This window comes from Triticum dicoccoides, chromosome 5A (genome assembly GCF_002162155.2).
Source record: "Triticum dicoccoides isolate Atlit2015 ecotype Zavitan chromosome 5A, WEW_v2.0, whole genome shotgun sequence".
Taxonomy (NCBI): Eukaryota; Viridiplantae; Streptophyta; class Magnoliopsida; order Poales; family Poaceae; genus Triticum; species Triticum dicoccoides.
This window is the reverse complement of record NC_041388.1, coordinates 423,014,634-423,075,581: the sequence shown is the minus strand read 5'-3', so window position 1 is coordinate 423,075,581 and position 60,948 is coordinate 423,014,634. Positions and strand designations below refer to the sequence as shown.

General features: G+C 43.4%; 1 long non-coding RNA gene across 2 annotated transcripts; it reads left to right on the top strand.

The window, feature by feature from the left end:
• Positions 1 to 21,387: 21,387 nt before the first annotated feature.
• Positions 21,388 to 21,872, top strand: LOC119297508. 2 transcript variants are annotated; one of them, XR_005145667.1, is made up of 3 exons: positions 21,388 to 21,444; positions 21,577 to 21,666; positions 21,806 to 21,872. It is a non-coding gene; the product is annotated as an uncharacterized LOC119297508 (long non-coding RNA). The 2 variants fall into 2 exon arrangements; XR_005145668.1 differs by having other exon boundaries at positions 21,812 to 21,865.
• Positions 21,873 to 60,948: the final 39,076 nt, after the last annotated feature.

Sequence of the window (60,948 nt, the reverse complement as noted above, 5' to 3'; positions counted from 1 at the left end):
TAGGTATCTGCGTGTATATATATATATATATATATATAAAATTTCGGTGGTAGGTATTAGATACCCATATTAGGAAACAAAAATACACGTATTAGACACCTGCAACAGTTCAAAACAAATCAACATTAATACAATTTATTATACGGCAAGTCTTGCATGTCTAATATTTAAAAAACAAAAATAAAATATAAGCATGGAAAGTCTTGCATGAAGAATAGTTAGGAAACAAATTAAATATACCACGATTTCCAAAACAATCAAGGTGCCTGGGCACCTATATATATATATATATAATATAAAATAAAGCAAGGTGCGTTTCGCCAACTTTTTTCATCCGTTCACCCATATTATTATTTATTTTTTGGAGATTTTTTATTATTCAAGGTGGTACTAATTTTTTGTTTATGATTTTCCACGCACAAGTGCTTCTATTGGGATAGGCCAAATTGTTCGGGCCCAGCAAGGCGGCCCAGTGAAAAAAAATTAGTGCCTGCTGTGCGCCTCGAACTCTCAACCTCATGTACAACAACAATTGTCAAGACCGACTCATATAGCTTAAGTTGTGCGATATTATACGTTGATAAGCCTATTAAATAGTCTCACATTGCTCGCTTAAATCCAATCTTTCTAATTTATATACGCCCTGGATTTTTCTAGCCATTAAGAAGGCGTCTCGGGAATTAATAAGGAAATAGATGTACCGTAATAAGGAAGGAAAGAGAAAGAATGAAGAAGTAATTAGGGATTTCAGGTGTGACAGGAAAATACAGAAGGAAATTGGAGGAAAGAATAAAGAAAAGAGCAAGAAAATAGAAGGAAAGAGAAAGAAAATAAAAAGGAGAAATAAATACGGAAAGGGGGATGCATGCGTAGGAAATTGATAGAAGGAAAGAATAAATGAGAGAGGAAGAAGAAAGAAGGAAATAATAAAGAGGAAAGAGGGAAAAAAATAGGAGGAGAGAGAAAGGAAGTAGAAGGAAACATAAAGAAGGAAAGTGGGATGCATGTGTTGGAGCACTTGCCAATTAAACAACGTCATACCAAGCGCTGGATCTCTCGAGCAGATGCAAAGCTGATTAGAAGATCAATAAGAAGCCCACACACGGTGTCACACAAGTAAAGTTTTTAAAGGAACAAATCTTGCAGTCGCCTTTGGCTTTATGCCAAATGGTAAAAAGATTGAAGTGTAGATTTCTTGAAAAAATTAATATTTTCCGTCCTTTCGTGTGCTCACAATTTCAACTATATCAAATGTTTACAAATGGTCATTTGTCCCCAATTGTTAAAAACTAAAGCATTTAATCTCTCGGACTAATTAATTAGAGTGTTTTTCATAAAAACTGAACTAATTTTGTATGACACTTAAGACAGTTGAAATTTTTGACCATTTGATTCCATCTTCTGCCGTGGGATCATCATCCCACCCACCTATAACATATGCACCTCATAGGTTAGTCATGATTACTAAAATATGAATGTTCATCTTTACTAAGCGTACAATTGTTTTCTTTGGTGGTTTAATTGAGGACCATTGGTAATTATGTCTAAAAAATATCATAGTTTTTCTACATGGTCCGAGGCTTATTCAATTACTGAACTGATGACTTTTTCTTTGTTTCTAAATTTGTTTAACCGCTTTTTTGTAGCTGAATTTCTAGGCGTTGTGTTGCGTGCACATGCCAGGCACGTGCGATATTGTGATACTAATATTCGACGTGTTGGAATTGTTTAACTCAAGAGCAAAATATTAACTGTAACACCCCAAAAAATATATGATTAAATCATAAAATAAAAGTCTTCATTTTTGGTCATGTGCTATGTTTTCCTAACAAACGAGCAAATATTTTCTCTTATTTTTTGCTCAACCCACTAGCGCCCGTCACCAAAGTACTAAGAGTCCGACTCAGAGCCCCGGCTGTATGTGACACAAACTCCACACTTTTCTTTATTATATTAGTCAGAGATGGAGGATCTTTATACAACGCTCCTAATATCATGGGACACGAACTGTGCTCCACTACCAAGTCCATCAACTTGGCCGACACTGGTTCATGGAAATTGGTGTCACCTCCATAGTAAAACAAGGACGTTGTACTAAAATGCACTTTACCATTTTTTGATATAATATGATATTTATTGGGCATCACTAAGCAATACCATCAAAGGCGTTCGGAGATACACATAACTAGGTAGATATTTCTGTGGTTCAAATTGCATGCACCTGTAGTACACTTATGAAATACTGACACGATTGTGTTTTTTGTGCAACACATCTTTACATGTTGTTTCTCTCATGGCAGCGTGGAGGATTTCAAGGAGTTTGTTGATGTCGTCATGTCTCGTGATGGGTCATTGGGTTAGTGATGTGGTGTTTTTTCTCTCACGTACGAGCGTAGTTTCCGGCCAATCTCATGTATATGGCCAGGATTTTTTTCTAGCGGTCCTGCCTCCTGTTTCCTTGTATAGTTAAGGCCATGGGCTACTCTTTGTACATATACACGTGCGTTATGCACCTGATCAACATCGTGTGTTGCATTGTCAAACTACATGGTATCAGATAGGTTTCGATCCTAGCTTTACCTTCCGCCCTGGCGCAGCCGCATCAGGTTCTTGCCGCCACCACGCCCTATTCTCCTTGCGTCGCCGCCGCGCCATCTCGCGTGCACCCGTTCCCGGTCTCCTCGGTCCTCCACCAGCGTCGCACCATACTTTACTTTGTCGGCCCGCAGCCGCAGGGTGCCTATTCATGCTGCCATCTCCCCGACGCAGCCAGCCGGTGCCTACTACACCACCAACATGGTGCCTTCGCTGCCTCCGGCGCCGTGGGAACGACCATCTTTGCGGCTTTTGCTTCGGTTCCATCATCGAGCAACTATACCGATGGCAGTGATTGGTATATGGTTACTGGTGCTACTGCTCACATGGCCCTCTCATCCCGATAACCTTCATACTTTCCACCTGATCAATATTTCCACTCGCATTAACGTCGGTGATGGCTCCTCTCTACCTATTACACATATAGTGTTGGGAATTGTTGCATGGAAAACAGAAAAAATTCTACGCACACACAATGATCTATCCATGGAAATGCATAGCAATGAGGACGAGAGTGTGTCTACGTACCCTCATAGACCGTAAGTGGAAGCGTTTCTCAACGCGGTTGATGTAGTCGAACTTCTTCGCGTTTCAACCGATCAAGTACCGAACGCACGACACCTTCGCATTCTGCACACGTTCAACTCGGTGACGTCCCTCGCCATCTTGATCCAGCAAGACGTCGAGGTAGTAGATGAGTTCCGTCAGCACGACGGCGTGGTGATGATGATGATGAAGTGATCCTCGCAGGACTTCGCCTAAGCACTACGAAAATATGACCGGGTATGTAAACGGTGGAGGGGGGCACCGCACACGACTAAACAATTGCCTGGTGTGTGCTAGGCGCCCCCTCCTCTCTCTCTCTCTCACACACACACACACACAAACTATTCTGATCACAACCTGAACTGCCTGAGTAACGCGTCCGAACTTCCCTTTGTACGAACCCGACCTTCGGGCTATCTTCGCAACCGTGATTTCCCCCGCGAATTATTCTGGTTAGTCGTGTTCTATATGATGTTAGTGTAATCTAGAAACGTCTTTTAGCAACTAAATACCCGTTTTAAATAGGAATCTCGCTCGTTGGCGGATTTTGCTCTCGGGTTGTGATTAAATTGTGTTTTTTGCATTTTACTGCCTGAGTTGTTTGACCTGAACTTTTCCTAGTGCTAGGTTGAACTTCTGCCAATATTGCCCAAATGGGGCTTGTGATATATCGTTGGAAAGCTATGGACACCAGTATCATGACCCAAGTTGAATTTTTGGCAAAATGTAAGCGGTTTAAGAGCAGTTTTGCAAACCGTTTTTTCATTACAAAAAAACATGAATCGTATTTTCGATCGCATTTCTAAACCGTTTATCGGAATGAGGCAAATAATATGGCGTTGGAAAGCTGCTGCAAATCTGCTCTTTCCACATGATGAAAGTTTTCTCAAATTCCTTATGGTTAAAGAGTAATTTGGAAAATCGTAAAATTTTGCAAACCGAACAACCGAGTTCGTATTTTCGATGACATTTCTAAACGGCAAATCCAATTGAGGCAAATAATATGGCGTTGGAAAGCTTATTAAAATGTGCTACTTTTTCATGTTGAAAGTTTTTTCTAATTTTGAACGGTTTAAAATTAATTTAGAAAATGGTCCAAGTTGCACCGAGTTTGTATTTTTGAGCTAATTTTTGAACCGTACGTCCGAATGCAGCAAATGATATGGCGTTGGAAAGCTTGAGGAAATGCGAAACTTTTTGGTATATATTATTTCTCCCAATTCCTTACTGTTTTATGTCAATTTTGAAAATGGTTAAAAACTTATTTGCGCCGTAATTTTTACAAACTTTATCAGAATGGGGCAAATAATATACCGTTGAAAAGCTACGGAAAATGCGAAACTTTTTCATGTTGATGGTATTCTCTGATTCCTAGCCGTTTTCAAGTAATTTCGAAAATGGCAAAATCATTCGTTCTGCCTTTATCGCGAAACAGATTCTTAAAAAATGCATCGTGTGAAGAACCTGAACTTCTCGACGTGTGTACCTGAACTTCACTCTATTTTTCACATAATTTTTTTGCCCATAGCTCTCCATTCACTCACCGAAACACTAACCGGAATTGAGCAACTGATATACCGGTGGAAAGCTATTGTAAATACGCAACTTTTGTTGGAAATATGCCCTAGAGGCAATAATAAATTGATTATTATTATATTTCCTTGTTCATGATAATCGTTTATTATCCATGCTATAATTGTATTGATAGGAAACTCAGATACATGTGTGGATACATGGACAACACCATGTCCCTAGTAAGCCTCTAGTTGACTAGCTCGTTGATCAATAGATGGTTACGGTTTCCTGACCATGGACATTAGATGTCGTTGATAACGGGATCACATCATTAGGAGAATGATGTGATGGACAAGACCCAATCCTAAGCCTAGCACAAAGATCGTGTAGTTCGTATGCTAAAGCTTTTCTAATGTCAAGTATCATTTCCTTAGACCATGAGATTCTGCAACTCCCTGATACCGTAGGAGTGCTTTGGGTGTACCAAACGTCACAACGTAACTAGGTGATTATAAAGGTGCACTACAGGTATCTCCGAAAGTGTCTGTTGGGTTGGCACGAATCGAGACTGGGATTTGTCACTCCGTGTAAGCGGAGAGGTATCTCTGGGCCCACTCGGTAGGACATCATCATATGCGCAATGTGACCAAGGAGTTGATCACGGGATGATGTGTTACAGAACGAGTAAAGAGACTTGCCGGTAACGAGATTGAACAAGGTATAGGGATACCGACGATCGAATCTCGGGCAAGTACAATACCGCTAGACAAAGGGAATTGTATACGGAATTGATTAAGTCCTTGACATCGTGGTTCATCCGATGAGATCATCGTGGAACATGTGGGAGCCAACATGGGTATCCAGATCCCGCTGTTGGTTATTGACCGGAGAACGTCTCGGTCATGTCTGCATGTCTCCCGAACCCGTAGGGTCTACACACTTAAGGTTCGATGACGCTAGGGTTATAAAGGAAGTTTATATGTGGTTACCGAATGTTGTTCGGAGTCCCGGATGAGATCCCAGACGTCACGAGGAGTTCCGGAATGGTCCGGAGGTAAAGATTTATATATGGGAAGTCCTGTTTTGGTCACCGGAAGAGTTTCGGGGTTTATCGGTAATGTACCGGGACCACCGGGAGGTTCCGGGGGTCCACCAAGTGGGGCCACCTGCCCCGGAGGCTAGCATGGGCCAAGAGTGATGAGGGACCAGCCCCTAAGTGGGCTGGTGCGCCTCCCACAAGGGCCCATGACGCCTAAGAGGTGGAAAGGGGGCAAACCCTAGGGGATATGGGCCTTAGGGCCCATATTGGCGCGCCTCCCTCTCCCCTCCCCTCTTGGCCGCCACCCTTGTTCCCCATCTAGGGCTGCCGCCCCCTAGGGGTGGGAACCCTAGAGGGGGCGCAGCCCCTCCCCTTCCCTATATATATTGAGGCATTGGGCTGCCCACAACACGCGATTCGATCTCTCGTTGGTGCAGCCCTGCGTCTCTTCTTCCTCCTCTTCTGTGGTGCTTGGCGAAGCCCTGCAGGATAGCCACGCTCCTCCATCACCACCACGCCGTTGTGCTGCTGCTGGATGGAGTCTTCCTCAACCTCTCCCTCTCTCCTTGCTGGATCAAGGCGTGGGAGACGTCACCGGGCTGTACGTGTGTTGAACGCGGAGGTGCCGTGCGTTCGGCACTTGGTCATCAGTGATTTGGATCACGACGAGTACGACTCCATCAACCCCGTTCACTTGAACGCTTCCGCTTAGCAATCTACAAGGGTATGTAGATGCACTCTCCTTCCCCTCGTTGCTAGTTTCTCCATAGATAGATCTTGGTGACACGTAGGAAAATTTTGAATTTCTGCTACGTTCCCCAACAGTGGCATCATGAGCTAGGTCTATGCGTAGTTTCTATGCACGAGTAGAACACAAAGTAGTTGTGGGCATTGATTTTGTTCAATATGCTTGCCGTTACTAGTCTTATCTTGATTCGACGGTATTGTGGGATGAAGCGGCCCGGACCAACCTTACACGTATGCTTACGTGAGACCGGTTCCACCGACAAACATGCACTAGTTGCATAAGGTGGCTGGCGGGTGTCTGTCTCTCCCACTTTAGTCGGATCGGATTCGATGAAAAGGGTCCTTATGAAGGGTAAATAGCAATTGGCATATCACGTTGTGGTTTTTGCGTAGGTAAGAAACGTTCTTGCTAGAAACCCATAGCAGCTACGTAAAACATGCAAACAACAATTAGAGGACGTCTAACTTGTTTTTGCAGGGTATGCTATGTGATGTGATATGGCCAAAAGGATGTGATGAATGATATATGTGATGTATGAGATTGATCATGTTCTTGTAATAGGAATCATGACTTGCATGTCGATGAGTATGACAACCGGCAGGAGCCATAGGAGTTGTCTTAATTTATTTATGACCTGCAAGTCAACATAAATGTCATGTAATTACTTTACTTTATTGCTAACCATTAGCTTTAGTAGTAGAAGTAATAGATGACGTGACAACTTCAAGAAGACATGATGATGGAGATCATGATGATGGAGATCATGGTGTCATGCCGGTGACGATGATGATCATGGAGCCCCGAAGATGGAGATCAAAAGGAGCAAAGTGATGATGGCCATATCATGTCACTATTTGATTGCATGTGATGTTTATCATGTTTATACATCTTATTTGCTTAGAACAACGGTAGTAAATAAGATGATCCCTCATTAAAATTTCAAGAATGTGTTCTCCCCTAACTGTGCACCGTTGCTACAGTTCATCGTTTCGAAGCACCACGTGATGATCGGGTGTGATAGATCCTTACGTTCACATACAACGGGTGTAAGACCGTTTTACACATGCAAAACACTTAGGGTTAACTTGACGAGCCTAACATGTACAGACATGGCCTCGGAACACAGAAGACCGAAAGGTCGAGCATGAGTCGTATAGAAGATACGATCAACATGAAGATGTTCATCGATGTTGACTAGTCCGTCTCACGTGATGATCGGACACGGCCTAGTTGACTCGGATCATGTAATCACTTAGATGACTAGAGGGATGTCTATCTAAGTGGGAGTTCATAAGATGAACTTAATTATCCTGAACATAGTCAAAAGGATTTTGCAAATTATGTCATAGCTCACGCTATAGTTCTACTGTTTAGATATGTTCCTAGAGAAAAATTAGTTGAAAGTTGATAGTTGCAATTATGTGGACTAGGTCCGTAAACTGAGGATTGTCCTCATTGCTTCTTAGAAGGCTTATGTCCTTAATGCATCGCTCAGTGTGCTGAACCTCGAACGTTGTCTGTGGATGTTGCGAACATCTGACATACACGTTTTGATAACTACGTGATAGTTCAGTTAAACGGTTTAGAGTTGAGGCACCAAAGACGTTTTGAAACGTCACGAGACATATGAGATGTTTCGAGGGCTGAAATTGGGATTTCAGGCTTGTGCCCACGTCAAGAGGTATGAGACCTCCGACGATTTTCTTAGCCTGCAAACTAAGGAGAGAAGATCAATTGTTGAGCTTGTGCTCAGATTGTCTGAGTACAACAATCATTTGAATCAAGTGGGAGTTGATCTTCCAGATGATATAGTGATGTTTCTCCGAAGTCATTGCCACCAAGCTGCTAGAGCTTCGTGATGAACTATAATGTATCAGGGACATATATGATGATCCTTGAGATATTCGCGATGTTTGACACCAAAGTAGAAATCAAGAAGGAGCATCAATTGTTGATGGTTGGTGAAACCACTAGTTTCAAGAAGGGCAAGGGCAAGAAGGGATACTTCATGAAATGGCAAATCAGCTGCTGCTCTAGTGAAGAAACCCAAGGTTGAACCCAAACCCGAGACTAAGTGCTTCTGTAATAAGGGGAACAGCCACTGGAGCAGAATTACCCTAGATACTTGGTAGATTAGAAGGCTGGCAAGGTCGATAGAAGTATATTGGATATACATTGTGTTGATGTGTACTTTACCAGTACTCCTAGTAGCACAAGGGTATTAGATACCGGTTCGGTTGCTAAGTGTTAGTAACCCGAAATAAAAGCTACGGAATAAACGGAGACTAGCTAAACGTGAGCTGACGATATGTGTTGGAAGTGTTTCCAATGTTGATATGATCAAATATCGTACGCTCCCCCTACCATCGAGATTGGTGTTTGCGTTGAGCATAGACATGATTGGATTATGTCTATCGCAATACGGTTATTCATTTAAGGAGAATAATGGTTACTCTGTTTATTTGAATAATACCTTCAATGGTCTTACGCCTAAAATGAATGGTTTATTGAATCTCGATCGTAGTGATACACATGTTCATGCCAAAAAGGATAGTAATGATAGTACCACCTACTTGTGGCACTGCCACGTAAGTCATATCGGTATAAAACGCATGAAGAAGCTCCATGTTGATGGATCTTTGGGCTCACTCGTTTTTGAAAAGTTTGAGACATGCGAACCATGTCTATTGGTGTATATGCATGAAGAAACTCCATGCAAATGGACCGTTTGAACTCACTTGATTTTGAATCACTTGAGACATGCAAATCATACCACATGGGCTAGATGACTGAAAGCCTCGGTTTCAGTAAAATGGAACCAGAAAGCAACTTGCTGGAAGTAATACATTTTGATGTGTGCAGTCCAATAAGTGCTGAGGCGTGTAGTGGATATCGTTATGTTCTTACTTCACAGATGATTTGAGTAGATGTTGAGTATATTTACTTGATGAATCACGAGTCTGAATTATTGAAAGGTTCAAGTAATTTCAGGGTGAAGTTGAAAGATCATCGTGACAAGAGGATAAAAGATCTATGATATGATCATAGAGATGAATATCTGAATTACGAGTTTGGCACAGAATTAAGACATTGTGGAAATTGTTTCACAACTGATACAGCCTGGAACACCATAGTGTGATGGTGTGTCCGAACATCATAACTGCACCCTATTGGATATGATGCATACCATGATGTCTCTTATCGAATTACCACGATAGTTTATGGGTTAGGCATTAGAGACAACCACATTCACTTTAAATAGGGCACCACGTAATTCCGATGAGATGACACCGTATGAACTATGGTTTAGAGAAACCTAAGCTGTCATTTCTTAAAAGTTTGGGGCTGTGACGCTTATGTGAAAAAGTTTCAGGCTGATAAGCTCGAACCCAAAGCGGATTAATGCATCTTCATAGGACACCCAAAACAGTTGGGTATACCTCCTGTCTCAGATCCGAAAGCAATAAGGATTGTTTCTAGAATCGGGTCCTTTCTCGAGGAAAAGTTTCTCTCGAGAGAATTGAGTGGGAGGATGGTGGAGACTTGATGAGGTTATTGAACCGTCTCTTCAACTAGTGTGTGACAGGGCACAGGAAGTTGTTCCTGTGGCACCTACACCAATTGAAGTGGAAGCTTATGATAGTGATCATGAAACTTCAGATCAAGTCACTACCAAACCTCGTAGGATGACAAGGATGCGTACTACTTGAGAGTGGTACGTAATCCTGTCTTGGAAGTCATGTTGCTGGACAACAATGAACCTACGAGCTATGGAGAAGCGATGGTGGGACCGGATTCCGATAAATGGCTCGAGGCCATAAAATCCGAGAGAGGATCCATGTATGAAAACAAAGTGTAGACTTTGGAAGAACTACTTGATGGTCGTAAGGCTGTTGAGTATAGATGGATTTGAAAAGGAAGACGGACAATGATGGTAAATGTCACCATTAAGAAAGCTCGACTTGTCGTTAAGAAGTTTCCCGACAAGTTCAAGGAGTTGACTACGATGAGACTTTCTCACTCGTAGCGATGCTAAGAGTCTGTTGGAATTATATTAGCAATTACTGCATCATTTATGAAATCTTGCAGATAGGATGTCAAAACATTGTTTCCTCGACGATTTTTGAGGAAAGGTTGTATGTGATACAACCGGAAGGTTTTGTCAATCCTGAAATATGCTAATAAGTATGCAAAGCTCCAACAATCCTTCTAAGGACTGGAGTAAGCATCTCGGAGTTGGAATGTATGCTTTGATGAGATGATCAAAGATTTTGGTTTATACAAAGTTTATGAGAAACTTGTATTTCCAAAGAAGTGAGTGGGAGCACTATAGAATTTCTGATGAGTATATGTTGTTGACATATTGTTGATCAGAAATGATGTAGAATTTCTAAGAAAGCATATAGGGTTATTTGAAAAGTGTTTTTCAATGGAAAGCCGGTATTAAGCTACTTGAACATTGAGCATCAAGATCTATAAGGATAGATCAAAAACGCTTAATGGTATTTTCAAATGAGCACATACCTTGACATGATCTTGAAGGTGTTCAAGATGGATCATTCAAAGAAGGAGTTCTTGCTTGAGTTTTAAGGTATGAAGTTAAGACTTAAAGCTCGACCACGGCAGAATAGAGAGAGAGGACGAAGGTCGTCCCCTATTCTTAAGACGTAGGCTCTTTAGTATGCTATGTTGTGTACCGCACCTGCAGTGTGCCTTACCATGAGTCAGTCAAGGGGTACAAGAGTGATCCAAGAATGGATCACAGGACAACGGTCAAAGTTATCCTTAGTAACTAGTGGACTAAGGGATTTTCTCGATTATGGAGGTGGTAAAAGAGTTCGTCGTAAAGCTTACGCTGATGCAAACTTTGCCACTAATCTAGATTATTCTGAGTAGTAATCTGGATTCGTATAGTAGAACAGTTATTTGGAATAGCTCCAAATAGAACGTGGTAGCTACATCTAGGAGATGACATAGAGATTTGTAAAGCACACACGGATCTGAAAGGTTCAGACCCGTTGACTAAAACCTCTCTCACAAGCAACATGATCAAACCCATAACTCATTGAGTGCTAATCACATAGTGATGTGAACTAGATTATTGACTCTAGTAAACTCTTTGGAAGTTGGTTACATGGCGATGTGACCTGTGAGTGTTAATCACATGGCGATGTGAACTAGATTATTGACTCTAGTGCAAGTGGGAGACTGTTGGAAATATGCCCTAGAGGCAATAATAAATTGATTATTATTATATTTCCTTGTTCATGATAATCGTTTATTATCCATGCTATAATTGTATTGATAGGAAACTCAGATACATGTGTGGATACATAGACAACACCATGTCCCTAGTAAGCCTCTAGTTGACTAGCTCGTTGATCAATAGATGGTTACGGTTTCCTGACCATGGACATTTGATGTCGTTGATAACGGGATCACATCATTAGGAGAATGATGTGATGGACAAGACCCAATCCTAAGCCTAGCACAAAGATCGTGTAGTTCGTATGCTAAAGCTTTTCTAATGTCAAGTATCATTTCCTTAGACCATGAGATTGTGCAACTCCCGGATATCGTAGGAGTGCTTTGGGTGTACCAAACGTCACAACGTAACTGGGTGCTTATAAAAGTGCACTACAGGTATCTCCGAAAGTGTCTGTTGGGTTGGCACGAATCGAGACTGGGATTTGTCACTCCGTGTAAGCGGAGAGGTATCTCTGGGCCCACTCGGTAGGACATCATCATATGCGCAATGTGACCAAGGAGTTGATCACGGGATGATGTGTTACGGAACGAGTAAAGAGACTTGCCGGTAACGAGATTGAACAAGGTATAGGGATACCGACGATCGAATCTCGGGCAAGTACAATACCGCTAGACAAAGGGAATTGTATACGGGATTGATTAAGTCCTTGACATCGTGGTTCATCCGATGAGATCATCGTGGAACATGTGGGAGCCAACATGGGTATCCAGATCCCACTGTTGGTTATTGACCGGAGAACGTCTCGGTCATGTCTGCAAGTCTCCCGAACCCGTAGGGTCTACACACTTAAGGTTCGATGACGCTAGGGTTATAAAGGAAGTTTGTATGTGGTTACCGAATGTTGTTCGGAGTCCCGTATGAGATCCCGGACGTTACGAGGAGTTCCAGAATGGTCCGGAGGTAAAGATTTATATATGGGAAGTCTTGTTTTGGTCACCGGAAGAGTTTCGGGGTTTATCGGTAATGTAACGGGACCACTGGGAGGGTCCCGGGGGTCCACCAAGTGGGGCCACCTGCCCCAGAGGCTAGCATGGGCCAAGAGTGATGAGGGACCAGCCCCTAAGTGGGCCGGTGTGCCTCCCACAAGGGCCCATGGCGCATAAGAGGTGGAAAGGGGGCAAACCCTAGGGGATATGGGCCTTAGGGCCCATATTGGTGCGCCTCCCTCTCCCCTCCCCTCTTGGCCGCCACCCTTGTTCCCCATCTAGGGCTGCCGCCCCCTAGGGGTGGGAACCCTAGAGGGGGCGCAGCCCCTCCCCTTCCCTATATATATTGAGGCATTGGGCTGCCCACAACACGCGATTCGATCTCTCGTTGGTGCAGCCCTGCGTCTCTTCTTCCTCCTCTTCTGTGGTGCTTGGCGAAGCCCTGCAGGATAGCCACGCTCCTCCATCACCACCCCGCCGTTGTGCTGCTGCTTGATGGAGTCTTCCTCAACCTCTCCCTCTCTCCTTGCTGGATCAAGGCGTGGGAGACATCACCGGGCTGTACGTGTGTTGAACGCGGAGGTGCCGTGCGTTCGGCACTTGGTCATCGGTGATTGGGATCACGACGAGTACGACTCCATCAACCCCGTTCACTTGAACGCTTCCGCTTAGCGATCTACAAGGGTATGTAGATGCACTCTCCTTCCCCTCGTTGCTAGTTTCTCCATAGATAGATCTTGGTGACACGTAGGAAAATTTTGAATTTCTGCTACGTTCCCCAACAACTTTTCCGTGTTGATCGGTTTTTCATACCCGCGACGATTTAAAAGTTTTTCAGCTGAAATTCATTCACTATAGTAGTCAAACTTCCTGCTGTTTTCATGTTGAACTTCTGTGATGTATTTTTGTTTATAATTTTCTCATCCATTACTCCGTGTTACACAAATGATATTCCTGTTGTACAAACATCTCTCACAATAATTTTTTTAACTTTCTCCGACGCAGGACTTGAACTTATAACAAGAAAACTTTTAGACTTTGTTTTTTATTCTCTTTAATACAAAATGCACACCAAGTTGAACTTCTTGTTATTTTATTTTTGAACTTCTTGTTTTCCATTCTTTAATAACGAGGGAAATCTGAGTTTTCTATAATCATCGAACTTCTCCATCTTTTTAATTTGGACTTCCTGGTTTTTTGTTTAATCTTTTTTACGAAATTTTGAAGCACTCTATTTTTAAAAGTTGAACTTCTTGTTATTTAATTTTTGAACTTCTTGTTTTATATTCTTTAATAACGAGGGAAATCTGAGTTTTCTATAATCATCAAACTTCTCCATCTTTTTAATTTTTACTTTGTTTTTTTCTTAATCTTATTTATGAAATTTTGAAGCGCTCTGTTTTTAAAAGTTGAACTTCTTATTATTTAATTTTTAAACTTCTTGTTTTCCATTTGTTACTAACAAGGGAAATCTGAGTTTTCTATAATCATCGAACTTCTCCATCTTTTTAATTTGGACTTCTGGTTTTATTTCTTTTAGTAACGGGAAAAAATCCTACTTTTTGATAGACATTGAGCCACTCCGTTTTCAAATATGAACTTATAGGTTTATTTTAATAGAAATTCTTCATTATTTCAAATAGAACTTATTGGTCTTATTCTTTAGTGACCGGAAAAATTGAGTTTTCAAATAAATATCAAATTGTTTTACTTTTAAAAATTGAACTTCTTGGTTTTATTATTTAGTAACAATAAGAAATTGAGTTTTTAATATGCATTGAACTACTTCATTTTTCAAAATTGGACTTCCTGGTTTTAATCTTTAGTATTAGGGAAAATCTGAGTTTTTTTTAATTTGAACTTCTTGGTTTTAATTTGAATTTTTGTTGGTTTTTCCTTTTTATTTAGGTTTGAAGTTCTTCATTTTATTCTTTAGTAAGGAGAAAACATCTAACTTTTTTTTAACCTTTGTACTTTTCTCTTTTTTACTTTGAACTTCTTAGAGATAAATATGTTTTTTTAAGAAACTTGATAGAACCAATTTTTGTTAAATGTTTGAACAGATCTCTGTAAAAAAAATTGAACTTCTTGTCTTTTACTCTTTAGGCATGGGATAAATATGTTTTTCCATAAAGTTCGAATTGCTCTCCTAATTTAATTTGAACATATTTGTTTTTGCTCCCCCGAGCACAAAATTGAGTTTTTTATAAACTTTGACCGTCACTATTATTTAATTTGAACCTCTTAGTTTTACTCTTAGGAAAATTTTGGTTCTTTTAATCCGTTTTAATATTTTTTTGGACTTCTTTGGTTTTTTAATTCGTGCTTCTTTGATTTTGTAATAAACATTGAACTTCTTGATTTTTTTAATATAAACCTCTAGATTTTGTAGACAACAAGAAAATACCATTTTTCGATAAATTTTGAACTACTCTTTTTTTTGGTTTGAACTCCTTAGTTAATTATTTAGTAACGAGGAAAATCCTAGTTTGTAATAAATACTAACCCGTTATATATATAAAATATGTACCGCTCTATTTATTTTATTTGACCTTCTTGTTTTTCTAATAAACAATGAACTTCTTGGTTATTTAAATTTGAACTTCTAAGTTTTCTTGTATCGATGAAAACCTATTTTTCTAATCCTTTTGGACTGCTGTGTTTTCTAGTTTGACCTTTTTGGTTTTGTAATAAACAGTGAATTTCTCTACTTTTAACTTTCAACCTCTGTTTTTTTTGAAATGGGGACAATCCTTTCTCATATATTTTTTTCAAACGAGGAAGGGAGTGCTAGTGAGGGATGGCGTCAATGGTCGGGGAGGGGGGTGAGGGGCTGCGTCGATGGTTGCGAAAGTAATCTTCTCTGTTTTTAAAATGGATAAGTCCTTTTTTGTACACATTGAAGTTTTTTATTATTTTTTATTTAATGTTATTCTATTTTTTATGAACATGAAAAACTAATCTTTTTAAAATAAACGTCAGACTGCTCTGTTTTTTTAATTTAGTCTTCTTGGTTTGTTTTTAAGAAATAGAGAATATCCAAAAATATGTATATGTACATCAAACTGCTCTATTTTAAGTTTGATCAACTGAATCTCTACTTCTAATGGAGCAGTTGGTGAATAGTCCGCGCGGTTTATTTTCGCTGGTTTATTTTCGTTATACTCCCACCTCTGTTTTATTTTCGTCATCCTCCCATCTCTGCTTACTCGGTACCCTCTAGCGAAATAAACCGGCGCCAAAAAAATTCTAGGATCGATCCCTCGTTCCCACAACAGATCGGTCTCCGCCGCCAACCAGACCTTCGCACGCCCGATCCAGCCCTACGCCCCCTCCGCGGCCGATCCATCCCTGTGCCGCGGCCGATCCATGCCCTATGCCGCCGCCGCCGATGCCTCCTCCGTCCGATGGGAGCCGCCGCCGCCGCGTCTCTCGATCCCATCGGCCCCGTCGGATCTCACTGCTGGAGAACGACTCGAGAAGACCCCGCCGGATCTCACCCTCGTCATTAGTTCTGGATCGCCGCCGCCGCCGATCCCCTCCGGAAAACAACGCCGATCCCCTGCTCGCCCACGCACGCTGCCGCAGATGGAGGCCGCCTGCTTGCGATCCCCAAACCCCAATCTCAGCCTTCCCCCTCTTGCGGCGATGGTCGTGTGATCTTTGCAGCGGCAGCGGAGACACACAGCTGGCGCCCCGCTCCGTAGGTCAGCTCCTCTCATCCCTCACCCTGGGATACCCTGATCTCTCTCTCTCTTTCTCTCTCTCTCTCTCTCTCGGTGTGTGTGTGTGTGTGTGCAAGGGATCTTAATTAATTGTTTGCTTGGAGTTTAGGATCCAAGTACGCCCCTCTCCGTGGTGTTCACTGATTGCTTGGAGCAACAACGTGCTGTTGGAGTTGCCGAAGCATTAGGTGATTCGATTGTGTGCGTTTGCTGGATTTGTTTGACGAAGGAAATATGACGATGAAGGACACACAGAGGAGTGTGAGCGGTGATGGTACCAAGGTTACCGGCAGGTATGCATGCAGGAACTGACTGTACAGTGTTCATGTAATGCTACTGGTTTTAACGTCTGTACTGTGATGCTACTGGCAGTTTAAATAAATCTGCTATCATTTGGGATGTGAGTTGTCACAACTTGCTGTGCTCTGGTGTTCAGCTCAGAATTTCTTCTGGGAACGATGCCTCTGAATAGACTACTTATGCTTGACATTTTAATTTTGTTATTTCTATTTGTAACTCAATTTCGGTATCCTCTCAAATTGACAATATTTTTTCTGGATATGGTAGTTAAGAATAGTTATGGTATATAGCGGAGTTAGCCCATCCTCACCAATGACTCTTCCTCAGGGATTTGCTGAACTAGAGTTAGTAATGGGGGTATTGCAGACTGTTTATAATTATGGGGGTATTGCAGACTTTAGAAACTGAATTAAATTTTTATGCAATTGAAAAAGGTGTATACAACTTGAATTCATTAGGTAGTATAGGAGAGATATGAAATTTTAAAATTGTCAGTCAGATTTGTGTGTTGTTTTGGGTAGTATTCAGTTTTGTTCCATCTTAGAGGCCAATAATGCACATGTGATATTATCTACATAATTCAGTTTATACGGCTTCCCATATTCCAATGGTTGTATTTTGCTAAATTGCCATCTACTTACTGGAATTCTCACAAATAGAAGTGCAGTCAGAAGGTAAAAAGGATGGTATAGTATGTCTCCATTCACATGGTACTGAACTGTTAGTGATTCTTTGTGTTATTCTGCAGAGTTGAATTTAGTTTATATGGTTTTCTTTTTCTGTTCATAGACGAGAGTATAGTCTGAAGGGTGTGCAAGAATAGTGAGATTTATATTACCGAATGTATTGTTAACAATTTGTTATTTTGCAGACTTGCTCTCAGTTTTTATTCTTGGCAGGTGATTCTTCATGATAATTTTTTGTAGAGGAACATTTTTGGTAAGCGTATTGTAATATTGACTCCCACCTTTTTATTTACATGTAAAGATGACCAATTGGTAATTTTAAATTTTAAATGTAAATTTAACTTATTTTGTGAAATAACATCATGTCGTTCAGATAATTTGATTTCCCTCTATGATATTCTTTGGCTTTAGTATATCTCAGGACAAAGTTGTCAGAACTTCTATGCTTCATAACCAAAACATAATCTCCTTTTTGTTATTTGATTTGCATCGTGATGTGTGCCCATATGTTCCCCTGTAGCTTAAAAAAATCAACTTCCGGTGCAACACACGTACATATACCTATCATGACAAATAAACCTCACGATGAAAGCATTTATGTACCTATTTAATTTGTGATGGCAGCGATGGGGCCGGGAACGGTGATCGGTGGTGCTGGTGTCGGCAGTGTGGTACAAGGTCAGGATGCGGGACGGGACGGCCATCCGTGTGAGGCAGTCGGCGGCGAGGGTTTTTGGCATCACGAGGAGCGCCCGCGGATTCAAGGTGTTGGCCCGAGACCTCCGACGAGGGAGGAGACGATGTTAGTATTTCCAGAGGAAAGAAACAAGAGAAGAAGAACAAGAACAACGACGACAATCTCGGGTTCCAGGTACGATGGAGCCGGCGGCGAAGTGCATGGCGCTCGCAAATGTGATAGTGGATGACGACGATACCCTCAACTGCGGCATCTGCTACCTCCCTCCCAAGCCACCAGTCTTCCAGGTGCGTATGCTCGTCGTCCATCCTAGGCCGATCCATTACAAGTTTGTGTACCAATAACACCGGAACATCATTTCTGCTCGGGTGCAGTGTGGCGTCGGTCATACCATATCCTCGCGGTACCGTGACAAGATGGTGGCGGCAAGGAGGTGCCGTGTGTGTCACATCCGGTTGACCGGCGGCTATCACTGGAACATCGCACTGGAGAGGCTAACAGAGTCCATCCGGGTGCCGTGCGCCAACACCGCCCACGGCTGCACTGCCACGCCGGCCTACTACGACCACCCCGACCACCTCAAGGCGTGCCCTCACGATGCCGTGCTATTGCCCGCAGGCAGACTGCGGTTTCGCTAGCTCCACGGCGGCACTCCTGGACCACTTTGCCCACACGCACGGGTGGCCGTGCATGACCGAGCTTGGGCCTAGGCGTGCGTCGAGGTCCAGCTCTGTGACGGCTTCAACGCCTTCTCAGCCCGTGCCCAATGCCGGCAGTACCTGTTCCTGCTGAACGTGGCGTTGAACCCGTTTGGCCGAGCGGTCTCCGTGCTCTCCCTGCATCCTCGGGCGTTGTCGGCGGCGCCATGTTCTTTGGAGTTCGAGGTAAGACTCAGGTACTGCTGCAACATCAACCACCGTGGCGACACCAGGAAAGTACGTTTAAAGTAGGGTGCACTGATCTCTCTGGTGAGTTGTCGATATCCGAGTACTCTTCCCGGTTATTCCTGCACAATTATGTCCATCCACATGACATCGGTACTATCATGGCCAGTTTCGGCGTAGTACATGTTTCCTTGGAACTATCATTATGTTGTATTAACAGACTTTCTTTCTTTTTCATATTGTGCAGAACTCAGATTTATGACAAGGACACAAGCAAATTTATAGCATCCGTTGTGATGATACAAGGGAAGTAAGCATAGATGCGCTCAACGTGATGATAGATGGGAGAGCTCGGCCTATGCTGCCAACTGATCTGCAGCGGTGCAGAAGGAGATTTCAAAAGCAGGGCAAGCGAGAGCGACTGTTCTATTGATGGTCAAAGGGAGGGCTTGGCAAGAGAGATTGAGGGAGCTCTACTACCTCGATCTTGGCATAGAACCTGATGGCATCATGCCCAGGTAAGATTTTTCTATGTTCCAATTCTTGCACTCATTGGTCTTTTACTCTCGATGCTACCCACAAAAGACAGACACAATTTAGTGGTATTGAAACAGAAGGGCATATGCTCTTAATTTCACCTTTAATCTCAAAATTTACCAGTAGGTTATAACATAAATCTTAGAGATTTTAATGATATGTATTGACCCGCAAGTCTTAACTTTCAGTCAAACATCCAATATATTCATGTGTGGGATACAAGTATTTAAGAACCGAGGCACACATTGCACTTGGCCACTTGCTTATAAAGAGCGAACAACTTTTGCTACACATTCTTTCTGAAATAAACTTACTTCTCTTTAGGAAACTTCCGTCTTCAGTATGTATGGGGATTTATATGACACCGAAAGAGAAGTCCGGCGTGTTTCTTGGTTCTATGGAACCCCTCGACCGGAAGCAAATAGATCACATCGCAAGTTGCTTGCCCAATATAATCGTGCCGCAAGTTACCAACATCGCGTGCTTATACACCATCGACTTTGCTGGAAATCTATCTGTCCGTGCTCCACCGTCTATCGGAACTTCTTCTGCCCATGCTACACCTGAGGTACATACTACAGTCTCATCAATTAGTAATACCCAATTGCGTGTCTGTTGCCCCATCCGACCGACTGCAACGGGGTGAGTTTTCTTCATCCCAAACCCTCCTGATTTGCTTACTGCACTCTTGCCATTCCGATGGAGACTAACCTCCTCTGGCCGAGCCCTAACTCTGCATCTCTCTCCCAATTACCCTCACCCCGTCAGTTTGCTGCAGGTTGTCCATTGTAAATTTTCAAGGAGATTCAAATGTTCCTCTTCTGGCCGATTGAAGGTAATACTTGGTCCAATTTTGCCACAAAAAATAATGCTATCTTGTCATAGTTACACGTATATGCTTATGAGAATTTTCATGTTTGTTAAATTAAAAAAACTGTATTTTCTCCTTTTAGCCAGTGGTTAATTTAGCAGAGCATTAGCATAGTATTGTTTTGATCAGCGAGATGATGATCACGAAATCCTGTTGATAATCAAATCAGCAAAGATAGTAGCAGTTTCCAGTGTAACTTGTTGTATCCAATAGAACTTGTTGTGTCCTCAGATCAGCAAAGATAGTAGCAGTTTCCAGTTGACCTTTTCTATTGCAATAGGAGCTTCAGGCAGGGCACTGATGATTTGACGGTGATATTGGTTAACATATTGATTTGTTAATATTTTTTAAGTATAAAAGCTAAATGTAATCTGCACAAGAGCCAAACCTGCAGAAGGTTAGAGTGCGTGCAGCTGTTTCAGAACCTAGGGAAAACTAGCCTAATTGGTCTCTTTAATATTTAGTGAGTCTGTCCATGCACTTTTAGCTCTACTCACCACTAAATATATCTACAACTTTCATGTTGAACGCATAGTTTAATTCAAACAGTAACATGGTTTAAGTCCGCATACAAGGTGTACACAGAATCACATAAAGATTAATTTTTGGACTGTGAAACTAAATTGGACTGCTACTTTTAAACCGTACATCAAAATAGTGCAAATAGATAGTCTATAGAAAGCATGGGACGTATCTCTCCTTTTTTTGCGATTGATCTCCACATTATGTTTGGCGTCCAAGTCAAAATTATGCAGTTTTTGATAGAGGATTTGGAAAGACCGAATCTGTTTAGTAGGTGGATTACCCAAAACAGTTGACTTCATCCAACCCAACCTCACATCACTGTGTAAAGTTTGTAGCACTTATTTTATATGCAGAGCACTTGTGAACTAGGATTTTGACCAAAAGATTTCGAGTGTTTTATGTGAGCTTGCATTGCAGGGATACTTGAAGCTAGGGCAATCCAAGTAAGATAGCTTCATCCTCAGGCAACAGGTTTATGTTATCTTATCATGGAGTCATTTTTAAGTTTGTGCCCAATGCCTTCATCCTTAGAATGGCTGCCCAGATGGCAAGCCACCGTACTCAGGCGACTGCCGCGCTAGGTATTCTCGACCACTGCTGCAGTTTTTCATTGCTGTGCTTATTCCATTTGCACCAACCTTGCTATTTAGTAAAATGAACGTCTCTGTTTCTTCTACTACAATGACATGATAAGATTACCTTATCCCTTTCAGCAGGGTGCTCCAACTTTTGATGCTGGCGAAGCTTTTGGAATGATGGCTACATAATTTGTTAGTCTCCGTTGGAAGCTTAATTAAACTGAGGTAAATATGCCAGATTCTTTTGTCAAATAATAACATGACTGTCTATTTTGTTCTTAGGACCAATATCTGTGCCTATCAATGAAATTTTGAGAGTAGTTTTTGGTGCCTCTATGTAACCCTGATAGCAGCTTCTCTGAAGGTTCAGATGTGTGGCAAAGGATTTCAATTTTCCTGTTTACACAAAGGAAACTTGAGGAAGGTTCAGATTTTTCATGCTCGGTGCTGTGCTCTCAAGGTTACATAGACAAAAATGCCTCCTATTTACACAACGGCAACCCGACGAAGGTTCAGATTTCTCATGACTGGTTCAATGGGTATTTCATGCCTGTGCCATCTTAATTATTAGGAAAATGTAGTTTGTTTTATAGCTGATGATGCTCGATGCTTTTTACCTCAGTTTAGTAAATGCTCAGTTTTAGCTCATAAACTACATGGCAAATAGGATGACGGGGCGGGGCGGGAGGCGGGGAAAGCCGTCCATGGCGATCCTGGTGGCGTTGCTAATGGCGTCATTGGCACTGCCGCTCCTCATGGTGCCCGACACGCTCTCTATGCCAGGCTCCAACCGCGTGTATCGCGGCGCCGCCCTGTCGCTCCCACGCCCGTGCTTCAGAAGATCCGTGTTCGAGTCGTGCATACCTTTAGCCGCCTCCCCTCCAATGTCCACGACTCTGGTGCCTTGCTATTTTGGTTTTCATTTTATGCTCTGGTGGAACATTAAAGAACCGGTTAAGTCGCTTTGCGCGATGCGTATTGTCTGTTAAATGTTTGAAGACCTTGGATGTGAAGTACTCATACTACATTTTTTTGCTTGTGTGGGATGAGTATGAATTGAGGAAGCAGTTTTTATTATACTTTCTAAAACATGTTGCAAACGAAGCTAGAGAATCTTTTCCATTGGGCGAGAATTTCTTAAGCGCATCAAGTAGTAGATCTTAATAATTTGTAATGGATTTTTAATTGGATCATTGCTCTATATGTATACATCATCAATTTGCCTTTTTGTTATCAATTATTGCAAGTGAAGTGGACTTCAATTATTATGCAATTGTGTTCGTGCTATATTGTCTCTACATGTGAAATTTAACATGCATTAACTTTATATAACACCAGCAAAATATTTCAAAAGCCCGTAGCAACGCACGGGCAGTCTACTAGTATATTTTTAAGTCTGTCATAATTGAACATTAACATGTTTATTTTATTTTCCAGTATCAGTATAGTGTTAGTAGTAGTCCCTGAAGACACGATGACAACAATTATAATAAACTCACAAGTAAAGAACACTCGCATCTCCCATCCTGGTACATCTAACCCAGTCAAACCCACAAGCTCTACGTAATGCCTCACACTGGTTCTTCTAGCTGACACAAACATGACCTGCTTAGCTTGGTTAACAACCACTAGGCTATGCCAAAATCAGCGAGTGCGCAGCTAGCTCCTGCCTCCAGCTACTTCCCTGGAGCACCGCGTGAGGCTCTCGAATGCATCAAGCACGTACGACAAACATATTACACATGGATCGAGTACAACTTTATTAACGGCGATGGCGACCATGGACGGTGGAAGAAAGACGATTGGCACGACATATAGGAGTCGTCCTGCTGGTGTAGTACAATGTGGACTTCGGCAACGCCATTCATATGGCCGGGAGGTAGCAACGGCCGGTGGAGACGTCGCAGGCTGGAGGTGCGATGCTGGGAGCTTGCTTGCTGGAGCAGCGGGAGAAAGAGGTATGTTGCAGGGCGGCCGTCCGCGTTTATGCATCAGGGAAAGGGGCCATAGCTGCGGGTGAGAAAGCAATGTTCATAAACGTGTTGCTCATTCACTGAAATCAATGGAATTATTCTAGTATGATACTTCACAAATTTTAAATCTAAGCAGAGTTTTTGCTGCAACTTACCTTGTGGAAAATCACTAGATCCGAGATCGCACGACTTTTTTCTTTATCATATCTGAACTTCAGATTAGTGCCTTCCCATTTTTTGCTCTGGCACGCTGTACAAGCTTCAGATAGTACATTAGAGAGCAGGAGCACAGTACACAACACTGGACGCGAGTAGCAGCAAGCTTTTCCATCAATTAGGAAATTGATGAAAACAATGAAAGAACACTTACTTGATAATGAAGAAACATGGTGAAAAAATTCAGCAGAAAAAATACAACTATAATATCAGTTTTTCACATTCTACACAGTTAATTCTTTTTTAACAACACACATATGAAATTAATAACGAATCAAAACTCGGAAAGGGACTCTATTTTATGCAGATGTAGACCCAATCATTCATGATTCTTCTTTAACATACTATAAGATGAACAACAGAGAAGCATCCATACCAACAATACTGACTTGCAAACAATATTGTAGAAACAAACATCAGAGTTATCATCGCTTGAGCGAGTAGAGCTGAGGCAGCCATGGAATTAGTAGTCGAGGAGCGTCCATTTTTTCTATGGCCTAATGTTGTCAGTCCAAGCATGCACATAACCGATGAAATTGATTTCAAGCTCCAAGTGCAGCAGCCTATGGAAAAGCTAGCAAATAACAACAACTTCAACCAGCGAAAGGGCACAACATAGAGCAACCGCAGTAGTGCAGCAGGCAGATTTACATGGAGCAGCAGAGGTTCACACGTTCAAGCAAGAGACGACGGGGAAGTTCGATCAGAGGTGCCGGAGCAGGTCACGTACTAGAGATGCCAAGGCAGGATGCAGATGGAAACACCTCGATCAGTTAGTAGATGAACTTCTAAAGTATACCAATGTTGAACTACAAAAAAAGTGGCTCCAGAAGCCCCATGACGAATTAGACCACACGGTTGGGGATCCATCTATCTCCTACATCATCGGACGAGCTCTGGCCATGAGGAAGAACACAAACGGTTCTCACCATGAACTTGACCATAGCCTTTTGCATCAGAAAGAAATAAAAGAGCATGAGCAGAGAAGACACAGGCGCCGCCGTGCGTCGCTGGTCGCGTCGTGCTACCAGGATCCTGCTCCGGTGCGGTGAGAGAGGTCGAGGACAGGGGGAGCGGTGCCCAGCAGCGATAATGGAGTTGGCCGGAGGGAGGGCGGGGCGTGCTGTGGCCTGCCGGAGGGGAACGCGGGTGGCGGGGCGGTCGCCGGAAGGAAACGCGAGGGCATGCGACCCAAGAGGCGGCCGACCCCGTTGTCACTTGGGGCGCGTGGCCGAAGGAAGGGCGGGGCACGCTGCGGCCTGCCGGAGGGGAACGTGGGCGGCGGGGCGCTCGCCGGAAGGAAATGCATGGGCGCGCGACCGGTGAGGCGGTCGACCCCGTCGCCATTGGGGACGTTCCGGCGGCTGCCGGAAGGTGCGAGAGAGTTGGGGCGGGGCACCTATGGCGGGGGATGGGTGAGGGAGTCCTGGATTAGGGGGTTCCCGGACAGCCAGACTATATCCTTTGGCCGGACTGTTGGACTATGAAGATACAAGATTGAAGACTTCGTCCCGTGTTCGGGTGGGTCTCTCCTTTGCGTGGAAGGCAAGCTTGGCAATTTGGATATGTAGATCTCCTCCCTTGTAACCGACTCTGTGTAACCCTAGCCCCCTTCGGTGTCTATATAAACCGGAGGGTTTAGTCCGTAGGACAACAACAATCATAATCATAGGCTAGCTTCTAGGGTTTAGCCTCTACGATCTCGTGGTAGATCAACTCTTGTAATACTTATATTATCAAGATTAATCAAGCAGGAAGTAGGGTATTATGTAACGCCCCGAGACCGATGTGCCAGGTGTCGTTCAGTTATTCGTTGTTGTTGTCTTGTCATTGGCTCGCGTGTTGCATTTCATCATGTCATCATGTGCATTGCATCATCATGTTTTCAAAACTTGCATCCGTCCCGGTCTCCTCGTTCCTTCCGTTGTCCGTTTTGAGCCCAACCACACTTGCACGCGCCCGCGACACGTCCGAAATATTATTTTATTAGTGGCCGGAAAATGTTCTCGGAATGGGTTGAAAGTTGGCATGCGGTGTCGTTTTGTTGTCAGTAGGCCGCCTGCCAAGTTTCATCGCATTCGGAGTCCGTTTGACGTCCCAACGGATAAATATAGCGGCAATAGTAGCCGGTCTAACGTCGGACGTTTTCGATCTCCGGAAACAGTCGCCGGGCCTCCCTCTCTTCTGTTCTCTCAGCTCGAGACCGTCTGCACAGCCCACCTAGTCCATCCTCCTTCCCCTCTTCGCTTCCGGAGTTGCCCGATGCGATCGCGCGGTCCGAAACCCTCTCTGCACAGTGCATCGAACCCCTCACGCGAGCGCCCGAAAGCTGTCCCGGACCCGACTCGGACAGTCGTTACCGCTGTGTCCGGATCATCCCCAAACATCTACAAAATATCTTCGTTTTATTATTCAGGCTATCTAACCTATTTATTTACGACCGCCCAATTATAATCGGACGGACCGGATTAGTCCCTACCATCCCCTACCTATATATATATCCAACCCTAGATCCTAGGCGCCTTGTCCCATCCTCCCGTTCCCTCCGCTGCCACCCGACCAAACCCTCTCGGGATCCCCTCCCGATCCTTCTCCACCCAACCAGCGCTCTCCCTCCTCCTTGTTCCAGATGCCCGAGCCCCCAATCCAAAAATTCCTCTCGGCCTCCACCTTGTAGCCTCCGACCACATCCATGGCGCCCCTTGCCTCGACCCGGTCCGGTGGATCCGGCGCCCTCCTTCCCGCGTGGCACTGCACCAGGCCAGAGCCCCTCGCCGCCGTCTCTTTTCCCCCGTTTCCCTTCCCCTTCTTTTCCCTCTCTGTTTTCCTCTCCCTCTGCTCATCCCTCTGCTCGTTTCCTTTGGACAGGGGACCTCCATGGACGAACGGCAAGGCTGCCAAGAGGATCCGGACGCCGCCGGTTTGCCTCTGATCCGCCTCCCCTCGCCAAATCTGCCCCGTTCCCGGTGCCCTCCGCCTCGCCGTTCCCCTGCCTTGGCCTCGCGACCCCGCGCCTCCCTCCTGCAGCCCATGCAAGCCACCAGGAGGCGGACTCCCGTGCTGCACAGGAGCTCCTCGCCGCCCGAATCCGTTTCCCCAGGTCGCCGGACCTCCCTGCAAGCATCGCCGCCGGCGGCCACAGGTCCAGCGCCATGCCCCGCCTCCTTCCCTCATTCTTCCTCCTCCCTCTGAATTCATCTCTCTCTGTTCTTGCCTCGAACAAGAGCACCAGCCGGCGCCACCATCATCGGAGAAGGGCTCCCGCCGCCCAGATCCGCGCCTGCCGGCCTCCGCGCCCTCACCGGAGTGCTCGTCCCAGTCCCGCCGCCGCCGTCTTCTGCATCGCCATGGGTGAGCTGCTGTTTCTGTTCTTCAGAACGAGCAGAGCAGCTCGCCCGCTTCGCTCGCCCGCTGTTGACCGCGCCTCCGCGCCCTTGGGCCGCCTCCTCTTCGTCAGTTGACCGAGGCCCAGCACCAGCCTCCCTTCACAGATCTAGCCGGCCCGCTTGCCCTGCCGGCTTGCTGCCTCCACCGAACCGGGCCAAGGCCCAGGGTGAGCAGCCCCCTCCAGATCCCTCTCCTGTGCACATTCGGGCCAGCCAGATTCGGCCCGTGTACCTTTTTTTTCCAGTTCTGCGAATTTAGTTATTTTTCTAGAGACTGCCAGTTTTGCAGAAAACCCCCTTAATGTTCATGCATCAATATTTAATTAACCATGCATCGGATTAAAACAGATTATATATGTAAAATGCTTAGAATTTCATCTAGTTTCATATTTTGCCTTTTGCATCCATGTTTAAAATGTTTAAAATGTTGTTTACATTAATTTGCATAAATGCCATGCTAAAATGATTTTATTCATAACTAAATAACCGTAGCTCGGTTTTAAATGTTCTTTATATGTAAATGGGGTGGAAGAATGCCTAGATTAACATGGTCCATTTTATTTTCCTGTTTAACAACTTTAAAATATGTTTTAGGGCAGAACAGTAGCAAATTCATAATTTGCATATGGGGATTTTCCGGATTTCTTGTTTGTTATATCCGGCCTCATTTAAACTTGCCTAACTATTTAGTTTACTTTTGTTACACCCCTTGACATGTTTAACAACATTTAACATTGTTGTGTTCATAACCGAGATTAAACTAAATAATTGATGTGGTGTTTTGTTAATATGCTACCCGTTGCATATTGAGCTCCATTTAACTTGTAGTATTGTTTGTTGCACTTTGCCATGCCATGCCTCATTAAACCGGACATGCATCATACTTGTTTGTGCATCATGACTTGTTTATGCTTGTGTGTTTACTATGTTGTTTGTTTCTTTCCGGGTTGCTTCTCACGTTAGCTTCGGTTTCGTTCCGGAGTTGTGAGGATTCGTTCGTCTACGGCCGTTTGTCTTCTTCTTGGATTCGTTCTTCTTCCTTGCGGGATTTCAGGCAAGATGATCATACCCTCGAAATCACTACTATCTTTGCTATGCTAGTTTGCTCGCTCTTTTGCTATGCCAATGCTACGATGCCTACCATTTGCTTGTCAGTCTCCCAAATTGTCATGTCAAACCTCTAACCCACCATGTCCTAGCAAACCGTTGATTGGCTATGTTACCGCTTTGCTCAGCCCCTCTTATAGCGTTGTTAGTTGCAGGTGAAGATTGAAGTTGTTCCTTGTTGGAACATGGAGATGTTGTTCCTTGTTGGAACATGTTTACTTGTTGGGATATCACAATATATCTTATTTAATTAATGCATCTATATACTTGGTAAAGGGTGGAAGGCTCGGCCTTATGCCTGGTGTTTTGTTCCACTCTCGCCGCCCTAGTTTCCGTCATATCGGTGTTATGTTCCCGGATTTTGCGTTCCTTACACGGTTGGGCTATAATGGGAACCCCTTGAAAGTTCGCCTTAAGTAAAGCTCCTCAAGCAATGCCCAACATTGGTTTTACCATTTGCACTAACAACCTACCACCTTCCCTTGGGTTCTGCAGACTCAAGGGTCATCTTTATTCTAACCCCCCCGGGCCAGTGCTCCTCTGAGTGTTGGTCCGAACTGAGCTGCCTGCGGGGCCACCTCGGGGAAACTTGAGGGTTGGTTTTACTCGTAGCTAGTCTCATCTGAGTGTGCCCTGAGAAAGAGATATGTGCAGCTCCTATCGGGATTTGTCGGCACATTCGGGCGGTGTTGCTGGTTTAGTTTTACCCTGTCGAAATGTCTTGTTGTACCGAGATACCGAGTCTGATCGGAGTGTCTCGGGTGGAGGTCTATTCCTTCGTTGACCATGAGAGCTTGTCATGGGCTAAGTTGGGACACCCCTGCAGGGTATTATCTTTCGAAAGCCGTGCCCGCGGTTATGGGCAGATGGGAATTTGTTAACGTCCGGTTGTAGAAAACCCGAAGTTGACCTTAATTAAAATACATCAACCGCGTGTGTAACCGTGATGGTCTCTTTCCGGCGGAGTCCGAAAAGTGAACACGGTTGTTGGAGTTATGCTTGACGTAGGTAGTCCAGGATCACTTCTTGATCATACCTTTATCGACCGGGCTTTGCCTTCTCTTCTCGCTCTCATTTGCGTATGTTAGCCACCATATATGCTAGTCGCTTGCTGCAGCTCCACCTCATACCTTTACCTTACCCATAAGCTTAAATAGTCTTGATCTCGCGGGTGCGAGATTGCTGAGTCCCTGTGGCTCACAGATACTTCCAAAACCAGCTTGCAGGTGCTGATGAGTCTGTGCAAATGACGCAACCAAGCTCAAGGAGGAGCTCGATGAAGATCTTGCCCTTTGTGTTGTTTCGTTCTAGTTGATCAGTAGTGGAGCCCAGTTGGGGTCGATCGGGGACCTTTGTCGCATTTGGGGTTCTTCTTTTATTTTGGTTCCGTAGTCGGGCCTTGATTGTATTTGGTTGATGTAATGCTTTATTCATGTAATTGTGTGAAGTGGCGATTGTAAGCCAACTATGTATCCTTTTCCTTATTATATTACATGGGTTGTGTGAAGATTACCTCACTTGCGACATATGCCTTCAATGCGATTATGCCTCTAAGTCGTGCCTCGACACGTGGGAGATATAGTCGCATCGAGGGCGTTACATATTACCTCCATCGAGAGGGCTCGAACCTGGGTAAACATTGTGTCCCCCGCCTCCTGTTACCATCCGCCTTAGACGCATAGTTCGGGACCCCCTACCCGAGATCCGCCAGTTTTGACACTGACATTGGTGCTTTCATTGAGAGTTCCACTGTGCCGCCACGATAAGGCTTGATGGCTCGTCTTGTTGTCAAGGATGACATTACCTCGGGGGGAGCCCTGGCTATAGGCCAAACTCTCCGACTAGGTGGCTTCATCATGACCGCCCGTTCGGCCGTCGTGCCGATGATGACTTCCCGGGTCATCAAAAACAGCCTCCACGTCGGCTTGGGATTCGCCGAGCAGATGGATCCAATAGATATCTCTTCCTTGAACAAGCTCTTGGATTGCATCGCCGCCCTGGGAGTCGCAACGGACTATGATCGGATCGGGCTTAAACCCGACCAAAGGGAGATTAACTCTCCGCCGGTCACCCATCAGATAGCGGTGGTGGAGGAGCAATGTAGCAATTCTTCCTCTATTTTGAGGATAAACTATGTCCGGATTCCCGAGCTCTCCGAGCCAGGTACCCGTCCACGGGAGGACATGGCCCAAGCTTCGAACCTAGAATCAGACAACGGGCTAGAACTATTGGGCAAAATCCCGGAGTCCGAACTGCCAAGCTCGGAAACTCCTCTGCCCCTGGGTCTCAGATCGGGTCAGGGTTCGGACCTAAATATGCCCACCCACCCAGACTCAAGTGATCTTTCCCGAACAAAATTCTGGGACCCTCCGACTCTCACTAAACCCCCCGTCCAAACTAAAAGGGTGTACTCTCATAAGTCATCTGATCCAATTACAAATAAACAAAAGCCCACTACAGGGCGTAGAACTGTATTGGAAGGATGGCTCAATGGGCCATGCAAAATTCACAGTACAGCGGATACCATGCCAACACACAGCCTTAGAGCATATTGGATACTCCGGCAGGTGGCCAAGAGCGGCGAGGATATCCTCATCAACAATACAACAAAGCACCATCCCGTGGAAAATAACAATACAGTATTGACAGTCTTCAAGACCTTCGCCTCAAATAATAGGCACAAGCGAACACTCCGTAGCCTTGCCGAAGTCTGCCACGTTGCAGCAATAAATCCATGGAACGACACATCCATAACCTTCAATGCTAGTGACGAACCTCAATTCTAAACAGCCCGAGCACCAGCCGCTTTGGTCCTTAGTCCAATTGTGGACGGCTTCCGGCTTACTAAAGTGCTCATGGACGGTGGTAGCGGATTAAACCTCATCTACGAGGAAACTCTTAGCAAAATGGAAATAGACAAGAGCCACATTGAGCAAAGCAGCACGACCTTCAGAGGAATCATCCCTAGCCGTGAGGCACGATGTGCGGGAAAAATCACACTAGATGTGGTATTCGGCACGCCGGAGAATTATAGGTCCAAAGAAATCACATTCCAAGTGGCCCCGTTCAGTAGTGGATACCAGGCCCTTTTAGGGCGGGAGGCATTCATGATCTTCCAAGCTATACCCCATTACAGGTACATGAAGCTCAAAATGCCCAGGCCCAATGGAATCATCACTCTGGCTAGTGATCTGGACAAAGCACTCCATGCTGAAAATAAAACCGCCGCACTAGCCCTCGAGGCGTTATCCGAAGCCCTTGCGGCCAAAGAACTAACTGAGCTGCGCTCCATGGTGGACAGGGACAACGTGATACTCGACAAAAGACCCAAGTCCGCCTCTTTTAAACCAGCGGATGAAATAGTCAAATTCCAGGTCCACCCAATGGACCCTACAAAAACATCATCTATCAGGGCATGATAACCCACAAGTATAGGGGATCGCAACAGTTTTCGATAAGTAAGAGTTTCAAACCCAACGAGGAGCTAAAGGTAGAACAAATATTCCCTCAAGTTCTATCGACCACCGATACAACTCTACGCACGCTTGACGTTCGCTTTACCTAGAACAAGTATAAAACTAGAAGTACTCTGTAGGTCTTATTGGATAGGTTTGCAAGGTAATAAAGATTACGTAAATAAAAACTAGGGGCTGTTTTAAGTAAAGAAGCAATAAAGTAAATATAGCGAGTGTGGAAAAGTGGTGGTAGGAGTTGCGAAATTGTCCCTAAGCAATTGACTACTTTACTAGACCAATAGCAAGTATTGTGTGGGAGAGGCCACTGCTAGCATGTCATCCCTGACTTGGAATTCTATGCACTTATGATTGGAACTATTAGCAAGCGTCCGCAACTACTAACGTTCATTAAGGTAAAACCCAACCATAGCATTAAGACATATTGGCCCCCCTTCAATCCCGTATGCATCAATTTCTATGCTAGGTTGAAGCCTCTGTCACTCTTGCCCTCCAAGACATAGTCCTATCAACATACAACTAATCCTATGGTGTGATCCACGCGCGCGCTCATATGATGGGCACCAAAGGACAACAACATAACCACAAGCAAATTAAATCAATCATATCAATTCATCAACCACCGATAGGACAACGAAAATCTGCTCAGACATCATAGGATGGCAACACATCATTGGATAATAATATGAAGCATAAAGCACCATGTTCAAGTAGAGGGTACAGCGGGTTGCGGGAGAGTGGACTGCTGTAGATAGAGGGGGGAAGGTGATGGAGATGTTGGTGAAGATGGCGGAGGTGTTGGTGTAGATCGCAGTGATGATGATGATGGCCACGACAGTGTTCCCGCGCCACCGGAAGAGAAGGGGAGAGGGGGCCCCTTCGTCTTCTTCTTCCTTGACCTCCTCCCTAGATGGGAGAAGGGTTTCCCCTCTGGTCCTTGGCCTCCATGGCATGGGAGGGGCGAGAGCCCCTCCGAGATTGGATATGTCTCTCTGTCTCTCTCTGTTTCTGCGTTCTCTGGTGCTGCCCTTTCACCGTTTCGTATATATATATATATATATGAAGATCCGTAAATCCGATTGGACCGATACCTTCACCGTGATTTTTTAACCAAAAATTAGCTTTGTTGCGGCCGAAGAAGGGCACCAACCGCCTTATGGGTGGACCACGAGGGTCAGGGGCGCGCCCAGGGGGGTGGGGCGCGCCCCCTGCCTCGTGCCCACCTCAGACACCGTTTCACATTGATCTTTCTCCCAGATTTTCCAAATATTCCAAAAATAAGCTCCGTCCGTTTTTATCTCGTTTGGACTCCATTTGATATGGGTATTCTGCGAAACATAAAACATGCAACAGACAGGAACTGACACTGGGCACTGGATCAATATGTTAGTCCGAAAAATAATATAAAAAGTTGCCAAAAGTATATGAAAGTTGTAGAATATTGGCATGGAACAATAAAAAATTATAGATACGACGGAGACGTATCAGCATCCCCAAGCTTAATTCATGCTCGTCCTCGAGTAGGTAAATGATAAAAAAAGATAATTTTTGATGTGGAATGCTACCTAGCATAATCTTGATCATATGTCTAATCATGGCATGAATATTAAGATACGAGTGATTCAAAGCAATAGTCTATCATTTGACATAAAAACAATAATACTTCAAGCCTACTAATAAAGCAATCATGTCTTTTCAAAATAACATGGCCAAAGAAAGTTATCCCTACAAAATCATATAGTCTGGCTATGCTCCATCTTCACCACACAAAATATTCACATCATGCACAACCCTGATGACAAGCCAAGCAATTGTTTCATACTTTTGAAATTCTCAAACCTTTTCAACTTTCACGCAATACATGAGCGTGGGCCATGTACATAGCACTATAGGTGGAATAGAATGGTGATTGTCGAGAAGACAAAAAAAGGAGAAGATAGTCTCACATCAACTAGGCATATCAACGGGCTATGGAGATGCCCATCAATAGATATCAATGTGAGTGAGTAGGGATTGCCATGCAATGGATGCACTAAGAGATATAAGTGTATGAAAGCTCAGACTGAAAACTAAGTGGGTGTGCATCCAACTTGCTTGCTCATGAAAACCTCGGGCGTTTGAGGAAGCCCATCATCACAATATACAAGCCAAGTTCTATAATGAAAGTTCCCACTAGTATATGAAAGTGATAACTCAAGAGTCTCTCTATATGAAGAACATGGTGCTACTTTGAAGCACACGTGTGGTAAAAGGATAGTAACATTGCCCCTTCTCTCTTTTTCTCTCATTTTTGGGCCTTCTCTTTTTTTTTCTTTTTTTTCGTCCGGAGTCTCATCCCGACTTGTGGGGGAATCATAGTCTCCATCATCCTTTCCTCACTGGGGTGATAACCCACAAGTATAGGGGATCGCAACAGCTTTCAAGGGTAGAGTATTCAACCCAAATTTATTGATTCGACACAAGGGGAGCCAAAGAATATTCTCAAGTATTAGCAGCTGAGTTGTCAATTCAATCACACTTAGAAACTTAGTATCTGCAGCAAGGTGTTTAGTAGCAAAGTAATATGATAGTGGTGGTAGCAGCAACAAAAGTAAAGACAGCAAAAGTAATGTTTTTGGTATTTTGTAGTGATTGTAACAGTAGCAGCGGGAAAGTAAATAAGCGAGAACCAGTATATGGAAAACTCGTAGGCACCGGATCAGTGATGGATAATTATGCCGGATGCGGTTCATCATGTAACAGTCATAACATAGGGTGACACAGAACTAGCTCCAATTCATCAATGTAATGTAGGCATGTATTCCGTATATAGTCATACGTGCTTATGGAAAAGAACTTGCATGACATCTTTTGTCCTACCCTCCCATGGCAGCGGGGTCCTATTGTAAACTAAGGGATATTAAGGCCTCCTTTTAATAGAGAACCGGAACAAAGCATTAGCACATAGTGAATACATGAACTCCTGAAACTATGGTCATCACCGAGAGTGGTCCCGATTATTGTCACTTCGGGGTTGCCGGATCATAACACATAGTAGGTGACTATAGACTTGCAAGATAGGATCAAGAACTCACATATATTCATGAAAACATAATAGGTTCAGATCTGAAATCATGGCACTCGGGCCCTAGTGACAAGCATTAAGCGTAGCAAAGTCATAGCAACATCAATCTCAGAACATAATTGATACTAGGGATCAAACCCTAACAAAACTAACTCGATTACATGATAAATCTCATCCAACCCATCACCGTCCAGCAAGCCTACGACGAAATTACTCACGCACGGCAGTGAGCATCATGAAATTGGTGATGGAGGATGGTTGATGATGACGACGACGACGAATCCCCCTCTCTGGAGCCCCGAACGGACTCCAGATCAGCCCTCCCGAGAGATTTTAGGGCTTGGCAGCGGCTCCGTATCGTAAAACGTGATGATTTTTTCTCTCTGATTTTTTTCTCTCCGAAAGCAAATATATAGAGTTGGAGTTGGCGTCGGAGGGTTTCCAGGGGGCCCACGAGGTAGGGGGGGGCGCCCCCACCCTCGTGAGAAGGGTGTGGGCCCCCTGGTCTTCATCTTTGGCGAGGATTTTTTATTGTTTTTTCTAAGATGTTCCGTGGAGTTTCAGGTCATTCCAAGAATATTTGTTTTCTGCACATAAAACAACATCATGGCAATTCTGCTGAAAACAACGCCAGTCCGGGTTAGTTCCATTCAAATCATACAAGTTAGAGTCCAAAACAAGGGCAAAAGTGTTTGGAAAAGTAGATACGACGGAGACGTATCAACTCCCCCAAGCTTAAACCCTTGCTTGTCCTCAAGCAATTCAGTTGACAAACTGAAAGAAAGAAACAAAAACTTTTACAAACTCTGTTTGCTCTTGTTGTTGTAACTATGTCAAGCCGGCATTCAAGTTTTCAGCATAGATCATAACTAACCACATTTGCAATAATTCTCAGGTCTCACAATTACTCATATCAATAGCATAATCAACTAGCAAGTCATAATAATAAATCTCGAATGACAACACTTTCTCAAAACAACCACAATATGATATAACAAAATGGTATCTCGCTAGCCCTTTCTGAGACCGCAAAACATAAATGCAGAGCACCTTTAAAGATCAAGGACTGACTAGACATTGTAATTCATGGTAAAAGAGATCCAATCATAGTCATACCCAATATAAATTAACAGTGATGAATGCAAATGACGGCTGTGCTCTCCAGCTAGTGCTTTTTAATAAGAGGGTGATGACTCAACATAAAAGTAAATGGACAGGCCCTTCACAGAGGGAAGCAGGGATTTGTAGAGGTGCCAGAGCTCGGTTTTGCAATAGAGCTAAATTTTATTTTGAGCGGTATACTTTCATTGTCAACGTAACAACTAAGAGATGGCGATATCTTCCATGCTAAACACATTATAGGCGGTTCCCAAACAGAATGGTAAAGTTTATACTCCCCCTCCACCAACAAGCATCAATCCATGGCTTGCTCGAAACAACGAGTGCCTCCAACATACATCAGGACCCAGGGGGAGTTTTGTTTGCAATTAATTTTGATTTAGTTTGCATAAAGCATGGGACTGGGCATCCCAGTGACTAGCCATTTTCTCGTGAGTGAGGAGCGGAGTCCACTCCTCTTGAGAATAACCCACCTAACACGGAAGATAAGGACAGCCTTGGTTGATACATGAGCTATTCAAGCATACAAAACAGAATGTTTATTTGAAGGTTTAGAGTTTGGCACATACAAATTTACTTGAAATGGCAGGTAGATACCACATATAGGAAGGTATGGTGGACTCATCTGGAATAACTTTGGGGTTTAAGGGATTGGATGCACAAGCAGTATTCCTGCTTAGTACAAGTGAAGGCTAGCAAAAGACTGGGAAGCGACCAACTAGAGAGCGACAACAGCCATGTACATGCATTAAAATTAATAAACATTGGATGCAAGCATGAGTAGGATATAATCCACCATGAACATAAATATCGTGAAGGCTATGTTGATTTTGTTTCAACTACATGCGTGAACATGTGCCAAGTCAAGTCACTTAAATCATTCAAAGGAGGATACCACCCCATCATACCACATCATAATCATCTCAATAGCATGTTGGCACACAAGGTAAACCATTATAAGTCATTGCTAATCAAGCATGGCACAAGCAACTATGATCTCTAATTGTCATTGCAAACATGTTTATTCATAATAAGCTGAATCAAGAACGAGAGACTCATCATATTTACAAAAACAAAAGAGGTCGAGTTCATACCAGCTTTTCTCATCTCAGTCAGTCCATCATATATCATCATAATTGCCTTTCACTTGCACGACCGAATGGTGTGAATAATAATAAGAGTGTACGTGCCTTGGACTAAGTTGGAATCTGCGAGCATTCAAGAAACAGGAGAAGACAAGGCAATATGGGCTCTTGGTTAAATCAACAATAATGCATATAAGAGCCACTTCAACAATTTAATTATGGTCTTCTCCTAGTGACCCCCAAAGAAAAGAAAAGAAATAAAACTATTTACACGGGAAAGCTCCCAACAAGCAAAGGAAGAACGGGAAATATTTTTGGGTTTTCTTTTTAATTATTACTACTACAACAGAAAAATAAACTACTACTAATTTTTTTTGGTTTTTCTTAAGGTTTAACAAACACACAAGAAGAAAGCAGGAAAAAGAAAATAAACTAGCATGGATATTACAGTGAAAAAGATATGAGCACCGACATCTAGCAATGAGCGTGTGTGAGCATAAATGTAATGTCGGGGAGAAATACATACTCCCCCAAGCTTAGGCTTTTGGCCTAAGTTGGTCTATGGCCATGACTAGCCTGGCGGATATCCATAATAATAGTTGTTGGGGTTGTACTGTGATGAGGAGGAATAGTTGGGATCATACTGTGATGAAGAAGAAGACTCTGACTGCCACTAGCTGACAGTCATCTCTGGATCACAAGAATAAACAGATTGTCATGGAGGCTCATCTTGTGGCTTCTATTCCGAGGCTAGTGCAGGATTCTTGTAAGCTTGGACGGCAGCCCACGTAACGAGGTAGGGTCCTACAAAATTAAACAAAGAAGGAGCAGGCAACGTAACAGTTTCAGGGTGATGTTTGTTAAAGAACAATTGATACTTAAGCTCTCCTGCCCTATTCTTAATAATAAAATTATGTGCCACCATACTTTTATGATCTAGATAAACACGGGCAACACCTTTTCTTCCTTCTCAGCATGCCTAATAGGTATGTTAAAATGTGCAGCTAGGCGTGTGGCATAGATGCCTCCAAAGATGGGACCCTTAGTACGGTTCATACTTAACCGTCTAGCAATAATACCACCCATACTAAAAGTGTTATCACTGTATAAACCGTGGTGCAGAATAATTATATCAGGGATACTAAGGTTTCCACTGTTTCCGCGTCCAATTAAACAACGACTAGCAAATAATGCAAAGTAACGTAAAACAGGAAAATGTATGCTAGTGATTCGTGCATCGGAAACCTTTCTAGTTTCTCCTACAGTGATAGTATCAATAAACCCAGCCACACCATCATGATGTGGTTGTTCTGTCTTGCCCTCAAAAGGGATTAAACAAATCCGACAGAAATCATAAAGTGACATCTCCTTATGCTCATCATATAAATGAAACTCTACCATAGGTGGTGAGTTCCTAGAATGAAAATGAAAGTTTTGCACAAAAGTATTTGTGAGTAAGAGATACTGATCGCATTGGTCATGGAGGAAAGCGGTGAGGCCTGCATTGCGAGCCAATTCATGAAAATCTTCATAGATACCGGATGCTCTCAAGTAATCTTCAGAAGTCCATTCACACGCCCGAATCTCTGCGGTGCGCGGCAAATTATACTTAGGCTTCGGTTCCTTTTCCTTCGAGCTTTGGCTCGATGAGCCCCTCAAAAATCTCCTCATTATTTTTCTGAAATAATCTGAAATTCTTAGTAACTTCAAAATAAAAGTAAACCAACTTCAATAAAACTGATAGCAACTACTCCTACAAGTGCCTAGAGCCTATATCAAGCATTAGAACTACTTAGAACCATATAAATTTGACATGCAAGCTCAAGAACATGGTCACCTATGCAGCACAAATTTGCAAAGAATAAAGCACTAGAACAAAAACTAATTGGACCAATGGAGGAGTCACATACCAAGGAACAATCTCCCCCGCCCTCCCAACATCTTTTTTATTACGAAGCAGTTTTGCGAGAGGTGCTTTGAGCAAGGAGATCGAAAATCACAGCAAAAGTGGGTGGAACTCGTGCTTGAGTTGGTTTTTCGGGTTTGTGTGAGATAGAGGAAGAAGATGGGTGTTGGGATAAGTCGAGGAGGGCCACCGTGGGCCCACGAGGTAGGGGGGCACGCCCTATAGGGGGGGCGCCCACCACCCTCGTGGCCAGGTGGCAGCTCCTCCCGCGGTAATTTTTGCACGGTCAATCCTCAAATATTCCCGAAAAAATCATATTAAATTGGCATGTCATTCTGAGGACTTTTATTTTCGGGATATTTTTATATTGCACAGATAAGTCAGGAAACAGACAGCAAATACTATTTTTACTTTATTTAATATAAATAATAGAAAGTAAAAGTGGGGTACAGAAGTTTGTGCTTCTAGTTTCATCCATCTCATGCTCATAAAAAATAATCCACTAACAAGGTTGATCAAGTCTTGTTAACAAACTCATTCCGATAATCATGAAATCGGAGAAATTTCGAATAACACTAAGTTACCTCAAGGGGGATATGCACATCCCCAATAATAAGAATATCATATTTCTTCTTGACAGTAGGAAGAGGAAATTCAAAACCTCCAAATATAATCGATGGAATTTTTCCAATAGAGTTGATACTATGAACTTGAGGTTGTTTGCTCGGAAAGTGTACCGTATGCTCATTACCATTAACATGAAAAGTGACATTGCCTTTGTTGCAATCAATAATAACCCCTGCTGTATTAATAAAAGGTCTTCCAAGAATAATAGACATACTATCATCCTCGGGAATATCAAGAATAACAAAGTCCGTTAAAATAGTAACGTTTGCAACCACAACAGGCACATCCTCACAAATACCGACAGGTATAGCAGTTGATTTATCAGCCATTTGCAAAGATATTTTAGTAGGTGTCAGCTTATTCAAGTCAAGTCTATGATATAAAGAGAGAGGCATAACACTAACACCGGCTCCAAGATCACATAAAGCAGTTTTAATATAATTTCTTTTAATGGAGCAAGGTATAGTAGGTACTCTGGGGTCTCCAAGTTTCTTTGGTATTCCACCCTTAAAAGTATAATTAGCAAGCATGGTGGAAATCTCAGCTTCCGGTATCTTTCTTTTATTAGTAATGATATCCTTCATATATTTAGCATAAGGATTTGTTTTGAGCACATCAGTTAATATCATACGCAAAAAGATAGGCCTAATCATTTCAGCAAAGCGTTCAAAATCCTCATCATCCTTTTTCTTGGATGGTTTCGGAGGAAAAGACATGGGTTTCTGAACCCAAGGTTCCCTTTCTTTACCATGTTTCCTAGCAACAAAGTCTCTTTTATCATAATGTTGATTCTTTGATTGTGGGTTATCAAGATCAACAGCAGGTTCAGTTTCTACATCATTATCATTACTAGGTTGAGCATCATCATGAACATCATCATTAATATTTTTACTAGGTTCATGTTCATTACCAGATTGTGTTTCAGCATCAGACATAGAAATATCATTTGGATTATCAAGTGGTTCAGCAATAGGTTCACTAGAAGTTTGCACAGTTCTATCATTTTTCTTCTTCTTCTTTTTAGAAGAACTAGGAACATCAATATTATTTCTTTGAGAATCTTGCTCAATTCTCTTAGGGTGGCCTTCAGGATACAAAGGTTCCTGAGTCATTCTACCAGTTCTAGTAGCCACTCTAACAGCATAATCATTTTTCTTACTATTCATTTCATCAAGCACTTCTTTTTGAGCCTTAAGTACTTGTTCTACTTGAGTGGTAACCATAGAAGCATGTTTGCTAACAAGTTTAAGTTCACCTTTAATATCAGCCATATAATCACCCAAGCGTCTAATCATATAAGCATTTTCTTTTAATTGTCTACCAAAATAAGCATTGAAGTCATCTTGCTTAAACATAAAGTTATCAAACTCATCCAAGCACTGACTAGCAATTTTAGTAGGAGGGACTTTAGCTTTATCATATCTATAGAGAGAATTTACCTTTACTACCTGTTTCAGGATATCGGGATCAGGGGGTTCTTCAATAAATAAAGAATTAAGATCATATGTTTCTTCAACAGGCGGTATATTAAGACCATGTATTTCTTCAATAGGAGGTAAATTCTTAACGTCTTTAGCTTTAATACCTTTTTCTTTCATAGATTTCTTTGCCTCTTGCATATCTTCGGGACTGAGGAATAAAACACCTCTCTTCTTCGGAGTTGGTTTAAGAATGGGCTCAGTAATTGGAGCAGGAGCTGGCTCAGGGGTTGGCTCAGGAGTTGGCCAATTATTTTCATTTGTCAACATATTATTCAATAGAATTTCAGCTTCATCTAGTGTTCTTTCCCTGAAAAGAGAACCAGCACAACTATCCAGGTAATCTCTGGAAGCATCGGTTAGTCCATTATAAAAGATATCAAGTATTTCAGGTTTCTTAAGAGGATGATCAGGCAAAGCATTAAGTAACTTGAGAAGCCTCCCCCAAGCTTGTGGGAGACTCCCTTCTTTAATTTGCACGAAGTTGTATATTTCCCTCAAAGCAGCTTGTTTCTTATGAGCAGGGAAATATTTAGCAGAGAAGTAATAAATCATATCCTGGGGACTACGCACACAACCAGGATCAAGAGAATTAAACCATATCTTAGCATCACCCTTCAATGAGAACAGAATTATTTTGAGTATATAAAAGTAACGCGATCTCTCATCATTAGTGAATAGCGCAGCTATATCATTTAACTTAGTAAGATGTGCCACAACAGTTTCAGATTCATAGCCATAAAACGGATCAGATTCAACCAAAGTAATTATATCAGGATCAACACATAATTCATAATCCTTATCAGGAACACAAATAGGTGAAGTAGCAACAACAGGGTCAGGTCTCATTTTATCTCTAAGTGATTCTTTGTTCCATTTAATTAATAACCTCTTAAGCTCATATCTATCTTTGCAAGCTAAAATAGCGGCAGAAGATTCCATATCAAAAATATAACCCTCGGGAATAACAGGCATATTTTCATCATCACTATCATCATCGTATTCAGATTCAATAATTTCTTTTTCTCTAGCCCTAGCAATTTGTTCATCAAGAAATTCACCAAGGGGCACAGTAGTATCAGGCATAGAAGCAGTTTCATCATAAGTATCATGCATAGCAGAAGTGGCATCATCAATAACATGCGACATATCAGAACAAATAGCAGAAGCAGGTGTAGGTGTCGCTAGCTTACTCATAACAGAAGGTGAATCAAGTGCAGAGCTAGATGGCAGTTCCTTAGCTCCCCTCGTAGTTGAGGGATAGATCTTGGTTTTTGGATCTCTCAAGTTCTTCATAGTGTCCGGTAGATGTAAATCCCAAGTGACTCAAAGAATAGAGCTATGCTCCCCGACAACGGCGCCAGAAATTAGTCTTGATGACCCACAAGTATAGGGGATCGCAACAACTTTCGAGGGTAGAGTATTCAACCCAAATTTATTGATTCGACACAAGGGGAGCCAAAGAATATTCTCAAGTATTAGGAGCTGAGTTGTCAATTGAACCACACCTGGAAACTTAGTATCTGCAGCAAGGTGTTTAGTAGCAAAGTAATATGATAGTGGTGGTAGCAGCAACAAAAGTAAAGACAGCAAAAGTAATGTTTTTGGTATTTTGTAGTGATTGTAACAGTAGCAGCGAGAAAGTAAATAAGCGAGAACCAATATATGGAAAACTCGTAGGCACTAGATCAGTGATGGATAATTATGCCGGATGCGGTTCATCATGTAACAGTCATAACATAGGGTGACACAGAACTAGCTCCAATTCATCAATGTAATGTAGGCATGTATTCCGTATATAGTCATACGTGCTTATGGAAAGGAACTTGCATGACATCTTTTGTCCTACCCTCCCGTGGCAGCGGGGTCCTATTGTAAACTAAGGGATATTAAGGCCTCCTTTTAATAGAGAACCGAACAAAGCATTAGCACATAGTGAATACATGAACTCTTCAAACTATGGTCATCACCGGGAGTGGTCCCGATTATTGTCACTTCGGGGTTGCCAGATCATAACACATAGTAGGTGACTATAGACTTGCAAGATAGGATCAAGAACTCACATATATTCATGAAAACATAATAGGTTCAGATCTGAAATCATGGCACTCGGGCCTTAGTGACAAGCATTAAGCGTAGAAAAGTCATAGCAACATCAATCTCAGAACATAATGGATACTAGGTATCAAACCCTAACAAAACTAACTCGATTACATGATAAATCTCATCCAACCCATCACCGTCCAGCAAGCCTACGATGAAATTACTCACGCACGGTGTTAAGCATCATGAAATTAGTGATGGAGGATGGTTGATGATGACGACGGCGATGAATCCCCCTCTACGGAGCCCCGAACGGACTCCAGATCAGCCCTCCCGAGAGGTTTTAGGGCTTGGCGGCGGCTCCGTATCGTAAAATATGATGATTTCTTCTCTCTGATTTTTTTCTCTCCGAAAGCAAATATATAGAGTTGGAGTTGGCGTCGGATGGTTTCCAGGGGGCCCACGAGGTAGGGGGCGCGCCCTAGGGGGGGGGCGCCCCCCACCCTCGGGAGAAGGGTGTGGGCCCCCTGGTCTTCATCTTTGGCGAGGATTTTTTATTATTTTTTCTAAGATGTTCCGTGGAGTTTCAGGTCATTCCGAGAATATTTGTTGTCTGCACATAAAACAACATCATGGCAATTCTGCTGAAAACAGCGTCAGTCCGGGTTAGTTCCATTCAAATCATACAAGTTAGAGTCCAAAACAAGGGCAAAAGTGTTTGGAAAAGTAGATACGACGGAGGCGTATCATGGGGCAATGATCTAATAATGATGATCATCACACCTTTATTTGCTTACAACTCGATACTAGAACAAAGATATGACTCTATATGAATGCCTCCGGCGGTGTACCAGGATGTGCAATGATCTAGCGTAGCAATGACATCAAAAAACAGACAAGCCATGAAAACATCATGCTAGCTATCTTACGATCATGCAAAGCTATATGACAATAAATGCTCAAGTCATGTATATGATGATGATGAAAGTTGCATGGCAATATATCTCAGAATGGCTATGGAAATGCCATAATAGGTAGGTATGGTGGCTGTTTTGAGGAAGGTATATGGTGGGTTTATGGTACCGGCGAAAGTTGCGTGATACTAGAGAGGCTAGCAATGATGGAAGGGTGAGAGTGTGTATAATCCATGGACTCAACATTAGTCAGAAAGAACTCACATACTTATTGCAAAAATGTATTAGTCATTTAAACAAAGTACTACACACATGCTCCTAGGGGGATAGATTGGTAGGATAAGACTATCGCTCGTCCTCGACCGCCACTCATAAGGAAGACAATCAATAAATAAATCATGCTCCGACTTCATTACATAACGGTTCACCATACGTGCATGCTACGGGAATCACAAACCTCAACATAGGTATTTCTACTAATCCACAACTACCCACTAGCATGACTCTAATATCACCATCTTTATATCGCAAAACTATTGCAAGGAATCAAAACATATCATATTCAGTGATCTACAAGTTTTATGTAGGATTTTATGACTAACCATGTGAATGACTAGTTCCTGTCATCTCTCTAAATAGATATAAGTGAAGCAAGAGAGTTTAATTCTTTCTACAAAAGATATGCCCACGATCTAACAAATATAAGTGAAGTGCAAAGAGAATTCTATAAATCAACCAAGGACTATCTCATACCAGCATGGTGCATAAAGAAAATTGAAAACTAAATGCAAAAGACGCTCCAAGATTGCACATATCGCATGAACGAAACGAATCCGAAAACATACCGATACTTGTTGAAGAAAGAGGGGATGCCTTCCGGGGCATCCCCAAGCTTAGACGCTTGACTCTCCTTGAATATTTACTTGGGGTGCCTCGGGCACCCCCAAGCTTGAGCTCTTGCCTCTCTTCCTTCTTCTCACATCGAGACCTTCTCGATCATCGAACACTTCATCCACACAAAACTTCAACAGAAAACTCGGTAAGATCCGTTAGTATAATAAAGCAAATCACTACTCTAAGTACTGTTGCAAACCAATTCATATTTTATTTTTGCATTGTGTATATTGTAATATAACTTTTTAATGGCTTAATCCACTGATATAAATTGATAGTTTCATCAAAAACAAGCAAACTATGCATCAAAAACAGAATCTGTCTAAAACAGAACAGTCTGTAATAATCTGAACATTCACCATACTTCTGATACTTGAAAACTTCTGCAAAAATTAGGAAAAATAAAAACTTTGTATAGAAAGACAGTGCAAAAAGAGTCAGAACCATTTGGTGTTCCAGTAAAAAATTGAAAATCGCGCAGTACAGCCAAAGTTTCTGTCCTGCACCGTACAAACCAACAAGCAAAGTAAACATCCTAAAGGAAAATCTTGGCACATTATTTTTATAATACAATGGAATTGTACAAGGGGATAATTATTTTTGTTGAAAAGTTTCTGTAATCAAGATTCCCAAAGTTGCCGTGAGCATGAACAAAGTTCAAGGAGCTCTCCCACTTCAACAATGCTTGTCTTTCTCACTTTCACTTTCCTTTTTGAAAAAAGTTTTGGGTTCCCCTCTTTATTTTATTTTGTTTTTAAACTATATAAAAGCACTAAACAGAAATAAATGACTCTATAAAACTTCCGGGTTGTTTCCCTGGCAGCGTTTTCTTTAAAGCCATTAAGCTAGGCATATAGTGCTCAAGTAGTGAATCCACCCGGATCCCAAGGTATATCAAAGCCAATTTTAATTAGCAATGATTTTTAATTTAGTAGTGAGCACAAAGCAACATATATCATGTAATGACGAAGTCTAACTCTCTTCCTATGCATCGGCATGTCATAAAAGAACAATTCATGCGCACATAGTAAAGGCCAATGCATAGTATAAACAGTTTCTTGCAATTTTATCATGTGGGAAACATAGAGAGGTGGAGATATAGTTTCTCTCTCATAATAATTGCAAGTAGGAGCAGCAAGCACATGCATATTATATTCATCAGAATCATCATGTGCAACGGTATAAGGCAACCCATTAATATAATCCTTAATAAGGGTAAACTTCTCCGATATAGTGTAGTTGGGAGAATTCAAAAAGATAATAGGACTATCATGCGTGGGTGAAATAGCAACAATTTCATGTTTAACATAAGGAACTATAGCAAGTTCATCTCCATAAGCATAATTCATATTGGCATCTTGGCCACAGGCATAGCAAGCATCATCAAAAAGGGATATTTCAAAAGAATCAACGGGATCATAGCAATTATCATAGCATTCATCCTTCGGTAAGCATGAAGGGGAATTAAACAATGTATGAGTTGAAGAGTTACTCTCATTAGAAGGTGGGCACGGGTGATCAATCCGCTCTTCCTCATTTTGTTCTTCGCTCTCCTCCTCATCTTTTTCATCCAATGAGCTCACAGTTTCATCAACTTCTTCTTCCATAGATTCCTGCAAAATATTAGTCTCTTTTTGGACAGCAGAGACTTTCTCAATAAGCACATTAATATAGGAATTATATTCATAATTATCATAGCAATATTTTAGGATAGCTAAATTTTCAGGCCTATAAACATCATCATCAAAAGCTTCATACTTTTCAAACAAAGATTCAATTTCATAAGCACCCTTAAAAGCAACAAATTCTTCTATTTGTTCCACATCATAGTAATCATATATACCATTAGCCTAAGAAGCCAAGGTTTCATTATCATTAAATTCACATGAAAAGGGAAGGTGTGGAGCCTTCATCCTAGAGCAACAAGTATAATCATATCTAAAGCATACTTGCCGAGCATACCACTTCAATATATAAATTTGATCCCATAATAGTTTCCCTTTTTATGTCAAGCGATAATCCCTAAAGTATTCGCGTTGATCCAACGTTACTCCCATTAACATATTGAATGAGGTTTTCTCAGGATTATCAAAGTAGTACATAATTTCTGTCACATAACAAGCATCGAGGGTTTTAGGAGGTTCCTCATCTCCATGAGTAGCAAGTACACCTAATTTTTTGGTATTTTTTGTTCCATATCCATAACTAAAGATAGAGAACAACTAAGAACAACAAATAAAAATTACTTAGTGATAAAGCAAACAAGCACACACGAGAATATTCACCCCACGCTATTGCTCCCCGGCAACGGCGCCAGAAAAAAGGTCTTGATAACCCACAAGTATAGGGGATCGCGACAGTTTTCAATAAGTAAGAGTGTCGAACCCAACGAGGAGCTAAAGGTAGAACAAATATTCCCTCAAGTTCTATCGACCATCGATACAACTCTACGCACGCTTGACATTCGCTTTACCTAGAACAAGTATGAAACTAGAAGTACTCTGTAGGTCTTATTGGATAGGTTTGCAAGCTAATAAAGATTACGTAAATAAAAACTAGGGGTTGTTTTAAGTAAAGAAGCAATAAAGTAAATATAGAGAGTGTGGAAAAGTGGTGGTAGGAGTTGCGAAATTGTCCCTAAGCAATTGACTACTTTACTAGACCGATATCAAGTATTATGTGGGAGAGGCCACTGCTAGCATGTCATTCCTGACTTGGAAATCTATGCACTTATGATTGGAACTATTAGCAAGCATCCGCAACTACTAACGTTCATTAAGGTAAAACCTAACCAAAGCATTAAGATATATTGGTCCCCCTTCAATCCCGTATGCATCAATTTCTATGCTAGGTTGAAGCTTCTGTCACTCTTGCCCTCCAATACATAGTCCTATCAATATACAACTAACCCTATGGTGTGATCCACGCGCACGCTCATATGATGGGCACCAAAGGACAACAACATAACCACAAGCAAATTAAATCAATCATAGCAATTCATCAACCACCGATAGGACAACGAAAATCTACTTAGACATCATAGGATGGCAACACATCATTGGATAATAATATGAAGCATAAAGCACCATGTTCAAGTAGAGGGTACAGCGAGTTGTGGGAGAGTGGACAGCTGTAGATAGAGGGGGGGGGAAGGTGATGGAGATGTTGGTGAAGATGGCAGATGTGTTGGTGTAGATCGTGGTGATGATGATGAAGGAAATATGCCCTAGAGGCAATAATAAAGTTATTATTTATTTCCTTATATCATGATAAATGTTTATTATTCATGCTAGAATTGTATTAACCAGAAACATAATACATGTGTGAATACATAGACAAACAAAGTGTCACTAGTATGCCTCTACTTGACTAGCTCGTTAATCAAAGATGGTTGTGTTTCCTAACCATAGACAAAGAGTTGTTATTTGATTAATGGGATCACATCATTAGTTGAATGATCTGATTGACATGACCCATTCCATTAGCTTAGCACCCGATCGTTTAGTATGTTGCTATTGCTTTCTTTATGACTTATACATGTTCCTATGACTATGAGATTATGCAACTCCCGTTTACCGGAGGAACACTTTGTGTGCTACCAAACGTCACAACGTAGCTGGGTGATTATAAAGGAGCTCTATAGGTGTCTCCAAAGGTACATGTTGGGTTGGCGTATTTCGAGATTAGGATTTGTCACTCCGTTTGACGGAGAGGTATCTCTGGGCCCTCTCTGTAATACACATCACATAAGCCTTGCAAGCATTGCAACTAATGTGTTAGTTGTGAGATGATGTATTACGGAACGAGTAAAGAGACTTGCCGGTAACGAGATTGAACTAGGTATTGGATACCGACGATTGAATCTCGGGCAAGTAACATACCGATGACAAAGGGAAAAACATATGTAGTTATGCGGTCTGACCGATAAAGATCTTCGTAGAATATGTAGGAGCCAATATGGTCATCCAGGTCCCGCTATTGGTTATTGACCGGAGACGTGTCTCGGTCATGTCTACATTGTTCTCGAACCGTAGGGTCCGCACGCTTAAAGTTACAATGACAGTTTCATTATGAGTTTATGTATTTTGATGTACCTAAGGTTGTTCGGAGTCCCGGATGTGATCACGGACATGACGAGGAGTCTCGAAATGGTCGAGACATAAAGATCGATATATTGGATGACTATATTCGGACACCGGAATTGTTCCGGGTGATTTCGGATAAAACCGGAGTGCCGGAGGGGTTACCGGAACCCCTCGGGGAAGTAATGGGCCTTATTGGGCCTGAGGGGAGAGAGAGGGCAGCAGCCCAGGAGGTGGCGCGCCCCCCCTCATGGGGAGTCTGAATAGGACTAGGAGGGGGGGCGCGGCCCCCCTTTCCCTCTCCCTCTCCCTCTCTTTCCTTCCCCCTCCCTATTCCTAGTTGGACTAGGAAAGGGGAGTCCTACTCCCACTAGGAGAAGGACTCCCCCCTCTCTCCTTGGCGCACCCAAGGGTCGGCCGGCCTCCCCCTTGCTCGTTTATATACGGGGGCAGGGGGGCACCCTAGAACACACAAGTTGATTTTCGTGATCTTTCCTTAGCCGTGTGCGGTGCCCCCTCCACGATATTACACCTCGATCATATTGTAGTGGTGCTTAGGCGAAGCCCTGCGACAGTTGAACATCAAGATCATCACCACGCCGTCGTGCTGACGAAACTCCTCCCCGAAACTTTGCTGGATCGGAGCACGGGGTGCGTCATCGAGCTGTACATGTGTCAAGAACTCGGAGGTGCCGGAGTAACGGTGCTTGGATCGGTTGGACCGGGAAGACGTACGACTACTTCCTCTACGTTGCGTCAACGCTTCCGCTTCGGTCTACGAGGGTACGTAGACAACACTCTCCCCTCTTGTTGCTATGCATCACCATGATCTTGCGTGTGCGTAGGAATTTTTTTGAAATTACTACGTTCCCCAACACTGGTATCAGAGCCTAGGTTTTATGTGTTGATGTTATATGCATGAGTAGAACACAAGTGAGTTGTGGGCGATATAAGTCATACTGATTACCAGCATGTCATACTTTGGTTCGGCGGTATTGTTGGACGAAGTGGCCCGGACCGACATTACGTGTACGCTTACGCGAGACCGGTTCTCCCGACGTGCTTTGCACATAGGTGGCTTGCGGGTGACAGTTTCTCCAACTTTAGTTGAACTGAGTGTGGCTACGCCCGGTCCTTGCGAAGGTTAAAACAACACTAACTTGACAAACTATCGTTGTGGTTTTGATGCGTAGGTAAGATTGGTTCTTGCTTAAGCCCGTAGCAGCCATGTAAAACTTGCAACAACAAAGTAGAGGACGTCTAACTTGTTTTTGCAGGGCATGTTGTGATGTGATATGGTCAAGACATGATGCTGAATTTTATTGTATGAGATGGTCATGTTTTGTAACCAAGTTATCGGCAACTGGCAGGAGCCATATGGTTGTCGCTTTATTGTATGCAATGCAATCACGCTGTAATGCTTTACTTTATCACTAAGCAGTAGCGATAGTCGTGGAAGCATAAGATTGGCGAGACGACAATGATGCTACGATGGAGATCAAGGTGTCGCGCCGGTGACGATGGTGATCATGCCGGTGCTTCGGAGATGGAGATCATAGGCACAAGATGATGATGGCCATATCATATCACTTATATTGATTGCATGTGATGTTTATCTTTTATGCATCTTATCTTGCTTTGATTGACAGTAGCATTATAAGATGATCTCTCACTAAAATTATCAAGAAGTGTTCTTCCTGAGTATGCACCATTGCGAAAGTTCTTTGTGCTGAGACACCACGTGATGATCGGGTGTGATAGGCTCTACGTTCAAATACAACGGGTGCAAAACAGTTGCACACGCGGAATACTCAGGTTATACTTGACGAGCCAAGCATATGCAGATATGGCCTCGGAACACAGAGACCGAAAGGTCGAGCGTGAATCATATAGTAGATATGATCAACATAGCGATGTTCACCAATGAAACTACTCCATCTCACGTGATGATCGGACATGGTTTAGTTGATTTGGATCACGTGATCACTTAGAGGATTAGAGGGATGTCTATCTAAGTGGGAGTTCTTTAAGTAATTTGATTAATTGAACTTAAATTTATCATGAACTTAGTACCTGATAGTATCTTGCTTATGTATGTTTGATTGTAGATAGATGGCCCGTGCTGTTGTTCCGTTGAATTTTAATGCGTTCCTTGAGAAAGCAAAGTTGAAAGATGACGGTAGCAATTACACGGACTGGGTCCGTAACTTGAGGATTATCCTCATTGCTGCATAGAAGAATTATGTCCTGGAAGCACCGCTGGGTGCCAGGCCTGCTGCTAGAGCAACACCAGATGTTATGAACGTCTGGCAGAGCAAAGCTGATGACTACTCGATAGTTCAGTGTGCCATGATTTACGGCTTAGAATCGGGACTTCAACGACGTTTTGAACGTCATGGAGCATATGAGATGTTCCAGGAGTTGAAGTTAATATTTCAAGCAAATGTCCGGATTGAGAGATATGAAGTCTCCAATAAGTTCTATAGCTGCAAGATGGAGGAGAACAGTTCTGTCGGTGAGCATATACTCAAAATGTCTGGGTATAATAATCACTTGATTCACATGGGAGTTAATCTTCCAGATGATTGCGTCATTGACAGAATTCTCCAATCACTGCCACCAAGCTACAAGAGCTTCGTGATGAACTATAATATGCAAGGGATGAATAAGACTATTCTCGAGCTCTTCGCAATGCTGAAAGCTGCGGAGGTAGAAATCAAAAGGAGCATCAAGTGTTGATGGTAAACAAGACCACTAGTTTCAAGAAAAAGGGCAAAGGGAAGAAGAAGGGGAACTTCAAGAAGAACGGCAAGCAAGTTGCTGCTCAAGAGAAGAAACCCAAGTCTGGACCTAAGCCTGAAACTGAGTGCTTCTACTGCAAGCAGACTGGTCACTGGAAGCGGAACTGCCCCAAGTATTTGGCAGATAAGAAGGATGGCAAGGTGAACAAAGGTATATGCGATATACATGTTATTGATGTGTACCTTACTAATGCTCGCAGTAGCACCTGGGTATTTGATACTGGTTCTGTTGCTAATATTTGCAACTCGAAACAGGGACTACGGATTAAGCGAAGATTGGCTAAGGACGAGGTGACGATGCGCGTGGGAAACGGTTCCAAAGTCGATGTGATGCGGTCGGAACGCTACCTCTACATCTACCTTCGGGATTAGTATTAGACCTAAATAATTGTTATTTGGTGCCAGCGTTGAGCATGAACATTATATCTGGATCTTGTTTAATGTGAGACGATTATTCATTTAAATCAGAGAATAATGGTTGTTCTATTTATATGAGCAATATCTTTTATGGTCATGCACCCTTGAAGAGTGGTCTATTCTTATTGAATCTCGATAGTAGTGATACACATATTCATAATGTTGAAGCCAAAAGATGCAGAGTTGATAATGATGGTGCAACTTATTTTTGGCACTGCCATTTAGGTCATATCGGTGTAAAGCGCATGAAGAAACTCCATACTGATGGACTTTTGGAACCACTTGATTATGAATCACTTGGTACTTGCGAACCGTGCGTCATGGGCAAGATGACTAAAACACCGTTTTCCGGTACTATGGAGAGAGCAACAGATTTGTTGGAAATCATACATACAGATGTATCTGGTCCGATGAATATTGAGGCTCGTGGCGGATATCGTTATTTTCTCACCTTCACAAATGACTTAAGCAGATATGGGTATATCTACTTAATGAAACATAAGTCTGAAACATTTGAAAAGTTCAAAGAATTTCAAAGTGAAGTTGAAAATCATCATAACAAGAAAATAAAGTTTCTACGATCTGATTGTGGAGGAGAATATTTGAGTTACGAGTTTGGTGTTCATTTGAAGCAATGCGGAATAGTTTCGCAACTCACGCCACCTGGAACACCACAGCATAATGGTGTGTCCGAACATCGTAATCGTACTTTACTAGATATGGTGCGATCTATGATGTCTCTTACTGATTTACCGCTATCGTTTTGGGGTTATGCTTTAGAGACGGCCGCATTCACGTTGAATAGGGCACCATCGAAATCCGTTGAGACGACGCCTTATGAACTATGGTTTGGCAAGAAACCAAAGTTGTCATTTCTGAAAGTTTGGGGCTGCGATGCTTATGTGAAAAAGCTTCAACCTGATAAGCTCGAACCCAAATCGGAGAAATGTGTCTTCATAGGATATCCAAAGGAAACTATTGGATACACCTTCTATCACAGATCCGAAGGCAAGACTTTTGTTGCTAAATTCGGAAACTTTCTGGAGAAGGAGTTTCTCTCGAAAGATGTGAGTGGGAGGAAAGTAGAACTTGATGAGGTAACTGTACCTTCTCCCTTATTGGAAAGTAGTACATCACAGAAAACTGTTTCTGCAACACCTACACCAATTAGTGAGGAAGCTAATGATAATGATCATGAAACTTCAGGACAAGATACTACTGAACCTCGTAGATCAACCAGAGTGAGAACCGCGCCAGTGTGGTACGGAAATCCCGTTCTGGAAATCATGCTGCTAGATCATGATGAACCTACGAACTATGAAGAAGCGATGGTGAGCCCAGATTCCGCAAAATGGCTTGAAGCCATGAAATCTGAGATGGGATCCATGTATGAGAACAAAGTATGGACTTTGGTTGACTTGCCCGATGATCGGCAAGCAATTGAGAATAAATGGATCTTCAAGAAGAAGACTGACGCTAACGGTAATATTACTGTCTACAAAGCTTGACTTGTCGCAAAAGGTTTTCGACAAGTTCAAGGGGTTGACTACGATGAGACCTTCTCACCCGTAGCGATGCTTAAGTCTGTCCGAATCATGTTAGCAATTGCCGCATTTTATGATCATGAAATTTGGCAGATGGATGTCAAAACTGCATTCCTGAATGGATTTCTGGAAGAACAGTTGTATATGATGCAACCGGAAGGTTTTGTCGATCCAAAGGGAGCTAACAAAGTGTGCAAGCTCCAGCAATCCATTTATGGACTGGTGCAAGCCTCTCTAAGTTGGAATAAACGCTTTGATAGTGTGATCAAAGCATTTGGGTTTATACAGACTTTCGGAGAAGCCTGTATTTACAAGAAAGTGAGTGGGAGCTCTGTAGCATTTCTGATATTATATGTGGATGACATATTACTGATTGGAAATGATATAGAATTTCTGGATAGCATAAAGGGATACTTGAATAAGAGTTTTTCAATGAAAGACCTCGGTGAAGCTGCTTACATATTAGGCATAAAGATCTATAGAGATAGATCAAGACGCTTAATTGGACTTTCACAAAGCACATACCTTGACAAGATTTTGAAGAAGTTCAAAATGGATCAAGCAAAGAAAGTATTCTTGCCTGTGGTACAAGGTGTGAAGTTGAGTCAGACTCAATGCCCGACCACTGCAGAAGATAGAGATAAAATGAAAGATGTTCCCTATGCTTCAGCCATAGGCTCTATCATGTATGCAATGCTGTGTACCAGACCTGATGTGTGCCTTGCTATAAGTTTAGCAGGGAGGTACCAAAGTAATCCAGGAGTGGATCATTGGACAGCGGTCATGAACATCCTGAAGTACCTGAAAAGGACTAAGGATATGTTTCTCATATATGGAGATGACAAAGAGCTCATTGTAAATGGTTATGTTGATGCAAGCTTTGACACTGATCCGGACGATTCTAAATCGTAAACCGGATACGTGTTTACATTAAACGGTGGAGCTGTCAGTTGGTGCAGTTCTAAACAAAGCGTCGTGGCGGGATCTACATGTGAAGCGGAGTACATAGCTGCTTCGGAAGCAGCAAACGAAGGAGTCTGGATGAAGGAGTTCATATCCGATCTAGGTGTCATACCTAGTGCATCGGGTTCAATGAAAATCTTTTGTGACAATACTGGTGCAATTGCCTTGGCAAAGGAATCCAGATTTCACAAAAGAACCAAGCACATCAAGAGACGCTTCAATTCCATCCGGGATCTAGTCCAGGTGGGAGACATAGAGATTTGCAAGATACATACGGATCTGAATATAGCAGACCCGTTGACTAAGCCTCTTCCACGAGCAAAACATGATCAGCACCAAGGCTCCATGGGTGTTAGAATCATTACTGTGTAATCTAGATTATTGACTCCAGTGCAAGTGGGAGACTGAAGGAAATATGCCCTAGAGGCAATAATAAAGTTATTATTTATTTCCTTATATCATGATAAATGTTTATTATTCATGCTAGAATTGTATTAACTGGAAACATAATACATGTGTGAATACATAGACAAACAAAGTGTCACTAGTATGCCTCTACTTGACTAGCTCGTCAATCAAAGATGGTTGTGTTTCCTAACCATAGACAAAGAGTTGTTATTTGATTAACGGGATCACATCATTAGTTGAATGATCTGATTGACATGACCCATTCCATTAGCTTAGCACCCGATCGTTTAGTATGTTGCTATTGCTTTCTTCATGACTTATACATGTTCCTATGACTATGAGATTATGCAACTCCCGTTTACCGGAGGAACACTTTGTGTGCTACCAAACGTCACAACGTAACTGGGTGATTATAAAGGAGCTCTACAGGTGTCTCCAAAGGTACATGTTGGGTTGGCGTATTTCGAGATTAGGATTTGTCACTCCGTTTGACGGAGAGGTATCTCTGGGCCCTCTCGGCAATACACATCACATAAGCCTTGCAAGCATTACAACTAATGTGTTAGTTGTGAGATGATGTATTACGAAACGAGTAAAGAGACTTGCCGGTAACGAGATTGAACTAGGTATTGGATACCGACGATCGAATCTCGGGCAAGTAACATACCGATGACAAAGGGAACAATGTATGTAGTTATGCGGTCTGACCGATAAAGATCTTCGTAGAATATGTAGGAGCCAATATGGGCATCCAGGTCCCGCTATGGGTTATTGACCGGAGACGTGTCTCGGTCATGTCTACATTGTTCTCGAACCATAGGGTCCGCATGCTTAAAGTTACGATGATAGTTTCATTATGAGTTTATGTATTTTGATGTACCGAAGGTTGTTCGGAGTCCCGGATGTGATCACGGACATGACGAGGAGTCTCGAAATGGTCGAGACATAAAGATCAATATATTGGACAACTATATTCGGACACCGGAATTGTTTCGGGTGATTTCGGATAAAACCGGGGTGCCGGAGGGGTTACCGGAACCCCCTGGGGAAGTAATGGGCCTTATTGGGCCTGAGGGGAGAGAGAGGGCAGCAGCCCAGGAGGTGGCGCGCCCCCCTCATGGGGAGTCCGAATAGGACTAGGAGGGGGGGCCCCCCTTTCCCTCTCCCTCTCCCTCTCTTTCCTTCCCCCTCCCTATTCCTAGTTGGACTAGGAAAGGGGAGTCCTACTCCCACTAGGAGAAGGACTCCCCCCTCTCTCCTTGGCGCACCCAAGGGCCGGTCGGCCTCCCCCTTGCTCCTTTATATACGGGGGTAGGGGGGCACCCTAGAACACACAAGTTGATCTTCGTGATCGTTCCTTAGCCGTGTGCGGTGCCCCCCTCCATGATATTACACCTCGATCATATTGTAGTGGTGCTTAGGCTAAGCCCTGCGACAGTTGAACATCAAGATCGTCACCACGCCGTCGTGCTGACAAAACTCCTCCCCGAAGCTTTGCTGGATCGGAGCCCGGGGTGCGTCATCGAGCTGCACGTGTGTCAAGAACTCGGAGGTGCCGGAGTAACGGTGCTTGGATCGGTTGGACCGGGAAGACGTACGACTACTTCCTCTATGTTGCGTGAACGCTTCCGCTTCGGTCTACGAGGGTACGTAGACAACACTCTCCCCTCTTGTTGCTATGCATCACCATGATCTTGCGTGTGCGTAGGAAAGTTTTTGAAATTGCTACGTTCCCCAACAGATGATGGTCACGGCAGCGTTCCGGCGCCACCGGAAGAGAAGGGGAGAGGGGGCCCCTTCGTCTTCTTCTTCCTTGACCTCCTCCCTAGATGGGAGAAGGGTTTCCCCTCTGGTCCTTGGCCTCCATGGCATGGGAGAGGCGAGAGCCCCTCCGAGATTGGACCGAAACCTTCGTCCTGATTTTTTTTACCAAAAAATAGCTTTCTTGTGGCCGAAGAAGGGCATCAACCACCTTACGGGTGGACCACGAGGGTCAGGGGCACACCCAGGGGGGTGGGGCGCCCCCCTGCCTCGTGCCCACCTCGGACACCGTTTCGCGTTGACCTTTCTCCCAGATTTTCCAAATATTCCAAAAATAGGCTCCGTCCGTTTTTACCCCGTTTGGACTCCGTTTGATATGGGTATTCTGCGAAACATAAAACATGCAACAGATAAGAACTAGCACTGGGCACTAGATCAATATGTTAGTCCCAAAAATAATATAAAAAGTTGCCAAAAGTATATGAAAGTTGTAGAATATTGGCATGGAACAATCAAAAAATATAGATACGACGAAGACGTATCAGGGCACAGCTGAACCCCACAACAGACACCACACTGCGGGAGTTCTTATGCGAGAATTGGGACATCTTCGCCTAGCATCCTTCAGACATGCCAGGAATCCCACGCAGGCTGGCCGAGCATAGCCTTAACATTCTAAAGGGGTTCAAGCCGGTCAAGCAGACTCTTTGGCGTTTCTCTGAGCCTAAGCGACAAGCCATGGGAGAAGAGCTAGCCAAGTTACTCGAGGTTGGATTCATTAGAGAAATAAAACATCCGGACTGGCTAGGAAACCTGGTGATGGTACCAAAGAAGGACAAATCCAGGCGCCTATGTGTCGATTTCAAGGACCTTAACAAGGCTTGCCCCAAGGATCCCTTCCCCCTCCCCCGCATCGATCAAATTATCGACGCTACCGTAGGACACGACTCATTGTGCTTCCTCGACGCATACTCTGGATACCATCAAATTAAGATGGCGGAGCCCGATCAAGCCGCAATGGCACTCATCACTCCATATGGCCCCTTCTGTTTTAACACCATGCCTTTCGGGCTCAAAAGTGCCGGTGCAACCTATCAATGCATGAGTCAGACATGCCTGGAAACACAAATTGGCAAAACAGTAGATGCATACATAGACGATGTGGTCATTAAAACAAGACACGTCGAATCCTTAATAAATGACTTGACGCTCACATTCAACAATCTCCGAACATATGACATCAAGCTCAATCCAGAAAAATGCGTTTTTGGCGTGCCCGCTGGAAAGCTCTTGGGCTTCATCGTCTCCAATAGAGGAATTGAAGCAAATCCAGCTAAAATCCGAGCTTTGTCACACTTGGCTATCCCAATAGACCTCAAGCAAATCCAGAAGTTAACTGGATGCGCGGCTGCCTTAAGCCGCTTTATCTCCCGATTAGGAGAAAAGGCACCACCTCTTTATCGCCTTCTTCGACGCACCGAACACTTCGAGTGGACGGATGCGGCCACGGCCGGATTGGAAGAAATAAAATCCATATTGTACACCAACCCAATCTTGGCCGCGCCAAATGTTGGCGAACCAATGCTGTTATATATAGCGGCAACACACCAAGTCGTAAGCGTAGTGCTGGTCGTCGAACGAGAGATGGACGGACATAAGTTCCCACTTCAAAAGCCGATATACTACGTATCCACCGTCCTCACTCCATGCAAATCACGGTACCCACATTATCAAAAGATAGCATACGTGGTCTTCATGGCATCCCAGAAACTACGACACTACTTTCAAGAGTGTTCAATTACCGTGGCCTCTGAAGTACCACTCAACGACATAATAAATAACCGTGATGCCACGGGCCGGATTGCTAAATGGGCTATCGAGCTCCTCCCGTTCGACATAACATATAAACCATGGCGAGCCATTAAGTCGCAAGTACTGGCTGATTTCGTCGCCGAATGGACAGAACCGAACTCCCTAAAGAGTATGACACGTACTCCAATTAGATCATGCACTTTGACGGCTCTAAGATGCTGGCTGGTCTGGGGGCAGGCGTCATCCTGACATCCCCCACTGGAGATACAGTCCAATACATACTCCAAATATTATACACAGACTCCAACAATGCTGCAGAAGATGAGGCCCTGTTGCTTGGTCTTCGGATGGCAGTCCTCATGGGCATTCAACGCCTAGAGGTGCGGGGGGATTCGAACCTCACAATATCTCAAATAACTGGGGACTTTGACGCCAAGGACCCAAAAATGGCGGCTTACTACAACGCCGTCCTCAATATGCCAGCTCGGTTCGAGGGCCTCTGAGGGAGTCCTGGATTAGGGGGTCTCCGGACAGCCGGATTATATCCTTTGGCCGGACTGTTGGACTATGAAGATACAAGATTGAAGACTTCGTCTCGTGTCCGAATGGGACTCTACTTGGCGTGGAAGGCAAGCTAGGCAGTACGGATATGGATATCTCCTCCTTTGTAACCGACCTTGTGTAACCCTAACCCTCTCCGGTGTCTATATAAACCGGAGGGTTTTAGTCCGTAGGACAGAACAATAACAGACAATCATACCATAGGCTAGCTTCTAGGGTTTAGCCTCTCTGATCTCGTGGTAGATCTACTCTTGTACTACCCATATCATCAATATTAATCAAGCAGGACATAGGGTTTTACCTCCATCAAGAGGGCCCGAACCTGGGTAAAACATCGTGTTCCCTGCCTCCTGTTACCATCCGCCTTAGACGCACAATTCGGGACCCCCTACCCGAGATCCGCCGGTTTTGACACCGACATTGGTGCTTTCATTGAGGGTTCCTCTGTGTCGCCGCCGTTAGGCTTGATGGCTCCTTCGGTCATCGTTAGCGATGCAGTCCAGGGTGAGACTTTTCTCCTCGAACAGATTTTTGTATTCGGCGGCTTCGCACTACGGGCCAACTCGCTTGGCCATCTGGAGCAGATCGAAAGTTACGCCCCTGGCCACCAGGTCAGGTTTGGAAGCTTAAACTACACGGCCGATATCCGCGGAGACTTGATCTTTGACGGATTCGAGCCTCTGCCTTGTGCATCACGCGGTCACGATGAGTACGATTTAGCTCAACCATCAGAAAGTGTTCAGGAGATCGCACAGGGCAGCCGCTCCGACCCTCAATTCGGAGCCAGTTGCGCCGTCCATGGACGGGTGGATAGACCCCGCCACAGAGGCCGCATCTCCAACAGCGATCAAGCCGAATATCGATCTTACCCTTCACGAGAGCCGTGTTGTCAAACTACCAGATACTTCTCCGGCCACAGACTCCGAACCGCCCGCGCCCGTTCCTATCGAATCCGGTCAGGCGCCGATCATGGAGTTTACCTCCGCGGATATCTTTCAGCACTCGCCCTTCATCGACATACTGGACTCATTAAAGTCTCTCTCCTTGTCAGGAGAGTCCTGGCCGAACTATGTCCGGCAGGATTGGGATGCGGATGACGAAGAAATTCGCCGCCCACCCACCACCCACTTAGTAGCCACTGTCGATGACTTAACCGACATGCTCGACTCCGACTCCGAAGACATCGACGGTATGGACGACGATGCAAGAGATGAAGAGGAACCACTACCCACAGGGCACTGGACGCCCACTTCATCACACGACATATACATGGTGGACACACCAAAAGACGACGACGAGGAACGGAAGGACGCAACGAAGGGTTGTCCCCTCGAGAAGCAGTCAAAGCAGCGGCATAAGCGCCACTCCAAATCATGCCTCGGCAGAAACAACGATCATATAGACCCAGCATTAGAGCAGGGTGAACCATCGCCGGACCACGGCAACACGGAGAATCAAACCGAACAACCCGACTCTGTCAAAGATAATAGTCCGAACGACATCACACCAGACAGACACCAGGAGCAACATAATGCCCATCAAAGGCTTATGGCCACCGCGAGGAGTCTAAAAAAGAAGAAGCAAAGGCTCAAGGCTGCGCAAGACACACTCTGAATCAGATGGAGTAAAGTACTCAACTCAGTAGCGAAGTACGGCGATAATCGCCACACCAAGAGCTACCTGAAGCGGAAGTTGCTACCTGAATTCGATGAGGAGGCCTTAGATCCCCCGCAACCAAAAATTAAAACGACCATCTGGCCGGATAGACGACATCACGGCCAACATAGAGCGGCAAACAACGCCGCACATAAGCCAATACGCGATCCACGCGAGGGCTCACATCAAAAGGACGGCGCAACCAGATCCATCTATG